This window comes from Equus przewalskii, chromosome 8, assembly GCF_037783145.1.
Source record: "Equus przewalskii isolate Varuska chromosome 8, EquPr2, whole genome shotgun sequence".
NCBI classification, from domain to species: Eukaryota; Metazoa; Chordata; class Mammalia; order Perissodactyla; family Equidae; genus Equus; species Equus przewalskii.
Genome location: NC_091838.1, coordinates 39,931,386 through 40,003,474, shown reverse-complemented (window position 1 = coordinate 40,003,474; position 72,089 = coordinate 39,931,386). Strand labels below are relative to the sequence as shown.

Below are 72,089 nucleotides of genomic sequence, written 5' to 3'. Positions count from 1 at the left end.
TATATTCCACATCTTTCACTATAGAAATGTCCACTAGTGCTTCCCAAACAAATTTATTTTCTCTTTTGAATAAGCACATTTCAAGGTAACTGATCACTGTACTGCAACTTCTCAATGGCCACAATGAGAAGTATTTCTTGGAAGACTAGAGTGTACCTTTAAGAAGGGTTCACATTACATGGACACCGATTATAATAGAAGACTGAAATTCCGGGCCACATGATGGGAAAAGTGCAGGCTTCTTTTCAGATGGCAATCTAGGGAGCCATTCTCATAACAGATTGCTATTTGTAGCGCCATGTTCTGACTTTCTAGTATACCTTGCATCAGCATGGGTCTGTCTGTATATGACGAGCAGAAATAGATTTTTTTCTTTTTGTGGCTTGATTAGTTGTTTTGTGAAGGCTGCAAGGTTAAAGTGAAGCTACATACTACTTCAGATAGAGTAGGAAACCCATAGCCAAAGCATAGGGTCTGGTGTTCTGGTGAATGTGTAGTTCTTTCTTATGTGCTGTTTTGTTTAATGATTTTGTGTGTGTGTGTGTTTGTTGGCGTTATTGACTACAAAAAATTCATAACTAAAATCAGATTTCAAAACTCTCCTTTCTTAAATATTGTTAGATGCCATGGTGTTTTAAGGAAAAGCAGGGGGCGGCATAGTGGCACATAAAAGCACATTTTATAAGAATCCTCACAAGTAACAAATTTGGTCACACAGCAGTTAAATCAGTCCTCCTAAGCATATCTCAACATATGTCCGCTCTCGCTGTGCTATTTTGTCTATAATGTTGTTGTTATCTTGGTTTGTGACACTGGAGTAATTACAAAGTTCTACCCTCCCATTTTTGCTTACTGGTCTTTAGTGAGAAAACTTAACAGCCATTTTTCTAGGCTATGCTGAATGAGAAGCAATTTTTCTCCTCTGCCTTGCTGAATGATAATGAAGCGATGAGTGTGTTCCTCTTGGAAAGATGTGCTGACCTGTTCATGTTGGAAGTTTGACGTGTTTAACAGTCACTGTCATGAGACTATGGAGAAGGTAGGGCAAGACAATATCCTGGGGGTGACTAAAAATACACAAATGCCAAAGATGTACAGTGGAATTTGTGGGTAGTTCTCTTAAGTGACTGTCATGTGAAGAAGGAATGTGTCAGAAGCACCATCTCATCCTAACCGAGCTATGTCACAACTGATAGGTAAGAGCATCACTGTCTAATGGATCTGGTTTAAGCAGAGAAGTATTTTGGAATTTTCACAATGGTAAAGAATGGCTTAGTTTGCAGCCGGTCTCTCTCAGTGTGTTTGGATCCATCAGTCAGAGAAAATAGAATTCTTATTTGAAACTTATCTTTGTTATGAATGAGACTCACAAGAAACGAATGTGAAGTCCTTTTTGGCCCAATTTATTCATCATGAATTCTGAATCTTGCTGTGTGACTTTATTTTGCCAAATCATGTATTTGGTTAATTGTAATATAACTGATAAATTTCAGGCCACTTGTGACTGAGAATAAAGCAGGGTATGGGGGTAAAACAGTTCACAAGTAATCAATTCAGAATGTGGAGAGCTAGATATATATACCTGGCTATAACGTTTAACACGCTTCATAGTCATATATGAATACCTTTGAAGGCTGAGTTTTCACTCCATTTTATTTTTAAAAAGTCCCACAGATCCATTAAAATTTCTACTACAAAGATTGTGTGAGTTATATAGTGTAAGCATATCCATGTGCACTTAGCTCATGATATAAAATGTGAGGATTTTGTATAACTAAAAAGCACCTTGCTTATTTTTTCATATTTTATTTGTTGTTTTGCCTTATGCCTTACCTGTTGGTTTTCCACCAAACCCCTAAAGGTCCTAAAACATATTTGGAATTACCTTGGGTTGATGTGCTTAATAAATACTTTGATAGCTTGAAGATATGATTAACAGAATAGACTATGTTTTACTATCCTTCAGAAAGTGGACTTTGAACCTGGCAGACAGTACTACCAGTAAAGGGGTAGGTTCTCTCAGAATGCAAATCCCTCTTAGCACAGGAATGATTGACCCACAAGATGTGTAATGGTCCCTCAGTTTATTATATCCAGTCCACTGCCACACACAAAGGCATGCTTAGCCTTTGTGCTTTGGAGAGTTCAGCAAAAAACTTTGATGTAAGCCCACTCCAAAGCTAAATGCAATCATTAGGTCACAGTTATTTCTCTATCTCCTCAGCACCCTCCAGAGTATCCCGTTGTAATACTCCACATTGCACATACACATGGTCGAATTCAGGTCACAATTCAAGCCACCTGCTCTGGAATACTAACTGATAAGCATCACTCAACATGAGAATATGTCTTTATTCCACACAGAGGATACAGAGATGCCAAAGTTTAGCCCATGTGACATATAGTACTTCTGAAAACCAATGGTGTTTGCTAGTAAAAGAACTTCTTCAGATGGAAGATTAACCTTTCAGAGATAGAAATCCTTAAGATAAAACCAGAGGCTCGGAGCTACAAATAAGTTGATGTGCAATTAATTTGAGTGGCACACAGTTAAGAAATAAAGTTTCTTTATGGTCTGGCAACACAATGACATGTAGGGCATTGCGCATAAATCGCAAGCATCTGTTGTTCCTGCTAATTGGTGAACTAACCTCTTACCAAGTCTCCTAAATGTTATACCATCTAGATATGTGAGCAGAGATACTGGTTATATCAGGAACTCCTAAAATTTGTGTTACTTAAATACAAAGGGCAGAGCCAAATATCTGCCTGGAGGTTGCTGTACTGTATTACATTTCAAACAAAAAGAAGGCATTTGCTTTAGTCATCTCCAGCTCCCATCCATGACAATAAAAGCCTTGAAGTGTGCTGGCTACAGGGTAGCATATTAAAGTGGTGTCAGCATTAAGCAAAGGTCTTAAGCACAATAATTCAGAACAACTGATACAGCAGTAAGTAGAGTTTAAAGCAACAGCAAACTAGTTGAGCACAGCCTTTTGAGATATGTATTTTGAAAAAAAAAGTTAAAGTTTGAATACAAAGCCTTTAAATGAATTTTACGTGAATTTAAGAGACAAAAGAAAAGCACCATTTGAGAAGGCTGATTAATTGAAATGCTTTTCATTGTGCATGACAACAATGATGGAAATATGTTTATCTATACACTTTTTGGCCCCCCAAATGGACACCATCTAATCCAAAGAAGAGACTCAGGGAGGCACAAAGGCACTGTTGAATGTCTTCTGACGATGGTTTGGTGAGTGAAATGTAAAGCCAGGATTTACAAATATTACACAAGTGAACACTGTTACTGCACTCAGGCTGAAAAATCCTGTTCAAATCCAATAAGTGGTTTAAGATGTGCAAATATAGGCTTCTGCAGGGAGTCAGGCATTAGAAGCCACCTGGAGCATGTGCTAGAGATTGTATCCATCAATACAGCAGCTGGGCTGAAATTATAAAGAGAGCTGCTTTTCATCACGCTTGTTTTAATGCATACATTTCTCCTGTCACTGGCACCCCAGGAAAACTACTAAGCACAAAAATGAATGGTGCCCATTACCTGATATTCATACTTGTGACAACAGAGGAAAGAATCACAACACAACAGTAAGCAAAAAAATTGATATCCAAATTATTTTTAAGTTGCTGCAGTAGGAGAAAATCTTGAAAACCAATTGGAAATATTTTAATATGAGAAGTGGGGAGGGAAGCAGTCATTTCATGTCTGGTCATAAATTTCCTTCTCCTGTTAGTATATGGACAGTCTCTACGATTATTTTCAAAGGAGGGCCACATTTTACCAAAAGAGGGAAAAAATATCCTTTCTAATATGAGACAACATAAAATGTTGGTTAGGAAAAGTATTAGGAGCCTGTGGTTGGGTCCAACCCATTCCAGTATTAGAGACAGAGATCGCATTCCCTGCGGGGGTTCTGGAAGGTTTGGGCTGATGGACTGGTGGTCAGACATTTCTAGCATTTTATGTGGCTCGTAACTCAAGAGCAAATGCCAGCTATAGCCTAATTGTGCTTTCATGATGATGATACAATCTACATAACATACGATTAAACTGATAGCTTTGGAACAACAACAAAACAGCCTCAGTAATAGCTAATTGTTAAAAAGGCGAAATACATCTATGGTAATAAAAGGAGATCAGTGTTGCTTCAAGTCTGGGGTGACATTGAGGTTGACTGGAAAGAGGCATGAAGCAAGTTTTGGGCATAATGGAACTGTGTTCTATCTGCACTGTGGCAGGGATTACCAGGCATACATTTACCAAAGCTCCTTGGACTGTGCAATCAAAATGGATGCATTTCATTGTATATAAATTAAACTTTAATAAGGTTGACTTTAAAAAAAAATCTTTGTTATCACAAATATTATTTCAATATGTTGTTTGATAATAGAAGTGATATTTTATATAACCAACCTCAATTTTCTCTTCCCCTTTTAACTTGTTGAATATTTACAAATTCACATTTCACTGTATAAGAGGACTTATCAATTTGATGAGGTTGTTGGGCTTTACGCAAGAGTGAATTCACTTTTCAAAAGGAAATTTTCCACATACTGAATGGGTTTCAGTGACTTAATCATGAAAACAGGTCCTGACTTGACACTTGAGACGCAGGTTAAGTTGATGTGAACTTTTACCTAGCACAAAGTAATATGTGGTTTATAGAGGAGGCTGGTGCTGCAGTTCAGGAAAAAGCATGTCTTTAGGTGTGATGGAAAGAATGCTTAACTGGCCATATTAAGAGGCCTAAAATCTTCCTTCACCACTTCCATTAATCTCAGGGTACAGTCAGGGGTCATTTAGCCTTCCCAAGCCCGATCTCTTCATCAGTAACGTAAAAAGGTTATGCAAAAACTATAGTTTTCACTTATTTGATTTTAGTGGCAGAATTCTTATTTCAAACAGTATATTTTACAGAACCACAATAAGTAAAATAGATAAGAGCAGAGCTATTCTGGTTGAACTGGAGAGGGGAGGCCTGCCACTTTGCACATTGCCTGCTAAACACAAACACACAGGCACCTTTTTGGAGTCCTTAATTTCCTCAGAGAAGTGTGAAAACCACCGTTCTCTGACTTCCATTTCAACTTTAATAGTTTAGAACTCTATTTAGAAAAATATCCTGAAGATTAACAGTGTGTTTTGTTGTTGTTCAAGTTTTTAAAATTTTGCTTAACAGTAAAAGAACATAAATTTGTCCCAGGGAGAAAAACTCAGAAGATTTAATAAATTAAAAAGAAGTCTTTCCACATAATATGTTTGTTTTAATCAGCATTTTTCTGTATATTTTTTGGACAATTATGGTTACAGTGTATGTAAAATTTTCCTTTTCCCATAATATCATAACATTAGTACTTTCATACCAACTATGAAAAGCTTCCTGATATTCCATTAAAAGAATTTATTATCTTTCTGTTGTTGGACGACTGTTTATATATTTTGCTTTAAGCTTACAGTAACACTACATCGAAAACTTGATGCATAAAACTTTTTTACCTGTATCATATAGATAAAATATAGTTTACCAGTGTGCTTTCCAAAAGGCTCTACACATTCATTCCCATCACCAATAAATAACATTCTTTAGGTCAATAAGTGGTAAAGAGATACGCTACATATCTTGGTCGTGCCTAGCCTTGGAGCATCTTTAAATCTTATTTTTTTGAAAGTGAATCTCATTTTGCAAACCTCTCAGAGGTTTCATACTCCCTCATTTGGTCAAATACATCAAAGGCGAAAAAGATCTTGGGACTGAACTTCAAGCAAAACCAAGTACCTTGGAATTTTTCCCATCCATTCGCGCATTTACTGAGAATCAAATAACTGCTGGGCATTTGCACTAGGTTACAAACATACAAAGTTAGGTGTGACATGGTTCATTGATGTTAAAAAGTTCATAGTCTAGGGGCTGGCCCAGTGGCCGAGTGGTTAAGTTCGCGCGCTCCGCTGCAGGCGGCCCGGTGTTTCGTTGGTTCGGATCCTGGGCACGGACATGGCACTGCTCATCAGGCCATGCTGAGGCGGCGTCCCGCGTGCCACAGCTAGAAGGACCCACAACGAAGAAGATACAACTATGTACCTGGGGGCTTTGGGGAGAAAAAGGAAAAAATAAAATCTTTAAAAAAAAAAAAAAGTTCATAGTCTAATAGTAGGATCAAAAAGGTACATGCTAGTAGGAACAAAGTGTCTCCATAGCTCAGACGAGGATACAGGGAACAGTTCTGCCCAGGGCAGTTGGAGTGGCCTTCATATAGAAAATAACAGTTGGTTTGTCTTTTTAATATTTAGATGAATCCTTGAAAGAGGAATTGGGTATGGTGGGCACAATATTTGTTAGAGGGACTGGCATATATAGAATTGCGAGAAGTCAGAAAAGTCTGTAGTGCGATTGAAGATGGATGCCAACTCCATGAGGCTTGAGTATGTCACTGCCCTGTCCTTGTAATGAATTGGGAAGAATGAGTCAAGCCTCATATTGTCTGATAGGTCTACTGAAGGTTAATAAAACACACCTTACTTTTCTTTTATGGTCCATTTTCTAGAATTTTCCCTTAAAATTTTGAAATGAAGTACTTACTTCCCATCTCTCATCTCCTTTCTCATCAAAAAGATGAAAAAAGAACTCATGAATGTATTTTCTTACTCTTCCTAAAGTTTGCTTTAAAGGTCTTTGAAATGCTTTTATGAAATAGATAATAGTTTTTGCTCTATTTAATTCCATGCATAGATCATTATAGTAATCTCCTTAATAAAATTTTTCTGAAGATTCAAAGTGTTAATACTACTTAAATATTTTAAAAGTGTTAAATATATAGAAACAGTGTATTAGAAAAGTCTTAATTTTATTCTTATGGTTCTAATTGATATTTGACTTTAAATAATATGATTGGTTATTTAACTTCTATGAATCAAAGATCCTGAAGTGTTTGTAGACTTGTCCTGGCAATACTGAGTTGGTAGACACAAGTAGGGCAGAAAGATGAGAGCTAAAAGGTGGGACATATCTTGGGATCATGGCAATTTTTAAAACCTGGCTCCTTGAAATTTAACCACTTCATAGTGAAAATCTATCACAATATGATTAGCCTTTAAGGTTCATTTAAGCCTTCTAATACTAGGGACAGAAAATAAATTCCACTATGCTCTCAATACACAAATCAAAGAATTTCAATTCCTTCAAATCATGGATTTTCTAATTCCTTGACTACCTCTCCAAGGCCAGTTATGAATTCGTTTTACAGTGGAACAATTACAGCATGTGAATTTCACTACCACATTTCAGAAAGCAGGCTGCAGAGCAGGCATTAAACATAAGATTCTAGCAACTCATCCTCTTGATTTAACATCGGAAGAGTCTGAGCACAGGTTTAGTAAAGTGAGCATTTGATCTTCCTTAAGTCATTTCCCATTGTTAGATGAAGCAGACTAATTTCAATTATTTCTATGAGAGAAGCACTAGAGAAAGCTTAAGAATACTTATTTACTAAAAATAAAATCATCAGACTTAAAGGAAGAAAAATATTCTATGCGTCATCTATAGTGACTATTCACTTCAAAATTGTATTACCCCCAGAGAGGGAAATTGAAAAGAATTGTAATTTTTCATGTTTCTGTCTTGCCTTGACCTAGTTCCCCGTGATATTCTTACTCTGTGTTATTTTTAGCTGGCAGTTAATAATGCAGAGTCCCCACTTAGGAAAATTCAAATTTAACCTAAAAGTGACAGGCTTCAAAATAAATAAGTTATCTAAATATCTACTTAGTAAAAGAAAGAATTTCTTCTTGGGACAGTTTCTGGATCCTTTGATTTAGAATTTAATTTATTTTTAAACAAACACATTGAATTTCTGTAGTGGAAATTTGCCATTTGGTTTCTTAAATCAGTTACAGTTTAAGCCATTGATTCATGAATCATTCAAAGAAGTAAGCCTGAGTTACCAACATATGACAGCAAGTGCTGGCTTCTCAGAGGAAATGGAACCGTAGCTTGTTTATCTTGGAGAGCATTCTTGTCATAAGTTTTACTGTGCACATATATTTTGCGGGCAATTTTGTCTGTTTTTCCCATTCTCAGGTAGAATAAACCGCACCCCCCCCCCCCCAAAAAAAAAGAGAGAGAGAGAAAGAAACAGACACGACTCACTGGTCCTGGTAAAGTTATTAAAGAATTTAAGTCTTGTCCTTCTGGAGGTGCAGAAACCCTTTCCTTCGGTAAAGGGGACTGAGGGAACCTAAGATGTGTTCCATGAGCAGGAAGGCAGGAAAAGCATTCACTATAATGTTGCACCACCACCCACTGAGTGCCCCAAAACAGCAAGCTCTTTTCCAGTTAACTGAAAATGGTGGGGCTCACCCGCTTGAATAAGATGCTGAGGAGGGTAACCACATCAGAACTGTGCAACTGGACATGGCACTGGTGCATGCTAACACACACAGGCCCATTTCTCTGGGTCCAGCTCCCAACATGGAAGCTGCTGTAGAGGGAGAGCCAGGATGCACATAGCAAACGCTGCCTTGATCCACCATTCAGGAGCAAGGGATTAGAGAAACCCAGGCGCTCAGAAACTGTTAAAAGACAGCTGTCCCTGGATGGTAGAATAAATCTGCCAGTCCTGCTTCCAAGATAGTCAAAACCAGAAGGACTGTTATAATAGTTTGGGGGTTAGGAGGAGACCATGGAAAGTTCTTTGAATCCCTCTGCTTTCATGTAGCCGTGGGCTGCTTCCCATACTTGAGTGGGAGAATGCCCAAACAAAGGTAGAAGCGACTGTTATTTCATTTGAAAAATAAAAGTGTGAAACAAATCCCAAGGTGGGAAAAGGCTGAGGTAATGTATAAAAAAGGCTGAGGAAATGTATAGAAACTATAAGGTAGGAAAACATTCCAGCTTATTTGTCTGAAGACTGAGATTCAAATCTATTTTGACATTAGGATGGTTATTGAATATTTCTGAGTCTGTAACATGGGTACATTTAGAACACTGTCTTCATAAGAACATTAGAGGACTATGAGAAATAGTGTGGATGAATGTGCTTTGTAAAGAGTTACATGAAATGTCATCATAAAGTGCACCCCTCAAGTCATAACACTTGTGTGTAAGCTGCTCCTGAAGACATTAGCCTGTCGGTTCTGCCATTTACTGTTTAGGCAAATTAGTCAAATTGCTTGTAAATTCCTTGGGTTCTCCTTCATCCCTGTCAGACATTTTCTTTATGTCAAATTAGACACTACCTTTTAATTCCTTTAAGCTTTTGGGAAGACTTTCCAAAAACTTCAATATTCAGCAAACTCCTACTAAGAGCAAGACTCTAGGCCAGGTACAGGGAATGTTTTTAAATTACTTTAAAATCGCCCATTTTCTGTCAAAATAGCTGTTCTTTTTTAATCTCTGGGAGAAAACAATGCATATTTAAAGGCTGCTATAATTTTATTTCATTTTTCCTTTTGGAAACTAACCATTGAAGCATAATTTTAAAAAGAAAAACAGAAGACAAAGTTCCGTTACAGTCTTGTTACTTTGACCAGAAATTTTAAAAAATGTTTTTCAAGATTACTGTTGCCAAGTGTTTTGTACTTGGGGACTTAATTTATAAAAGCATTGTTTACATTGTTTTTCTGCTTGCTTGTATAGATAGCTAGAATCAATACAGAGTTTACTTATTGTAAACTATGGTAGGTTCCAACAAGACTTAATTCCTATATGGATTTTTCTTCATCACTAGATGTATTTTCATTTTTAAAAGGTTTACCATGCAAAACAGAGGCTTTACAATACTTACATGGGCAATATTATTTGTCAATTTTAAAGAAACTATTTCCATTTTCCTTTTAGTTCAAGTTTCCTTATAGCTAAGTTTTTCCTATTCAGCTGAAATAAGGTGTAGTTGTCACCTCAATCTTTCGTTTTTTAAAGATTGGCACCTGAGCTAACATCTGTTGTCAACCTTCTTTTTCTTTTCTTCTTCTCTCCAAAACCTGCCAGTACATAGTTGTATACGGTAGTTGTAGGTCCTTCTGGTTGTGGCATGTGGGACACCGCCTCAGAATGGCCTGATGAGCAGTGCCATGTCCATGCCCAGGATCTGAACAGTTGAAACGGTGGGCCGCTGAAGTGGAGCATGTGAACTTAATCATTTGGCCATGGGGCCGGCCCTGTCACCTTAGTTTAAGACCAATTGAAACCATCCACCCACTCTTGACAACTGTGCATGATCTGAGGGAGAATGACAAAATATTGCTCTCAGTTTTACCTGCCAAATTTGAATTCTTCAGCAGATTCTACTGAGGAAACATTGCGACACCATTGCATGTCTGTTCTCATTTCATTCCCAGGAAAGATTAGATTTTTTTGTCTATGTGGAAAACAGGGTGGTATTATAATAATTAGAGCAAGTAATCGGAGAGGAGGCATAGCAGGGCGTATGAGTAGATCTAAAGTGGATGCAAGTTCTGGCTCCAACACTCACTAGTCGTGGGACTTTGCCAAGTCAATGAACCCCCGTGTCTTAGTTTCCTTGTCTGTAAAATGCATTTAGTTATTCTATCTTCCTTGTACGATGTTTAAGGATTATGTGAAACAATGCATGTAAACTCTTAGAAGGACATATGGCTAATAAGCACTCAATAAATATTAGCTATTATCATCATTAACGGAGACAAATCTTCTCAGATATTCTAATTCCATTATTGTTCCTCTCTCTGGTAATTGCATTATACCCTTAAACACAGGTTTTGAAAGCCAGGTGTATTAGTCTATCAAATATGTGACACATTGCTGCTTTTCTCCCACCAAGTGATTAGAAAATTCCTACACTGCATCATGACCAACAGCAACATGTGTGCATATTACAAAGAAGTAAACATCAACAAGATGTGTTCTACAAATATCTTCTTTAGCTGTGTCTTTTCTGAAGGCACAGAAAGGAAAAACAGGGATGAAGGCAACAGCTGACTTATTTGACTGACTCCGACAAAACTTGCAGAACTAGAGCCAAAGCCCTTTTAAATCTTTGCATGAGGCCTCTTCTAGACATCACCCTCAACGCAGTGGCTTCTGCTCCTTGGGCTTTGTACTCAGTAGGTTTAGCCACACCTAGTGAGATCATTCTTTAAGACCATGCCTTCTAACATTTTGGTCTGGATAATTCTTTGTTGTGGGGGGATAATTCTTTGTTGTGGGGGACCATTCTGTGAACTGTAGGATGCTTAGCAGCATCCCTGGCTCCTCTACCTACCAGATGCCAGTAGCACCTCCCTGTGTCTCTAGGTTGTGAAAACGAAAAATGTCTCCTTGAATTGCCAAATGCTTCCTGAAGGGCAAAGTCACCCCTAGTTGAAAAGCACTGCTCTAGAACACTGGATTGAGACTTGTGACGTTCCATCCATCAGTACTTCTGCTTGAGGCTATGACTCACATTACGCTTCATTAGAACAACAAGCCATCACTGAGTTCTCTTAAATCAATAAGCCATTTCATTCCCAAATCACTCTCCTACCTGATCCTCCTTTAATTCAGGCTTTCATTTATTTTTCTTCACTTAAAAAAAAAATCACTGAGAGCCTACACTGTGCCAGCCATCTTAGTTCAGGCAGTGTCTCCTCACTGATCTCTCTCTTTACCCAGCCCCCTACCCATTCCCTAGAATGATATCTCCATCCAAGTTGATCAAATGATCTCTCTAAAACCCAAATCTGCTCCCACTGCTAATCTTTTCAAAATCCTCCACTAGTTCCCTACTACCTTCAGGATGAAGTCCAAACACCCGAGCCTAGTGCACAAACATTCAGGATCTGGTACCTGACAGCATGATGCTCTTTGTGCATACTAAACGTGAGTCACCAAATGTACATGATCTTCTCGATGTCCATTCTTTTGCATGTCTACCAGCAATGCTCTTTAACTTAATCACTTGAATTAATTCTGATTGCTCCTTCAACGGTCCCCTCTGTTGTCCTTTGCTCTGGAAAGTCACCTTCACTTCCTGGACAGCATCAGAGAATTTTCCCATTCCATTGATCGTAAAGAGTTTATTATAGCACTTGTCACAGACTATTGTAATTGTTTGCATTTTGCTCTTTCTATTGGAATGTGAGTTCTGTTAAGGTACAGGCAAAATCTACTTACCTTTGTAGAACCATTATCAAATAGGACCTGGTTCAAGGTTAGTGCATAAAATAAAGTAAAACTTAATTGAATTGAAATAAAAAGAAAAATTGGGAAATCCACTCAAATTAGTTTCCTCCTACTGTATTGCCTTGCGTATTTCTTTCATATCACTTATCATTATGGTAAATTAAATCCTTGTTTTTGTTTATCTGTTTTTCTACTCATTTATTGTCTATTTCCACCCTCCACCACCACTGGAATGTAAGTTATACAAAGGCAAGGAACATTTTCTATGTTATTGGATGCCATTTACCAGTACCTACAATGATGCTGGGAAGACAGTAAGAACTCAAAAAAAAAAAAAAATGCTGAATGAATAATTATAAAAGGTGAGCTGAAAAGCTGAAGGTGCTTAATGAAACCAAGAACGAGCGTTCACAGATGTGGGAAGAGAAGTGAGAGAATGTATTCAAAAAAGAAATAAAATATTTCATTGTGTCATATTTTACTTGAAAAATAAATACACACATTTTGAGAAAGCACACAACAACAGCAAAAAACCTAAACCCAGATAGAAGAAATAAAAAGGACTTACAGTTTTTTCTGCTATCTATAGGAAATAGACTTGGCAGCTGCCGTTACAATTGAGAAGAAAAATTGTCATGCACAAGGTTCATGTTCTCATGATTGATGGACATTTCCTTTTGAAAATATGCCTATTTATAATCAGAAATAAAATTCCTGTTGTCTCATGAACAACAGACCATGAGTCTTATAGATTTGCCTCCAAGACTTAAATAACCTCCTAATTCTACTTGACAGTAAGGATAAAGCTATTGTTCTACTGTGATAGATAATCCTCTGCATGGGGTGGTGGGACTGGAGGAGCAACAAGGAGGCAGGGGAGAGAGGACATCCATCTTGCTAAGCAATTTATGAATTGAACCCTAAACCCTTAATGTACTAGATGGTGAGTCAGTGTACTAATGCATACTTGATTGAATTTGGTTTAAAATGCTCAAAGTGTGCAGGTGTCTTGAGCAGGTGCATAGTATTCTGCTAATAAACAGAAGACATTAAACCTGAGGCAAAGCTTATTTTGCTGCATTATAGAAATTTCACAGGCCTATAGAAAGTGTATGAAATATTACTTTAGGGAGGGCTCTCATTCAGCAGCTCTTCAAACCCTGTACATCAGGAAAACAATGTGCTAGCTCAAATTTGTGCCAGGAGGTTTTTCTTTCTTAAACATTTAAAATGAAATATAATGATAATTCCCCCTCTATTAGGGTATCAGTGTTTTTACATAAGTGGGTCTGAAAAATGCTGTACTTGAAACCTCAAAAAAAATATATGTATGGAAATCATATCATGCATTATTTTTTCTGAAATACTTATAAGCACAGTTGGAATCCTGGTGTCATAATGAAAAATTGCTGTTAATTTTCAGCTTATGGATATGAAGAGCTGGGAGCTCAGGCTGCACTGGGAATTAGCTCCTGCCAGCTACAGAGATCCATTAAATAGGGTGCGGCAAGATTTGACGTAGTCTTGCCATTCCAGAAAGAGGACCAACTGGCAAAGGAGTGTTTTACTTTGGGAGTGGTAGCTTTTTATGGGAAATAATTCCATATGAGAAATGCGTGTGAAGAAATCTGGCATATTTTCTATCTTGCCCCAAACAGGTTTGAATAAGATGTCATTCAACAACTGTTTCACACAAAATGCTTTTGTTTGAACATCTAACCTTATGGTGTTTATTAAAATATCACTAGAGGAGCGACAGCAAGTTTCATTATTTACTGTCCATCATGGAGCTAATTCACTGCTATGTATTAGGCACTAGAACTTAAATAGGGATACCATTTATTGGTGTAGACTAACTTCTTTGGTTCTTACAGTTCATGTTATAATCTGCTGTGCATAGACTAGAGCATGTCATAATCTGTTGTGTGTTTTATGTTAGATATTAATATGTTTAATACCATTGTGTGTGAGTGTGTGTGAGGAAGATTGTCCTTGAGCTAATATCTGTGCCAATCTTCCTCCATTTCGTGTGAGATGCCGCCACATCATGGCTTGACGAGCAGTGCTACATCTGCGCCTGGGATCCGAAACTGCAAACCCCAGGCCACCGAAGTGGAGCGTGCAAACCTAACCACTATGCCACTGGGCCAGCCCCTCTAATACATTTTTTTGAAGATTGATTATAAGAAGGTGGAGAATTCTCCATTAATAATATAGAATTGATTTTCCTATTTATTCATAAAAATCTCCTCTTTGCTCTCGGATGTGCCTATGTGCCATAACTATATTGGAAAACAGTTACTCAGCAGCAATCTAAACAAGGTTTTTGAGCAAGGTTTGTAATGCCCCCTACTTTATGCTTTCAAAGCTGAAAGAAAATTTTATTCTTTTCTTATCCCCTGACATAGCCCCTCAATAAAAAGACGACCCAAAGTTGGATCACTAAAATCAAGGACCATGTCCCACACTTCCCAATGAAACACAAATCCAATGCCAAATTCCATACTTTGGTAAATATTATTAAACATCCCAAATTTTATCACGTGTTAAAACAGTCTCACCAAACACTGTCATATTAATATTTTTTCAGCTTTATTGAGATATTATTGAAATATAACATATGTAGGTTTAACGTATGCAACATGATGATTTGATACATGAATATGTTGTGAAAAGATTACTACAATAAGGTTAGTTAACGTCTCTACTCCCTCACATAACTACCACTTTTTTGTAGTGATGACATTTCTACTCTCTTAACAACTTTCAAGTATATAATACCATTATTATTAATTATACTCACCATACTTTACATTTGATCCCCAAAACTTCTTCATTTTATAGCTGAAAGTCTTTACCTTTTGATCAATATCTTCCCATTTCCCCACCCTCCAGCCCCTGGCAACCACCATTCTACTTTCCATTTCTATGAGTACAGCTTTTTTAGATTCCATGTATAGGTGAGAACATACAGTATTTGTCTTTCTTTCTGACTTATTTCACTTAGCATAATGCCCTCATTCTTTTGCATACGAATATCCAACTTACCAACATAATTTATTGAAGAGACTATCCTTTCCGCATTAAGTATGCTTGGCTCTCTTGTAAAATATTGGTTGACCATATATGCATGAGTTTATTTCTGAGCTGTCAACTGTTCCATTAGTCTATGTGTCTGTTTTCATGCAACTACCATAATATTTTGATTACTGTAGCTTTGTAATAAAGTTTCAAATCAGGAACTGTGATACATGCTATTTTGTTCTTCTTTCTCAGGACTACTTTGGCTATTCAGGGTCTTTTGTGGTTCCATAAAAATTTTAGGATTTTTTTTTCTGTTTCTGTGAAAAATGCCATCAGAATTTTGATACGGCTTCTACTGAATCTATAGATTGCCTTGGGTAGTATGGACATTTTATTATTAATTCTTCTAATCCTTGAACACAGTATGATATCTTTTCATTTATTTGTGTCTCCTTCAATGCTTTCATTTCATTAATGTCTTACAGCTTTCAATGTACAGTTCTTTCACCTCCTTGGTTAAATTTATTCCTGAGTATTTTTGATGCTACTGTAAATGGGATTATTTTCTCTATTTCTATTTCTTGAAAGTTCATTGTTAGTGTGTAGAAAAGAAACTGATTTTTGTATCCTGCAACTTCATGGAATTCATTGATTAATTCTAACAGGTTTTTGATGGAGCCTTTAGAATTTTCTGTATAGAAGATCGTGTCATCTGCAGAGGCCATTTTATTTCTTTTCTGATTTGGATATCTCACTTCTCTTTCTTGCCTAATTTCTCTGGCTAGGACTCTCAGTATTATGTTAAATAGGAGGAGTGAGAGTAGGTACCCTCATCTTCTTCCTGATTTTAGAGGAAACGCTTTAAACCTTTCACCATTGAGTATGATGTTAGCTGTGGACTTGTCATATATGGACCATATTATGTTGAGGTATGTTCTTTCTGTACTCAATTTATTGAGAGTTTTTATCATGACTAGATGGTGAATTTTGTCAAATGCTTTTTCTGCATCTATTGAGATGATCACAAAATTTTTACATTTTATTCTATTAATGTGATGTGTCACATTTATTGATTTACATATGTTGAATCATCCTTGTGTCCCAGGGATGAATCCCACTGACCATAGTGTATGATCCTTTTAAAGTTGAATTTGGCTTTGTGCTGTTGAATACTAATTTTTTGAGAATTTTTATATCAATATTCATCAGGGACGTTGGCCTTTAGTTTTCTTTTCCTGTGGTGTCCTTATTTTGCTTTGGTATCAGAGTAAAATTGGCCTTGCAAAATGCGTTTGAGCGTGCACCCTCTTTGTTAAGTTTTTTGAGGAGTTTGAGAAGGCTTAGCATTTATTCTTTAAATATTTGGTAGAATTCACCAGTGAAATCATCTGTTTCTGGGCTTTCTTTGTTGGAGATTTTTGATTACTGATTCAATCTCCTGACTCGTTGGTCTGTTCAAATTTTCTATTTCTTCACGGTTCAATCTTGGTAGGTTGTATGTTTCTAGAAATTCATCCATTTCTTCTAGAATATCCAATTTCTTGGCATATAATTGTTCGTAGTGGTCTCTTATGATCCTTTGTACCTATGTGCTGTCAGTTGTAATATCTTCCCTTTCACTTCTGATTTTATTTATTAGTGTCCTTTTTTTCTTGGTAAGTCTAGTTAAAGGTTTGTCAGTTTTGTTTATCCTTTCAAAAAACCAACTGTTAATTTTGTTGATCTTTTCTGTTGTTTTCCCATTCTTCATCTCATTTATTTCTGCTATGATCTTTGTTTTCTTCTTCCTTCTGCTAATTTTGGGCTTAGTTTGCACTTATTTTTCTAGTTTCTTGAGGAGTAAAGGTAAGTGGTTTATTTGAGTTTTTTTTTTTTTTTTTTTTTTTGCTTAAGGTAGGCATTTAATACTAAAAACATCCTTCTTAGAACTGCTGATGCTGCATCCCATATATTTTGGTACGTTATGTTTCCATTTTCATTTGTTTCAAGATTTTTTTTTATTTCTCCTTTGATTTCTTCTTTGACCCATTGGTTGTTCAGGAATGTGTTGTTTAATCTCCACATATTTGTGAATTTTCAATTTTCCTCCTGTTATTGATTTCTAGTTTCATACTCTGGTTGTAGAAGATCCTTGGTACAATTTCAGTCTTCTCACAGTTGCTAAGGCTTGTTTTGTGATCTATCCCGGAGAATGTTACATATTACAGTATTAGAGTATTCTAAATTTGACTATATACTTACCTTTAGCAGTATGGTTTATATATTAACTAGTGTCCTTTAATTTCTGCTTGAAGAACTCCTTTCAGCATTTCCTGTAAGGCAAGTCTAGTGGTGATGAACTCCCTCAACTTTTGCTTGCTTAGGAAAGTCTGTATCTCACTTTCACTTCTGAAAGACTTTGATGGGTAAAGTATTCTTGGTTGCGTGCCGGCCTGGTGGTGCAGTGGTTAAGTGTGCACGTTCTGCTTTGGTACCCCGGGGTTCGCCAGTTCGGATCCCAGGTGTGAACATGGTACTGCTTGGCAAGCCATACTGTGGTAGGCATCCCACATATAAAGTAGAGGAAGATGGGCAAGGATGTTAGCTCAGGGCCAGTCTTCCTCAGCAAAAAGAGGAGGATTGGTGGCAGATGTTAGCTCAGGGCTAATCTTTCTCAAAAAAAAGAAGTATTCTTGGTTGGCTTTTTTTTTTCTTTCAGCATTTTGAGTATATCATTCTACTCTCTTTTGGCCTACAAGGATTCTGAGAAATCCTCTGATACTCTTATGTGAATTTCTTATACATAGGAATTTTTTCTCTTGGTGCTTCTAAAATTCTCATTGTCTTTGATTTTAGACAGTTTTATTGTAATGTTTCTTGAAGAAGATTGTTTTGGGGTGACTTATTAGCTTCATGAACCTAGATGTCCAAATCTCTTCCCAGATTTGGAAGCTTCTCAGACATTATTTCTTTAAATAGGCTTTCTTCCCCTTTCTCTTTCTTCTCTCCTTCTAGGACTCCAATAACACATAGATTGTTTCTCCTAATTGTATACTATCTTTCACATAAGCTTTCTTCACTCTTTTTCATTCTTTTTTCTTTTCACTCCTCTGAATGGTTGACTTCAAATGACCAGTCTTCTACTTCACTAATTCTTTCTTCTGCTTGGTTAAATCTGCTCTTAAGCTCACTATTGAATTCTTCTTTTCAGGCATTGTATTCTTCAATTCTAAAATTTCTTGAGTCTTTTGGGGTAATGGTTTCTATTTCTTTGTTAAACTTCTCATTTTGTTCATGCCATGCTTTCCTAATTTCATTTGGTTGTCTAACTGTGTTTTCTTGTAGTTCACTGAATTTCTTTAAGAGAATCATTCTAACTTCTTTGTCAGATAGTACATAGGTCTCCATTTTATTAGAGTCAGTCATTAGAGTATTATTAGCTTCCTTCGGTCACCACCAAAGGAATCATGTTTCCTTGATTATTTATAGTCCTTGAAGTCTTGTGTTTGTGTCTGTGCATTTGAGGAAGTAAGCACCTCTTCCAATCTTTACAGGCTGACTATGGCAGGCAAAAGCCCTTCACCAGTTAGCTTATTTACAGATTCTAGATGGGCTGTCTGGTGGTGTCTGCAGGCAGGCTTCCTTCTGAATCCTTGGGAAGGCTGATATGTTGCCTGGGTCAGCAGGTGGGCAGCCCTGGTACTTGGGTACATAGAGACCTGGTGCCTGGGTCTTTGGGAGTGGGCTGGAGCCTGGGTTCACCGGGGTCAACTGATGCTTGAGTCAGTGGAGATGGACCTGGGACCTGGGTCTGCATGGGTGGACCTGGATCGTGGGTCCACAGAGATTAATCAGGTGCCACGGACCACTGGAGTGGACCTGGTGCCTAGATGTGCAAGGGCCAGTCTGGTATTGGGATGGGACAGGAGGCTGTTTTCATGAGAGATGACCTAGAAGCTGGGGCCAGTGGGGCAAGACTGGCACTAGTGTGAACCTAAAGCCTGGAAATCAACCTGTAACCTGGTGCCTGATTGGCTGGCTTAGAGATTAGGTCTGTGGGGGCTTGTCTGGCACTAGTCAATCCAGGTGCTTGGGTCTCTGGAAGGCAGCCTCAAGGTTGGTGCTTCACGGGCTGGCCTGGTGTTGGGGTGGGAAGGAGCCTGCGTCCAACGGAGCCAGTCTGGAGTCAAGATCCATGTGAGCTGGGATCCTGAGTTTGCTGGAGCCTGCTTGGAGACTGATGTCACAGGAGACACTTGGGGCCATGAGTGCTGCCCAGGCAGTAAAGTATGTGGGACAAGGAGACTGAAGTGAGTGCTCAACTTCATTGTGGACCCCAGTGCTGGCCTGCTTCAGCACCAGGCTGACTCTTTCCACACTGGGCTGCCTTGGCTTGGGGGAGGGTGTTAGGCGTAATGTAGTCAATTCCTATTTTTTTAAGTCACTTAAGACTTTTTCTTGTTATATGAATCTTTCCTCCCTAGGTGTTAGATTCTCTTTATGATATTTTGACTCTATACTTTTCTTTAAGATTACTTTACTTGGCAATATTTAGCAACTTTTTCTACCTAGCATTGTGGAGTGGGGGGTGGGGAGATTGTAGGTTGGGGTCCACTGACATCCTTTCCCCACAACTAGATTCTCATGACATAGCTGCCCTCTGCAAGCCTCTACCCATTGATACTCACACTCTGTCCCCTTGCTCATGGCACCGAGGCCTTGGAAACTGCCTTTTGACTTCTTTCATGCTTTCCTCTCTTCTGCACTCCTCTCCAAGTCCAGGGAGAATTAACACTTTGTTTTGTTTTTTTTCCTCTTTATGCCACAGGGAACATAAAACTGGTTATAAAAGTTTTTTTTTCCCCCTAAATCCATAACTTATGTCTGTGCTTCACCCAGGTGCTATAATTCCTCACCTGAAATCATTAGACCTTCTAAAGGTATTTTCATGCATGAAAAAAAGACATAAATTATATCAAGTTATAGGAAGTACTCAGAATACATATCGTTGCATACCTGAGATAATGGATTGAAAATCAATGATCTGTCTGTAGTAGTATCTGGAGTAGTCTAATTTATGATGGCAAGTGCTCCAGTAACCTTGTCACCAAGTGTCACCCAGATATTTCTCAGTTTCCGAAGGTTCTGCTACATGCACAGTGGGTGCAGTCCCTCTTCTTCTTCCCCTCCAGGAGCTTCATCAGGTAGCTCTCAGCAACTAATGCTCCTTCTAGTGAGGATAGTTGTTCTTTGCTGGTGAGAGCAGGTGTGAGGAAGGGGACACCATCCTCTCTGTCCCAGATCCCATTAGGCCTATCCTTACTTCATTCAAAGCACTACTGTTTTTTTTTTCTCTCAATTATTTTTTTATTGAGTTCATAATAGTTTACATTAATGTGAGATTTCAGTTGTGTATTATTTCTTGACTGTCACCACATAAGTGCTCCCCTTCACCCCCTGTGCCCACCCCCACCCTCCTTCCCCTGGTAACCACTGAACTGTTTCCTTTGTCCAGATACTTGTTTATATATGAGTGAAATCATTTGGTGTTTGTCTTTCTCAGTCTGGCTTATTTTGCTTAGCATAGCTCCCTCTAGGTCCTCCCATGTTATTGCAAATGGGATGAATTTGTCTTTTTTTCTGACTGAGTAGTATTCCATTCTATATATACACCACATCTTCTTTATCCAATCATCAGTCAATGGGAACTTAGGATGCTTCCATGTCTTGGCTAATGTGAATAGTGCTGCAAAGAACATAGGGGTGCATATGTTACTTTGGATTGTTGATTTCAAGTTGTTTGGGTAGATACCCAGTAGTGGGATAGCTGGGTCATTTGGTATTTCTATTTTTAGTTTTTTGAGGAATCTCCATACTGTTTTCCATAGTGGCTGCACCAGTTTGCATTCTCACAAGCAGTGTATGAGGGTTCCCTTCTCTCCACACCCTCTCCTACATTTGTTATTTTTAATCTTAGTGACTATAGCTATTTCAACAAGCATAAGGTGGTATCTTAGTACAGTTTTGATTTGCATTTCTCTGATGATTAGTGACGTTGAACATCTTTTCATGTGTTTATTGGTCATCTGTATATCTCCTTTGGAAAAATCTCTGTTCATCTCCTCAGCCCATTTTTTTATTTTTTATTTTTTTTATTTTTTGTTGTTCAGTTGTGTGAGTTCCTTATATATTATGGACATTAACCCCTTGTCAGATACATGATTTGCAAATATTTTCTCCCAATTTGTAGATTGTCTCTTTGTTTTGATTCTAGTTTCTTTTGCCATGCAGAATCGCTTTAGTCTGATGAATTCCCACTTGTTTATTTTTTCTTTTGTTTCCCTTGTCTGAGAGGTCATGGTATTTGAAAAGATGCTTTTTAGTTTGATGTCAAAGAATGTACTACCAATATTATCTTCCAGGAGTTTTATAGTTTCAGGATGTATCTTCAAGTCTTTGATCCCTTTTGAGTTTATTTTTGTGTATGGCATGAGATAGTGGTCTACCTTCATTCTTTTGCATGTGGCTGTTCAGTTTTCCCAACACCATTTATTGAAGAGACTATCTTTTCTCGATTGTATGTTCTTGTCACCTTTGTTGAAGATTAGCTGTCCATAGATGTGTGGTTTTATTTCTGGGCTTTCAGTTCTGTTCCACTGATCTGTGTGCCTGTTTTTGTACCAGTACCATGCTGTTTTGATCACTATGGCTTTGTAGTACATTTTGAAGTCATGGATTGTGATACATTCAGCTTTGTTCTTGTTTCTCAGGATTGCCTTAGCAATTCAGGGGCAGTGATTACCCTATATGAATTTTAGTATTCTTTGCTCTATTTCCATGAAGAATGTAATTGAGATTCTGATTGGGATTGCATTGAATCTGTAGATTGTTTTGGGTAGTATGGACATTTTAACTATGTTAATTCTTCCAATCCATGAGCAAGGAATCTCTTTCCATCTCTTTATGTCATTATCAATTTCTCTCAGAAATGTGTTATAGTTTTCATTGTATAAGTCTTTCACCTCCTTGGTTAAATTTATTCCTAGGTACTTTATTCTTTTAGTTGCGATTGCAAACGGAATTGTATTCTTGAGTTCTCTTTCTGTAAGTTCATTATTGGAGTTTAGAAAAGCAACTGATTTTTGTAAGTTGATTCTGTACCCTGCAACTTTACTGTAGTTTTAATTATTTCTATTAGTTTTCTGATGGATTTTTTGGGGATTTTCTATATATAAGATCATGTGATCTGCAAACAGTGAGAGTTTCACTCCCTATTTGGATTCCTTTTATTCCTTTCTCTTCCTAATTTCTCTGGACAAAGCCTTCAGTACTATGTTGAATAAGAGTGGTGATAGTGGGCATCCTTGTTTCCTTCCTGTTCTCAGGGGGATGGTTCTCAGTTTTTGCCCATTGAGTATGATGTTGGCTGTGAGTTTGTAATATAGGGCCTTTATTATGTTGAGGTAATTTCCTTATATCCCCATTTCGTTAAGAGTTTTTATCATAAATGGCCGTTGGATCTTGTCAAATGCTTTCTCTGCATCTATCGAAATGATCACGTGGTTTTTATTCCTCCATTTGTTGAGGCGGTGTATCACAATTGACTTGCCGATGTTGAACCATCCCTGTGTCCCTGGTATGAATCCCACTGGATCATGATGTATGACCCTTTAGATGTATTGCTGAATTCGAGTTGCCAAAATTTTGTTGAGAATTTTTGCATCTATGTTCATCAGTGATATTGGCCTGTAGTTCTTTTTTGTGCTGTCTTTGTCAAGCTTTGGTATCAGAGTGATGTTGGCCTCGTAGAATGCATTAGGAAGTGTTCCATCTTCCCTAATTTTTTGGAATAGCTTGAGAAGGATAGGTATTAAATCCCCTCTGAAAGTTTGGTAAAATTCCCCAGGAAAGCAGTCTGGTCCTGGGGTTTTATCCTTTGGATGCTTTTGACTGCTATTTCAATCTCTTTCCTTGTGATTGATCTATTCATATTGTCTGTTTCTTCTTGACTCAGCTTTGGGAGGTTATAAGAGTCTAAGAATTTATCCATTTCCTCTAGGTTATCCATTTTGTTGGCATATAGTTTTTCATAGTATTTTCTTATAATCCATTGTATTTCTGTGGAGTCGGTTGTTATTTCTCCTCTTTCATTTCTGATTTTATTTATTTGAGCTTTCTCTTTTTTTTTCTTTGTAAGTCTGGCTAGGGGTTTGTCAATTTTATTTATCTTCTGAAAGAACCAGCTCTTTGTTTCATTGATCCTTTCTACTGCCTTTTTTGTTTCAATAGCATTTATTTCTGCTCTGATTTTTATTTCTTTCCTTCTGCTGACGTTTGGCTTTGTTTGTTCTTATTTTTCTTATTGGGTTAAGTGTAATTTGAGATTTCTTATTTGGGATTTTTCTTGTGTGTTAAGGTGTGCCTGTATTGAGATGAATTTCCCTCTTAATACAGCTTTTGCTGTATCCCATATGAGTTGGTCCAAATTGTATGTTATCATTTTCATTTGTCTCCAAATATTTTTTGAGTTCTCCTTTAATTTCTTCAATAGTCCATAGCTTGTTCAATAGCATGTTGTTTAGTCTCCACATCTTTGTCCCTTTCTCAGCTTTTTCTTGTAATTAATTTCTAGCTTTATAGCATTATGATAGAAAAAGATGCTTATTATTATTTCAATTTTTTTTTATATTTATAGAGGCTTGCCTTGTTTCCCAACATATGGTCTATCCTTGAGAATGTTCCATGCACACTTGAGAAGAATGTGTGTTCTGCTGTTTTTGGATGGAGTGTTCTACATATGTCTATTAAGTCCGACTGGTTTAGCTTTTCATTTAATTCCACTGTTTCCTTGTTGACTTTCTGTCTGGATGATCTGTCCATTGATGTGAGTGGGGTGTTGAAGTCCCCTACTATTATTGTGTTATTTTTAATATCTTCTTTTAGGTTTGTTAATAGTTGCTTTATGAACTTTGTTGTTCCTGTGTTGGGTCCATAGATATGTATAAGCATTATTTCTTTTTGATGGAATGTCCCTGTGATCATTATATATTGGCCCTCTATGTCTCTCTTTACCTTCCTTATCTGGAAGTCTACTTTGTCTGATATAAGTATTGTGACACCTGCTTTCTTTTGTTTGCTGTTTGCTTGGAGTATTGTCTTCCACCCCTTCACTCTGAGCCTGTATTTGTCATTGGAGCTGAGGTGTGTTTTCTGGAGGCAGCAAATTGTTGGATCTCGTTCTTTAATCCATCTCACCACTCTATGTCTTTTTATTGGAGAATTCAATCCATTTACATTTAGTGTGATTAATGATGTATGAGGGCTTAATGCTGTCATTATATCACTCGTTTTCTGGTTTTCCTGCATTTCCTTTGTTTCTTGCCCTGTGTGTTTTGGTCTACCCATTGAATTATGTAGTTTTAAATGATGTGTTTCTTTGTTCTTTCCTTATTTATTTTTTGTGTCTCTGTTCTTTTTTGTTTAGTGGCTACTCCAAAGTTTGTATTCAGAATCTCATGTATAAGATAGTTCATTTTCTAATGGTTTCTTATTTCGTTAGTCTAAACAGATTCAGTCCCTTTCCTCCTCCCCTCCTAAGTTGTTTTTTTCATATCTTATTCCAACTTGTGAGTTTGTCATTAAAGTGACAAGACTGTCTTTGTTTTTAGTGTTTTCCTTCCTTTTAGCCTAATGCTATTGTTGAATATTTGCTATCCTATTCTGATTCTGTCTAACTATCTCCTTACTCTATGTTTTGTGACCCCTTCCTCCCTTTTTTTTCCTTTTTCAGGTATGAGGGCCTTCTTGAAGATTTCTTGTAGGGGGGTCTCATGGCTACAAAGTCCCTTAGCTTTTGTTTGTCTGTGAAAGATTTAATTTCTCCCTTGTATCTGAAGGATATTTTTGCTGGATAGAGTATTCTTGGTTGAAGATTCTTGTCTTTTAAAGTTCTGAATATGTCATTCCATTCTCTCCTAGCTTGTAAGGTTTCTGCAGAGAAATCTGCTGAAAGCCTGATAGGGGTTCCTTTGTTGGTTATTTTCTTTTGCCTTGCTGCCCTGAGTGTTCTTTCTTTGTCATTCGTTTTTGCCAGTTTTACTACTATATACCTTGCAGCAAGTCTTTTTACATTGACAATTCTCAGAGATCTGGAAGTTTTTTCCACACATATTTCCCACTCTTTCCCTAGACTTGGAAAGTTCTCTGCTATTATTTCTTTGAACACGCTTTCTGCTCCATTTCCCTTCTCTTCATCTCCTTGAATACCCATAATTCTTATGTTGCATTTCCTCATTGAGTCAGATATTTCTTGGAGATTTTCTTCCCTTCTTTTTAGTCTTAGTTCTCTCTCCTCCTCTGTCTGGAGCATTTCAACATGCCTATCCTCGATTATACTGATTCACTTCTCTATGATGTCCACTCAAGCATTAAGGAAATCTGTATTTTGTTTTATCTCTTCCATTGTCTTTCATCTCTAATATTTCTGATTGATTCTTCTCTATAGTTTCAACTTCTTTTGTGAAGTAGCTCCTGAACTCATTGAATTGTTTTTCTGTATTCTTTTTACTTCATTGAGTTTTTTGATGATAGTTATTTTGAATTCATTGTCGTTTAGCTTACATATTTCTGAGTGCTCAGAACTGAATTTTGGGTGCTTGTTTTCTCTCTGGTCTGGAGATTTGATGTAGTGCCTGATGTGGAAAGTTGGCTCTTTCTCATTCTGGTATTATTCGGTTGCGGTTACAGCCTATCACGACTGGGTGGGGGTTAAGAGCTTGGTATTCTGAGTCCTCCACCTTGAGCAAAGATGGTGGCCATGCAGGGTGGGGTGGGGGAGGGATGCTTTCTCCTGAGTGCAGTCCAGGATTTGTTGATCAGCTCTTGCTATCTGGTCCCTGGGGTCTTGGCTTGATGAGGTCACCCCGTGCAAAAGCTTTCTCCCTATTGGAGGGCTTCCCTCTAGGCTGCAAGGGCCCTAGGGAGTCTTGGGTTATCCCGCAAACAAGCAACCCCTCCACTACTCCTTCCTATGCATCCTCCTGTCGCAGCAACTGCAGTCTTTAGGGGAAGGAACGAAGTTCTCTCTTACCCAGTTCCAGCTCCTCTGAGGGGGGCTCCAGCCTCTCCACCCTCTGTCGTGTGGCTGTGTGTCTCTCCAAGGTTTTTGTGTTGTTAGGATATCATCTGTTGGAGTATGGTTGCCCCTTTTTGTTGTACGTTGGAGGGGAGAGAGTCCCGGGCAAGTTCACTCTCCCATGATTCTGATGTCACTCCAAAGCACTACTGATTTAATAAGACTTTACTTACATGTGAGGCTTGTAGAAAGGACTTACAGAGTTCATAGTGTCATTGGTCTTTGGCTCCATTTCTTTATCTTCTCTTGCCTCTAGCCTTTTCCATATGTTGCCCATACTTTCCAAGTGGCTTCTTTCATGTCACAAGATGGCTGCCAGTAGACTCTACAGATATGTGCTTTCTGGTTTACATCCAAGGAGAGATAGATACCTTCTCTTTCTCTAACCATGAAACAGGAGTCCTGTGCTTCTCTCTGATTAGAGCAATTCAGATCATATGCCCTTCCCTGAACCAAATTTTATAACCAGGAGAACACTGGCATACTTCAGAGATATTGCTGGTTTGGTTCCAGACCACTGCAATAAAGTGAATACCACAATAAAGCAAGTCACATAATTTTTTTTATATCTCGGTACATATAAAAGTTATGGGTTTTTTATACTGTAGTCTATTAAGTGTGCAATAGCATCATGTCTAAAAAAATGATATGTACACTTAATTAAAAAATATTTTATTGCTAAAAAATGCTACCCATCATCTGAACCTTCAGTGAGTCATAATCTTTTTGCTGGTGGAGGATCTTGCCTTGATGTTGACGGCTGCTGAATCATCAAGGTGGTGGTTGTTGAAGGTTGGGTGGCTGTGGCAATTTCTTAAAATAAGACAATGATGAAGTTTGCTGTATTGATTGACTTTTCCTTTCACAAGTTATTTCTCTGTATCATGTGATGCTGTTTGACGGCATTTTACCTACAGTAGAACTTCTTTCAAAATTGGAGTCAATCTTCTCAAACTCTGCCACTGCTTTATCAACTAAGTTTATGTAATGTTCTAAATCCTTTGTTGTCTTTTCAACAATCTTCACAGCATCTTCACCAAGAGTAGATTCCATCTCAAGAACCTACTTTTTTTGCTCATCCATTAGAAACAACTCTTCATCTGTTAAAGTTTTATCATTAGTTTGCAGCAATTCAGTCACATCTTCAGACTCCACTTCCAGTTCTAGTTCTCTTGCTATTTCCACCACATTTGCAGTTATACTTCCTCCACTGAAGTCTTGAACCCCTCAAAGTCATCCATGAAGTTTGGAATCAACTTCTTCCAAACTCCTGTTAATGTTGATATTTTGACCTCGTCCCATGAATCACAAATGTTCTTAATGGCATCTAAAATAATGAATCTTTTCCAGAAGGTTTTCAGTTTACTTTCCAACATCCGTCAGAAGACTCACTATCTATGGCAGTTATAGCCTTATGAAATGTATTTCTTAAATAATAAGACTTGAAAGTTGAAATTACTTCTTGATCCATGGGAAGCAGAATGGATGTTGTGTTAGCAGTCATGAAAACAACATTTATCTTGTTGTGCATTTCCATCAGAGCTCTTAGGTGACTAGGTGCATTGTCAAAAAGTAGTAATATTTTGAAAGGTATCTTTTTTTCTGAGCAGTAGGTCTCAACAGTGGACTTAAAATATTTAGTGAACCATGTTGTAAATAGATTTGTTGTCATCTAGGCTTTGCTTTTCCATTTATAGAGCACAGGCAGAATAGATGTAGCTTAATTCTTAAGGAACCTAGGATTTTTGAAATGGTAAATGAGCACTGGCTTCAACTTAAAAGTCACCAGATGCATTAGCCACTAATAGGAGATTCAGCCTGTCCTTTGGAGCTTTGAAGCCAGGCATTGACTTTTCCTCTCTACCAATGACAGTCCTAGATGGCACCTTCTTCCAGTATAAGGTTGTTTTGTCTACACTGAAAATCTGTTGTTCAGTGCAGCCACAATGGCTAAAGGTCTTAGCCAGATCTTCTGGATGACTTGCTGCAGCTTCCACGTCAGCTCTTGCTGCTTCCCCTGCACTTTTATGTTGTGGAGACGGCTTCTTTCCTTAAACCTCATGAACCAACCTCTGCTAGCTTCAAACTTTTCTTCCACAGCTTCCTCTCTTCTCTCAGCCTTAAAAGAGTTGAGGAGAGTTAGGGCCTTGCTCTGGACTAGGTTTTGGCTTAAGGGAATGTTGTGGCTGGTTTGATCTTCCATCCAGACCACTAAAACTTTCTCCACATCAGCAACAAGGCTGCTTCACTTATCATTCATGTATTCACTGGAGTAGCACTTTTAATTTCCTTCAAGAACTTTTCCTTTGCACTCACAACTTGGCTAACTATTTGGCCCTAGAGGCCTAGCTTTTGGCCTATCTTGGCTTTTGACATGCTTTTGTCACTAAGCTTAATCATTTCTAGCTTTTGATTTAAAGTGGGAGGCATGTGACTCTTCCTTTTGCTTGAACACTTAGAGGCCATTCTAGGTTTATTAATTGGCCTAATTTCAATATTATTGTGTTTCATAATATGGAGGCCCAAAGAGTGGGAGAGAGATGGAGGGACAGCCAGTCAGTGGAGCAGTCAACACCCACACATTTATCAATTAATTTTGCCATCTTATACGGGCATGATTCGTGGCACCCCAAAACAATGATAATAGTAACATCAAAAGTCACTGGTCGTAGATCACCATAACAGATATAATAATAATGAAAAAGTTTAAAATATTGCAAGAATTACCAAAATGTGACAGAGACATGAAGTGAGCAAATCCTGTCAGAAAAATGGCAATAGAATTGCTTAATGCAAAGTTGCCAAAAAACTTCAATTTGTAAAAAATGCAGTATCTGCGAAGTGCAATAAAGCAAAGCACAATAAAATAAGGTATGCCTGTTTTATGACTGCTTGGTTTAGGCCTTGCTCACAAACTCAGTCCTGAATCAATAACTTTGACAAAGGGAGATCACTCTAATAGTTTAGGCCAATCAGGACTTACACAGACAGCTAATAGAGGACCTCATTTGTTTCATCCATAATGTTGCATTACACTGAGAGAGAATGACATGGAAGGCAACTAGTATTGCCCCCACACTTGGACTCTTATAGGAGCGCTGTCCATACCTGGCTTCCTGGCAGCTCCAGACCAGCCTCCACATGACCAAAGGCAATCACTTCAGCTGTCACCACCAGAGCCATAGCAGTTTATTCTATAAATGGAGTTTAGAGCTAAGCTGTACTGCTGACTCCCTGTCTCAGAGAAAAGGAAGATTTTTAAAAATCCCAATATAAAGTCAAGTTTTCCAAATTCTCATATGAATTATTTACATGTGTTATTGGAGCTATCTCTTCCTTTTGGAGGACGTGCCTCACTCTCTGACAGATTGGCCTTACTGTATAGAATGTATACAAGATAAGCACAGAAAATATTTCTGGTTTATTCAATCGTGGTCAATTTCTTATTTGTGATAAGGTTTAAAAAGGATGGAGAAGGCACACTTCTTATCTAGTTGTTTCATTTGTATCTAACTGGATTTTTAGGTTTCTTAAGAGCAGTCTTCATCTTACAGTTTTTTGGAATTTAGCTCAGCTATGGTAGTTTCATGAAGTTTAACCTAACATATTTCTTTGTGCAAAGCAGGAAATATTTGTAAAATATCATGAGCTCTTTGAGGGCAGAAACTATGTGGAACTCACCCTTGTATTTACAGGGCCCTGTGCAATGTCTAGAACAGAATGGACACTCAATCAACATTTCTTTGAATGAGCCAATGAATGAATTAATACCAAAGTAATTATTGATTACATATTTTAAAAGTATAATATAAGAATTTATGTATTTGCTATATCAAATAGAATATGCAAATTTCTCTGGGAGCATCTGAGGTGGCTCATTCCTGCCACTGAGATATTATGATTTCAACTGTTTAGGGAATGCTCAGTTAAATCTGCTGTCAGAGAACTTAAGGTAGTTTTTTGGTAAGTGTTTACATACATTAGTTGACTTTCAATCATTAAGCATAAATTTATCCATCTGTATATATTGTTTCTATATATTCAAAAAGCATAAAGTGTTTCTTCTTTGAATGAACCATTTGCATTGGATCAATCATTTTTATGACCAGAGGTTGCAACAATTTGTGTTACCTAGTAGGCCTAATCATTGTCTCTCCTTTCCCGTCTATTACCCAGACTTAATTACTATTCTGTACTAGAAGTACAAGTATACCTGTGCTGTTTTCCAGGAAACAGTTGTCTTTGTTTAAAAATTAGAAATTAGAACTTGTATTCTGCCAAATTAAAGGTATATTTATTGCTATTGTTTGCTAACACACACATCCTTCTCCAAACTAAAACACAAATCTAAATCATGTTTGGAATTTTTTAATGGTCACTAAATAGTTTAAAAGTTATTTCTTTATGAGCCCCAATTAGTCACATTAAATGAGTCACCTAATATTTAGAAGTGAATTATTAAACATATTTATCAGATAAATTATTAGTAAAAATATATTACTCAAAAACTTTAAAATGAAAATGTCTTATGTTTACATTTATAAAATGTTTTGAAATTTATAAATCCTTTACACATATATTATTTCCTTTAAATCTTACAACAAATCTATTAAGTATAGCAGATATTATTGTATAATTTATGAATAAATGAAAACATAATTCATTATGTGACCTTGCTAATTCCTCAAGAACACCTATCACTCTTAGTATTCTCAGAGTCTAGAACATTGTCTGGCATAGAATAAGTGGACAACTAATATATATATCTTCCAAAATGGATTATTAGGTGTTACACAGTTGATAATAAGCAGAAATTAAACCCAAATCTGCTAAACTTAGTGTAGTTTCCACATCAGATTGACTTCATCATTTTTGCCTCTTTTAACTTTAAGAGAGGCACATATCTAAATAATGTTACTTAATATTAATCATCACTCTAGCTCATTCAGTACTTGGGCACAGAGCTGACATGTCAACGTGGGGTAAATTGAATTCAGTTCAAATCGACAGTCTTGAGTGTCTGCTATATAAAGGCACTGTACAAAGGGCTGAAAAGATAAAGATGACTGCGATGTCTCTGTCCTCAAGAAAATTATAGACAAATAAAGGAGAGAAATACGTAAATGTAATTTAGGTGGTAAGCACTATAATCAAATTGTGCTTAGGGGGCTAAATTAACAAATACAGTAAGTGGAAGTGTGGTAAGAATGGGAAATGAATAAAAATAGTTTAGTCATAGGGGTGGGTTAGAGTATGCTTCAATAACAAAAAGCACTAAAATTTCAATGGTTTAAAAAACAAACTTTATTTCTTGTTCATGCTACATGACCAACATGCAGTTTTGAATGTGAAGACACATTGTTTTTACTCCAGAATCCAAGCTGATGGATCAGCCACCATCTTGATCATTATTGGTTACCTAGGCAGAGAGAAGGAGAAAGTTCTGGAAGGTCTTCTATCAGCCATTAAATGTTATTTCTTCTCATGAATCATTGGTCAGAAATAATCACATAGGCAGACCCAGACATAATAGGGCCAGAAAGTGCAATCTTATCTTGTTCATGGAAGGCAGAGAACTTTTTAAGCAATCATGCTAATGGCTCCTACAAAGACTAAAATAGGAATCAGTACCTTCTAAGTAGTGTTTAATGCAGTGAAGCACATGTTCTAATCTTGCATAGGGCCCAAATACTTAAATTAAAGATGCTTCTAAATGTGTCCCTACTTTAGCCTCTTAAATTATACCCTCTCATTTATGGTACGTTGAAAATCAAAGAAATTCACAAGCTCCACATACATATAGATGACTGCATATGCCTGCATATGGGTATCGAAGAAGCTAGGGATCCCTAATCAGGCAGTTCCCCTGCCAGAACCATTGTATTTACAGTGCCAGCTTCTCTTAGCTGAAAGTCCTTTTTACACACAGCACTAAAGGACTCCAGTTGTTTTTCTGTTCCAAAGCAGCAATAAATAAACAGGGTAGCCCAGTTATTATTTAGAGCTGCCAATTTTACAGCCTGAAAGTTATAGTCAGTAATCAGGCAATCCCCAAGGAAATAAGTAGCCAAAGTTTGGAGGGCAATATAGCAGTAATAGAAATTATGCATAAGGAAGGGTTATAATGACGGCACCGAATGCAGAACACGTGATCTCCTGTGATGCTGTTGGAGAGAAGCATTTGATCCATCTTTGCTGATAATGATCAGAGGGAGAGGAGTCTGTGGAGTTTGTCTGTGACTCAGGCTATCCAAACTATAGGATCTGTATTTCAAGCAATAATAAATGTCAGATATTTTTACTGAATGGCGTTGCTGTCCAACACACCATGGATCTAACTGTGGTTGAATTCTCTTTGTTTTATTTTTGAAAAGCTGATAAATTTCTTGGTTGTTGAAAATGTTCTTGACTGCCAAAGTAAAAAAAGAAAAAGCAACTGAATCTTAAACCAGAAACAGAAACTCATACACGATGGATTTGTTTATTGTGAAGGTGATTGACTGTATGTAAACTGAAAAAGATTCTATTGATTTTTTTTTTCTTTCACCTAAAAATCTACTCTCCTAGACCATCAAGGGGATAACATCAGTCTGCTTCTTCCACTGATAATTTTTCTAGACTTTAAATTTCACCATTTATTTCCAATAGAAAAAGAAAGACAGGACCACTGGACTCTGCAGGGTACAGCACCCTGATTGCTTATTGTAATTCACTATAACACATAAGCATACAAGACTGACAGCTCTAAAACTCTGCAGTCTCCAGCATGTTGATTTTGCTACTCTATATATTTAATTTTCTTTGAAAAACGTATCGTATTTCTCTGAGGATTCATTTGCTTTTCAAATTATGGCTGCCTAGCTAAGGCTTGTGTACCAGGTGCCATGTAAAAGCATGTTAAAAGTAGATAAAAGCAATTTACCCTGCCCTCTAATTAGAGATGTCTCATCTTTACCACTGACAATAGCGGTATGCAGCTGTGGCGGTAGAGAGATAATAGAAGCTGGAGTAGGGAGAAATTAAAGATATGCTGGCTGATGCAGAGTGTCACCTCTCCATTGCTCAGCTTGGGTGGGCTTCAGAATGAGTAGGAATTTTTAGTATTTCCTCTTCCCTGACTCTGTTGATTTATTTCACATTAATAATTGAGCTTTAAAAAAGGGAGGGCAAGAGTATGTTGCAGGGAGGGCAGAGCAAGATACAGGCTTTCGAAAAGACTCTGTGACTTTCTTAATGACTGACCACGTGGAATACATTGTTACCTAGTTCTATAGCTCATCTATCATTTAACACCTTTTGGATACACATCACTGTACTTGATGTAATAACGTTTAAAAAGTATGGAGAAGACACACTACTTGGCCCCCCCGGGAGTTTGCAATCTAGAAGGGTCATTCTTCATAAAGATCATATCTGATATGTTGTAATAATTTGCCATGTGCAGAGGAAAGTTAAAGATAGAAAGTGGTCATCTGGGAGTATAAGTGTTCAGAATAGCTGTTTGAAATAAATAAATTTTGAGAAAATCTTTAGTGAAGTAGTCAGCCTGAGTTAGAGACACAGAAGCAAGGATCACTACATGGAAAATGCCAAGATCGGAGGTAGTAAGCAGCCAAAATGTATAAGAACTATTGAGATCAATTTTCCTGCTGAGGGGAATGTCCATTGACAAAGGATCTTGAAGTGTTTAGAATAGACCAAATGGCAAAATGCCAATGGAAGTTTAATCCCAGATCACATAAAGTCATGTGATTAAAATTGCATTTGAGAAAAAATATACAGGTAAATGTATGCTGATTATAGTGGTGTGAGAAGATACTGGAGGTAAGTCTATATAAAGAAAAATTTAAGTAGCGATTTTTGCATGCAGATTAGAATGAGAAATAATGCTGTAAATGAGGAAGATACAAAGTCTATAGTGTGTAGTAAGTGGGTACGGTCGTTGGTAATTAGCGTGGTTTCTAGAAGAGAATTGCTGAATCCCTTCAGCAGCGTGGTAGCAATGGGAGCCAAATTGAGAGGATTAGGGGAGGACACAGTGGTGAGGAGACATGGCAGCAGAATGCTCAATCATTAAATGCCAGGAGAAAATAGACTGACAGGAGTAGCAAGTGTTAGCTACCAAGTTAGTAACTTAAATAAAGCTTAGGGAAATCTGAACATTTACATTTTATAGCAGGAATTAACTATAGAGGGATGAAATGCTAGAGGGTGGAATAAAAATGGGATGAAAGTGAAATATATACGTGTATATATATCATTTATATGTGTGTATAACCTTGGGTAATGTACAGCTAGTCCGAGGAGAAAAACCTGTTCAAAGATGGCATCGGAATCATTTTAGATAAGATAATTTTATTTTGTTTCTCGAAATAGCATATGGATCTATATTGGTTCTGCAATCATATCCCTCAGAACATTGTTAGAATGCAGTAAGAGTTATACAAAAAGAGATAAGTTGCTCTGCACAAAATAATTTTTCATTTACAAGGGTAGCCAGGAGGAAGAGGGAAAGGGTCCCAGAGATGAAGAGAGGCTGGACTCTGGGGATGGATTTGGCGATGTCTCATGAGGTGCAGTTGTCCAGGATGAGAAAGAAGAGTTGGCCAGTGGGATATTCCCATTGATGAGAATGCAGTAGGAATGTCTAATATTCATCAGGAAAATTCTCAAAATGCATGCAACACTTAGATGAAATCTTCAAATTTTCTTAACATACTGGTTTGCAACTCTCTCTCTCTCTCTCTCTCTGTGGTGTGTTAAAGTAATCAAGAAAATGGGCTTTGTTTTATAACTGAGTTACACGGGGGAAAGAAACCAGAATAGCTGAAAGCTATGAGATATGAAGGCAATTAAAGATTTAGGAGAAATGCAGATAAGCAATATCTAGGCAAAATGTCAGTCTGGCCAAGCCCCCACAGTGAATCCTCAGAGATATTGGGACCAGGATTTTGAGACAAATTTTTACTTAAATCTTGAAGGGCAAGGCAACTCAAAATATTGAATGCCTTGCGTCAGCTGGGAGCTAATATTTGGGATGTATATAGGGCATAGATACACAGAAAATAATTTATCAATGGCAATAATGATATATACTATTGTTGAATATTTACTGCTGTGTTTATATCACAACCTAACAGGTTAACATTCAGAGTTAAGTTCTGATCTTACACATTTAAAATCATTTGCTAGATTATGTCGTTCCTAGGAAAATGCATTTCTGAAACAAAATATTGATTTTTCCAGCATCTTATGATCATATATAAAGACAGTCAGAAGTTATTTATTGAAAATGTACTACTAAATTCATTAGGGAGATATTTTAATTAGACTAATTTTTCATTAACAGTCAATGAGAAGTTATAACTGTTACTTGCAATGAAACATAAATATTCATCATTCTTTGATAGGAAATCAGTCAAAATCCAAATGATTAAAAGTATACATATATAGTATATGCGTGTATATGTAGACTTAAGTAATAGATATATCTACATCATGCTTTGCACAGATCAGGGAATTTTTACCTGAGAGCATTAGCAAGAGCAGTTATGTTGAACTTCTTTCAATTGAAAGCCACTTTTGGCTATTCTGTCTACAGATAGGAGTATATCTGTTTTGACTTTCATTTAGAATTCTGCTTACTCTTAGGAATGTGGACCTGTTTGGAAATGGGAAGATATAACCTCATTGGATTTCCTAGGGCTTCATTGTACCTATTCTAACAAATATGATAAAATTACATATCTTATTGTAACTTCTCAAAGTGAGAAAATTTATATTTTGGTTTTCTTTCTCTCATCTTCAAATCTTCATTTGGACTACTCCATGTGACATAAGCAGTTATTTTTCTTCTATCCCCTGACCTGGACCACATAAATCTTTGTGAGTTCAAATCATATCCTTCAAGAAACAAGCATTCTGAATGACTGATTGCATTGTAGATAGTATGCAAGATGCCTGAAATCATCACAAGACAGAAGTTTCTTTCTAGAACTTAATGGGTGAGCAATTTTAAATATGCCTTTTCTTAGTAAACTATTATAGAAAAGAGAAGTGAAATCATCAACAAATTGAATTCAATCTGGCCAACTTGCAACCCCTACATGTTCATAAACATATTGAAATATATAATTCCTTTTTTATTTTATATATGTGCCCAAAGTATTATTAAATAAACATTGAAAGTAAATTGTAATTTAACCATCAATGGGAATATACAGGGGTGATTTAAGTCATTCACAATTATTGATTTTGATCAGATATCCCTCCTTGTCCATGAGTTAAGTACAATCTGGAGATTATGGCCTATTAAATTGAAGAAAAAGAGAGATGACTATCAATTCTACAGATGAAGAAAACAAACTAATTTACTGCTTCAGGTGACAGAAGAGAATCAGAGATAACATCAAAACCAAGAGTCTTGAAATTTAGCTTTGTATGTGCTGGACGATGCCATGATTAAAGAAAGAAAAAAAATGGCTGAGTGAGAGAGCCAAAGACAAAGAATTCAATACAAAATGGCAAGTAGAGGTGAGTGGAGGTGACCTCAAAACACTTAAAAGATGCAATTAGGGCCATAAGGTAATAATTGCAAAAGTCATGGAGCCCTTGCCGCCCTCAAAGCATCACACGTGGATGCAGGAGTCCTATCAACAACCCGTGTAGTCAAGTAGAAATGGATAGAATAAAGCCCTCCCCAGGGAATCAAGGAGACACAACAGTGGGTGTGACACTGAAGAGTAAGCTTAGGAAAAACAGTTCTCCATAATGTTTCAGAATGTACCTTGATATGAGATTTTCATTACAGCATTCAAAAAGAATCTATTTCCATCATTGGGAAGGTGTTGTAAATTAAATGAACAAGTCTAAATAATCCTATCCTTGTTCAAATTGGAGTTTGTAGTGTCTGATGGGATTTATATACAAAATGGTTTGCAACTCACCTGCCTATAGCATGGTGCCTGGAATTCCCACCAGTCACTCTGCTTTAAGCATTGTGACTCGGAAGGCCTAGCAGGAGTAATACATGAATATATAATACCAATTTGCATGTCAGCATGGATTTTTGAAATTCAAATCAGGGGCTGGCCCGGTGGCACAGCGGTTAAGTTCTCACGTTCCGCTTCTCGGGGGCCTGGGGTTCGCAGGTTCGGATCCCAGGTGTGGACATGGCACCACTTGACACGCCATGCTGTGGTAGGCATCCCACATATAAAGCAGAGGAAGATGGACCCGGATGTTAGTTCAGGGCGAGGCTTCCTCAGCAAAAAAAAGAGGAGGACTGGCAGTAGTTAGCTCAGGGCTAATCTTCCTCAAAAAAAAAAAAAAAAGAGAAATTCAAATCAGCTAACTGTCACATTGTTGTAGTGAAAAGAACCCAGGTTTTGGAGCTGGATTTGAATTTTTCCTTTCCGCTACTGAAGTTTTTATGTCATCTTAGGCGAGGTACTCAATCTCTCTGAAACACAGTGAAAATGTAAAATATGTCTGTAAAATGCCTGGCAAGCATGGGGTACGTGTAGGTGCCCAAGAGACGGTCATTTTCTTTTGCTTCCTCAGAAGTTCAAAAGAAAATTCTGAGGTAAGTATTAATAGGAGCAAAGCAGGTAGGCAGATTGCAGCAAGGCCAAAGCACTTCTTTTGATTTAATAAGCTCTCTGAAGATCTGAACAAGAAACATCTCTCTTTCTCAAGGTTGAATAGACAAATTATTAAACTGTTGTTACTGGGTTTTCTTCTCTCTCTTACTTCCTTGTTGCCCATGTACAAAGGGGATATCTGGATATCCCACTGGCACCTCACTTTCAGTATGTCCAAAATGAAACAACGTTTTCAAAGTGAATTCTTCCTCATGAATTCTCCACGGCTGTTCATGGCACCGATAGTCTTTCAGTTCTCTACTATATTCAAATAGTAATTAAAATAGACTCACAATGTTTATTATGTGTGAGATGGTGGATGAGGGAAGTCCCAGTGGTCATAATCCTCCAGGAAAAATGTGGAAATATATGCGACTTTTGGATTGCTATAATGACTGGAAGGTGTTACTCAGATTTAGTAGGTGGGGACCAGAGATGCTGAAATGTCTGTAACATCGAAAGTAGTTCTTCTTATTGAAAAATTGTGGAGCCCAAAATATCAATGGAGGCCCCATTGAGAAGTGCAAATAGAGTCCACCTCTTCAAATACCTCGTGTCCATTTTCTACTTTCCATTCTCATTTCCGTTGTACTAGTCCAGGCTTGGTATTACCTTAACCATGGAATGTTATTGCTTGAAGGAACTTGAAGGTCATGTAGTTCAGGGAATTGAGGCCAAAAAGGTTAATTTTCTGGCTCAATTTCCATAACTACTTGATTACAAAGCTGAAGTTTGACCTCAAATATGACTGTTACTCCATTAGATCTGCCCCAGGTTAAAATATTATCTACCCACTCTCAGCATTCAAATTCATCCTCTACTGGGCAGAGATGACCACTGAATCTTCTTAAACAACCATTCTCAGAACATCACTTTCCAACTGACAATTGCTCCCTGTTTCGTCATTCATCACCTGTTAACAGTCCTTGGCCTGGCATGCTGGACTACCCCTGACCTGGGCCAGCCAGGCCAGCTAGTGTTATTTCACCCTACTCTCCTTCTGCTTTTTTCAAGTGACAGACTGTCCCCCTGGCTAACTCTCAAGCACATATTTGGCATTTATATCTTCCCTCAAGCTGTTCCCTTTGCCTAAAATATTCTCCACATTCCCTCCCAGTTAAATCTCTACAGACATTCAAATGTCTCCTCCTCCATGAAGCTTTAAAAAGAAATTTCCACAACCAGATATGCTCTTTCTCTATTACCTTTAATACTTTATAGCTGTTATTGGCATTACAATGGTCTGATAGGTAAGATAGCTTTTTGAATATTTTGTTCCTATTTGAGGACAGAGACTGATTAATATGCATCACCTCATCCATACCATATTTTGGACATATAAAGTAGACACTAAAAATTTTGGAGATAGATACACAAAAGATCTAGCAGCCAATCTGGGAGAAAATATCAAAAGAAAAGAAAAAGCTTTCCACTCTCAACTATTCACCTTAGAAAAGCTTTAAAGCACTTCTCATCCCTACTTCAGCCCTCATTTTTACATTATAACTGAAATTCAGTGGAAATGTGTTTCAATTCAAAGAAAACAGAAGGGAATGACACCATCTCTGTTCTTTCTATTGTCCTCAATGCAAGTTTCATTTATCTTTGTCATCTAAGCTATGCAGTCAGCACTAAGGAAGGAAGCCTCGTTAATAAAAGTCAGAGCAGATCTTCTGCCTTGTAGATGAAAACTCCTAAAGAATCCTCAAGACGATTGCACTGCATATTATAGCCAGGAGAACTCATAATTCTAAACCGGCATCATCAGTTGACTTAGAACTTGGTTTAGAACCACATTTGTGGAAGGACAAGTCTTTGTAAAATCTTTCTAACTATTCACCACTGCATAACTGAAGCTTAGCTAAAAATAACCAATAATGTAGAGCTGGGGAGTAGAGTCTAGTTTTCTTGATATTGACCACTCACTTCCGAATTAAACTCTTGATATATGTGAGTCTTTGTGTGTGCGTGTGTGTGTATGTGTTAAGAATAAATCTGGGGACTGCCCCGTGACCAAGTGGTTAAGTTCACTCACTCACTTCGGAGGCCCAGGGTTTCGCTGGTTCAGATCCCAGGCACGGACATGGCACCACTGATCAAGCCATGTTGAGGTGGCATCCCACATGCCACAACTAGAAGAACCCACAGCTAAAATATACAACTATGCACTGGAGGGCTTTGGGGAGAAAAACAAAAAATAAAATCTTAAAAAAAAATAAATCTGGACATATCTTCCATATAACTATAAGTTTTCTTAATGTGTCCCTAGATAAAAAGAATATCACACGATCAATCAGGATCAATGTAATTGAGCTAAAAATATATGGCTGGAATGTTCAGGTGTAAGAAGAGGACCAAAGAAACAAAAATATTTAGAGTCTATAATCCAGTTTAGAAGAACAGAATCTTAATCCTAAATCATGAGCTAAGTAGTCCATAGTTTTATCCTAATCTTTTAATGTTGGTAGTGCACTGGAAATCAAGTTGCTGTAGCATGACTATTTATAAGTTCATCAAAAGTTATTAAAGTCTTTGTACAATGGTGAACTTTTGACAGTACTGGACATTCTCATTTTTATACAGTTAATTAGATTTTAATTTTTAGACTAGACAGTGATTTCATAAAACTATTTTCACTAAATTTAGAATAGAATTGTTTTCTTAGAGTTGTAAGAATGTGACAAAAGGTAATCATTATGTTATGCTATAATTTAATCTTTTCCTACCAAAAACTTTTACATTCATCTTTAAAAAGTTATTGCACAAAACTCAAGAGCTGCATTCTTTCAATATGCAATTCATAGTAATTTATCCCCCAAGATTTGCTCTCTGAACTTCAGAAATATAAATGATTATGCCATACTTGTGTCATTTTGTATATTATGTCATAAGATATTAGATTGCATTATATTTAAATAGAGCTCAAAAATAATAGGTAGTTGGAAAAATTATTCTGTATTTCACTAATAGCTTATATTATTTCCTGAAAATTACATTTTGTGGAAAAGGGCATGCCACTTCTCTGCTGGATGCTCCATCAAGTCTTGTTTACTGTAACCAGGAGATGAAATTTCCAAACAAACCCTGGTGTTTACAGCGCTTGGAGAGGCATGTGGCCTCCCATTCCAGTCTCTGTCAAGCATGTGCCCCACCTGCTTTTTGGCTTTGGCTTAAACAAGTTGGTTGGGCCATAACACAAGTGTGAGAACATGAGAATGTGAGATGCTACAGGCCAGGTGACATGCCAGTGCCGAAAAGCTGGTACATGGCAGTGCATCATTGTGTACATAGAAAGGCCACATGCCACATCAAAATGTGGCAGCCACTTCTCCCAAATTAGATGAATAATTTTCCTTCCATTATGTTCTCACAAACATGTTGTAAAACAATAAGCTTGAGCTACACTAAGTCCAAAAGTTCATGGATTCAAATGAGTGACAAGTGAATATTCATGTTTATTTCTGAGTTGATTGACAGGTAGAACTTTTTTTAACCATGCTTATGTATGATTTAGGAAATATTTTTTCAATGCAACAGGAATCATTCTCATAGGTATAAGTCTTCTGACATGCAAAATCCTGCAGAGCAGCAAATAACATTTTTGTTTTGTCTAATAAAGCAGGAGGGAATTTACCAGAAGAAATGTTGTAGGATCTCATACAATTCTTCCTAGTTTTCTCTGAATTTTGTACTTCTATATGCTATCACCAGGTCCGTGCTGCTAATGCAGCTGCAGTTGAATTCATTTCAGGTGTTGGCAGGAAAGGATAAGGAAAAAGTAATTACACTTTTAAAATTCTGTTGAGTCTAGTGTGGGTTATAGAATTCATGAATGTGCAATGCCAGGTAACCCAAGGTATTTTCTGAGTTCTGACTCTACTGCTGAAGAAGTATGTGGACATAACAGTTGAATAAAATCTCTACACTTTATTTTCTTCATCTTAACAATGGAAGACTCAATCCAAGGCCGAAACTCTTCTGAAATGTTTAAAGACTTAGTCATGAGGGTGGCCTTCTTGATGAGGGAGCATCAGCAGAAATCCTGAGAGAATCTAAAGGACTTTTGTCTCTGCTTCCAAATTTTAAACAAGGAAATGATTGTGGAATTTGTGACTGTTAGCATTTTTTTAACATGATGTATTTTCAAACACAGTTTTTTAAATTTCTTTATTTTTTTACCTGTGAACTGACAACCGTGAACTTTTAAGGAGCAGAATACATCTAGTTATATCTTTTGTCACAGATTCCACATAATGATAAAAGTGAATTAAAGAGAGATTTTAAAAAACCAAAAATTATATTACTATGTGGAGAGCTGTATAATTTTAGTCTGTAATTTAGATTTATATCCTCTAGTTTTTGATTTTGCAACTGTTCCCTAACTTTCCTAAAATAGTTCACCATACTTGAGTGTGGGATTGAGAGTATCCTGTAGGGCCACAGCCCGTTTTAGATGAATGGACTCCTGACGCTATTTGCTGTATTGTCCACCTTCACCAGGAGCACAGCATGTTTATCACTTCATAAGAGAAATGCCACTGACATTGTGCTATGCTTATAATGTCATGTTGCCTAATAAAGATGCTTTGGGGAGTTTTTTTTTTTCCCTTTCTGTTTGCTGAGTAAATTACTGCTTGTGAAAGGTTATGCTTCTCCGGAAAGCATTAGAAATAAGGTCTCAGGTTTTTTCACCCCAAATCTGGGCTATTTCCAGCATCTTTTAAGCCCAGAGTTTGAATAAGAATGTCATTCCTGAAATAATCTGCTGAAATAGAGACTTAAAGCTGAGGCCCTGCCTCTTGATGAGCGCACAGAGAGGATGGCGAGGAGCACCCCGAGACGGGGTGGAGACAGCTTCCCATTAGGGCTCAGGGATGAGTATTCAACAGAGTGTGGCTGGAGCTCTGGAGGGCAAGTAGGATTTGGAATACTGAATCTCCAAGCAGAATATTCAGATATGAATTCTATACTCCATGTTTTAAAAAAACGTTTAACACTGGTAAGGCTGTTACTTATTGTACTATGTATATTTCAGTAGCGAATCCACAGAAAGAAGTACATTATCCTTACTTGATCATATTGAGCATTCACAATGACTTTTTATGTGGATTCTATAATTTCTAGAATTCTAGCTCTAAAATATTTTACTAGTAGTATAGAGGTCAAAATTGTAAACCAAATAAAAAATACATGGATAAATAAAATATTTTTTCTTGACATTTTCTTTCTCCTCTCCTTTTTTTTTTTGAGGAAGATTAGTCCTGAGCTAACTACTGCCAATCCTTCTCTTTTTGCTGAGTAAGACTGGCTCTGAGCTAACATCCATGCCCATCTTCCTCTACTTTATACATGGGATGCCTACCACAGCATGGCTTTTGCCAAGTGGTGCCATGTCTGCACCCGGATTTGAACCAGCAAACCCTGGGCAGCCAAGTGGAACGTGTGTACTTAACCGCTAGGCCACCGGGCTGGCCCCTCTCCTCTCCTTTTGGTCTTCATTCTGTCTTATTTCCTATTTGCATTTTTCCTGTATTCTTGCGTGTAACAATAATCCCCTCCCCCTCAGACCATACACACTTCCAGTAGGTTATAAAGATGTTTTCCCACTGTCTACTGACTTTCCACTTTTTTTTTCCTTTTAGCTTATTCTCTTTGAGACATAGAGAGATGAGCTGTAGGTAACACTTGAGGGACATTCACAATTGAAAGATGAAGTAAGATTAAATGATTGTACCCTATTTCATTCACATCGGCCTAAAGTGAAAGCAATGTTGATCCCATCCACTTAAATCCAAATTGGTGATTTAGTGCCAAATGTGCCGTTTTAACAATGGTACCTAGATTAGAGTGGAACAGGCAAAGTAGCCTACCTTCATTGTCTGTGACACATAGTAGGCGATTAGTAAATATTTGATTGAGTTGACCAGGAAAAATGTCATTGTGGAATGTGTCATGTCAGCTTGAAATTATTGGACTATGGCTATGGTGAGGAGAAATAAGCAAAAAGAGAATAAATTCTTCCCTAAAGGCTGGAAATTATGATAAAAAAAGAAAATAAATGGGCAAAAGAAGAGACTAGTATTTTGAATTAGGGAGACCATACTGTTCAACATAAAGGACAAATCTATCCTTGCAGCATCTAGGGACAATGATGGTTGAAGCCATTTGAAAATTTGAAAAGAGATATGTTCATGTAATAACCTTAAACAATAATCATTTGTTGGACCCAAATTTCAGATTTTTTATATTTAAAAATGGAAAGAAATGTGTAGATGAAAACATAAATTTGTCCTGTTGAAGTTTACCTCACTATAATGTTTTCAGACAGAGGCTTCATGATGAACTTAAAACAAGGAGTGGAGCCTACAGGAAAAGAAAAATGTGTTTCGATTTTGTTAAGCCTGCCAAAATCATAGGGAAGCATCATTACCCCCCAGTGGCTTCTTTGAGTTTTAGGGGGAAAACATTTTTTAAATGCCCTAAAAGAGACTATTTAATATGTATTGAACCTGACAAAAGTTTAGATAGAGATGAATCAGAGGGATACTTTGTCTGAGAATGAAGTGCGATAATATTGTGCTAAGGAAAAGTCAAAAGTGATCTGTGATAAAAAAGGAAACTGATACCAACATGAAACACAAAAATCTGTTAATCTAATTATTCCATCAAAAGTACTATAATCTTGGACTTTATCGTTACGTTGTTTTGAATTCTGATTCTCAAAGTTTAAAAAATCTGATTGCATTATGCTCAAAATACATGTAGGTAACACTTGGGAAACATTTATAAAGCATCAAATACATTAGTAAATTTTCTATATTTCATTAGAAGACTGTTTTAATCCATTCTAAAGGACACAAAGGTTGATAAAGAAAATTATTTTAAGCCAGTATATTCTTACATTAACTATATGGTTTGCCAAACCACACATGCAAATTTAAAAAGAGAAAGATTTTTCTTTGGCCTGAAAGAGGGACCACACATGCACTTTAGTGAATGGAAAACAGCTGTGTACAGTCTTTGGCACAGGCAAGTTTTTTGAAAGATTACATCTGTACGGTCAGTTTGGGTTTTGATACAATCACCATTAATGTATTTATATATAAATTTAAAAATATGTTGAGCTTCTTAAAAACATTTTTAAGAGTTGAGACATCTACTCCTTGAAGTCAGTGTCCTCCTTTTTTTCCTTTCTTTTGCATTCTACTGGGTGTACAATTTGAATAAAACTGTTCAAATGCAAATATTGACCATTAAATTTGAAGGAATGATAAAACTATAGCAAACATTAGGAAATATTAATTCTATCCTTGACTGTTGAATTTACTAAATGATACTTTGCCAGTGACTTAATCCATATATTACTCAGTTTCCTTGTATAGTAGAATTAGCAATAATTTTTATGTACTGGGATTTTAAAGAAGGTATCAAAACTAAATGAAATCTTGAAATTTCTGTAGTTATATATTGTATATAATTAGAGTCAATATTCTCTCTTTTTCCAGACAATTTTCAGAACATGCTGCATTCTTGCTTTTTTTGAAAAAATAATGTAATTTATTTTATTTTGGTATCATAAGCTACAATTAGTAGGCAGTGAATTGAACAGGTGTAAATGAGATGAATTTATCATATCAAAGATTCTCATTTATTGTTGTTATTTTTATAATGCCCTGTCAAGTGGAACTCAAGGCAGCATGTGGTGATTCTGACCACAATGTAATAGTCATAAAAAATGTATTTACAAGACCCCATATCACACATCTGTGAGTCTAACCGTAAAATGTAAAGCAATAAACTGGGAATAGTTATGAATATACAAAGATGCCGGAGTGATTTTCAAAGGGGTTTCCTGCTCCACTTTTTCCCTTAGAAGGAACTAAAAAAGGACTAAAGATATCAGTTCAATCCATGTATTTTTTCCCAGGCATCGATTTTCTTGGAAATAAACCTTAGAAGTAGAAAAAATAATTTACTTTACGCATAGATCTTTGCTGTGAGAACTTACACCAGGATGGAAAGTGAATGGAAAGGTTAAGCAGAAGACATGCATCATTGCTGTAATTTGTAAACTGATGTGATAACCTCGTGTTTAATATTTTATGGAGTAGAAGGTGAATGCTAGAGGGAGAAATGTCTCTTGGAGATAAGGGAAATCATATGCTAAGAATGTGTATAAATGTGACTGAGAATTAACTTGAGTTTCTTTATTAATTGATAGACCGGTGTGACAGGACGATGAAATAATGAAAGTATCCTGGCAACCGTATTTTCCTACCGACTGTGGCCTGCAACACTGTGACGACCGTCAGCTACATTTTTCTGAATTCAGGAGGGTGAGCAACGATCATTTCAATTAACAAAGCCTCTCTGCAAACAAAGTCTAATGCAGATTGGATCACACCGACTACCGGAAAGTTTTGTTTATAAAAAAATAGTATACCTGGATGAATAAATTATTTTAAGTTGAGAATATTCCAGTTCTGAGTAGTGGTAAAACATTCTATCATTTATTTAGATGGTATACAGTCTGGAAAAGCTTTTTAAAAATCCACAAAGACCTGTCAGTATTATAAGATTTGCTTTTAATATGAAATATAGAAACATGAAAATAAGTATTCACTTATAAGTTGATATTTCTATTTTTATCAGCTCTATTGTTCCAATAATACCAAAAAACCCCCACACATGTCTTCCCTCTGATATTCTAAAACTGGTTTATTCCTCTATTTCAAAATTCCCTTCTGCAGGCTTCTTCTCTCCCACATACTGAATTTACCCAAATACTATTTCTGTAGTGAGTTAAAATTGATTCAAGGAGTACTTATTAAATACCCACTGTCTGCCTAAATCAAAGATCAACGTAACATGATCATAAAAATACTTCTATCCAATGTTTAGGTCACTATTTTCTCAATTTTCATCTCTTCTGATCTAATCTAGAAATAATTTATTTGTCCAGTCCTGTCAGAAAAACAGAAGCCTCTCTGTGTACTCGAAGTAAGTAGAAAGGGATTTGATACAGAGAATAAGTGTTTCCCAAACGATTGAAAGGCGCAAAGAATAGATTGGAAATAGCCACCACTAGATTTCACTACCACTCTAAGGGGGCAGGAAGGTACAAAAACTGCCAGAAACTTATGGCAAGGATCACCATTGCCTTCAGCAATGAAGCCAACGTTTCAAAAGAAAATACCTGGAGACTGCTGCAAACTTGTCAGACCTGCCAAAACCCACATATCTGCCCATTGCAGGCAGAATGATAATATGGCTTCTGCTTCCTTTTCACCTTTTATGTTTCATAAACTGCCTCTCATTGGAAGGATTTACCTAGAACTCTTCTGACAGGAAATTTGAGAAATCTAGTTCTTGGGATTCCAGCCTGTGCGACACACGGTAGAGCCAAGATGAGAGAAATGGTGCTGACTTCCCAACAGACAATATGGCACAAATATTAAGCCAGAGAAGTTTCCCATGGGAGATAGTATAGCAATTCCAAATATAACGGAAAAACTCTAGGACAGATTTCTAGCTTGGAACTGTCTCTGGCATTTTAGTAACTATAATTGAAAAAGTACACAATATCCAAGATATTGAATGATGTTTCTCCAGTTGAATCACTGTTCCTGCAGCAACGTCGTCTGCATTCTAATAAAGCTTAAAGTCTATTTTATGGTTTTAGTAAGCTACCAATATAATTGTTCATCTGAATACATCTTTGGAAATTTGGAATTATTTAACCTTCTTTAACTGCCTGATTAGATTTATTATTGATATATAAGCAGAATAAGTTATGGATACTGGAGATCTTTTGAAAAGCAATCATAAAAGTGAAAGTAGCACTGGTTAACCAGCAGAATTAATCTTTATTATAACAGCTCTGATAATATATTTTTAAGTTTAGAGGCTAGATGATCTTACTGTTTTCCACATTGAGACAAGTTTTTCCTCTCAGCAACTACAAAACAACTGATGAGTGCAAAAATGAAAGAATCAGAGCTTGCTGAGACACGCTTGCTTGTGATGATACAAATAGTTCTCTCTCAGGACAGAGAGAGGTGTCTGTCGTCTTTACCATTTCAAGCCAACGCTCAGCATAGTGTCTGGTACATCAAAGAAACCCAGTAAGTATGTGCTTAACAATATATGACTAGTATTTAATTTGTTACATTTAACTTACATATCATTTAAAAAGTTGTGAGTACTTTTTCCTTAGAGGAATATGTTGTCATAGAGGAAGAAATTTCAAAACATGCCATTTTCACATTCTTGATAATTGTTGAATCTGGACGGTAGTATACAGCAGTTCATTGTACTTTCCTCCCTACTTTGGAGTATATCTAAATTCTTTCTGTATAAATTTTCTTTTAAAACGTTATCTCAGACAATCTGATGCTAACAATCACAACAACCGTTCTACTGAATGAGTAGATTTCTTCTATGTGTACAATCTTCAATCAAAGAATCTAACACTGGCCTCATACCCAAACTCTGCTCCATGGCCATGTAACTAACTTGGAGGCACATTTTTTTTTTTTTCACTTACTTTCCCCTTCCTCTCGTCTGTAATATGTCAATAATAACATCACTTCATAGGGCTATCTTTGTGTGCATCATATAGAATAATACAATGACATGTCAGCTATCCTTTATTTATTCAATGTGGCAGGAGCATGCTTTAAATATTTTATTTCATTTTGTACTCACAATAATCTTATAAGATAGCTTCAAATGCTACCCAGAATTTACAGAGATGAATTGGAGGCTTACAGATGAAAAGTCAATTATTCAATGCCACACAGTTACGATATTACAGAGCTATGATTTAAACCCGTGACCAACTCCTTCCAATCAACAATAACAAGAGTTTCAGTGAAGTAAATTGGTAAATTGCACTCCAGTAAACCCAGGGAAAGCATTGGTAAGTAGGAATGGAATGACTAAATAGTAGATCCTTTAATACCAGTAAAAGTAGTAAATGTATATTCGAGCTATATAAATATATAGGCATAAAACTGTAAATATTAAGTGTTACTATAGTTCTCTGATTCCATGTTCATTAGCTAGGAATATGGTACAAGAAGATCTTTGAACAAAGCAGAGTACTGTAAGTCAAAGTTAAGGAAGTGTGTATCTGTGTTTGATATTAAGAAGATGAGAAAAACATTTCTCCAACCAGAGTTTTAACGAGCTAATTTTCCCTCTTTATTTTTTTCCTCATTTTTAAAGTGCTTTTGGTTTGATTTTTTAATCTTGAGTTTTTGATACTGCAATTTGAGGATATTCTGAATTCTTTTATTCTATGTTGACTATGGCCAGAATCTTTCAAGTTATTTTATATATTTCTGAAAATGTCTGACAAATTTGAGATAATATATGGCAGTACTTTAAAGGTGAGTTTGATTTTGGCAGATATTCATAAGAAATGATCTTAAATTCTAGACTTGCTGTTTATTGTTTAGAGAATTCACTATTGACTCAAAGCAAGGTCAGTATGTATCAACTGTATCCACAAATAATTTTTAAAAATCTGATTGGTCCGTATATTCATCTTCCCCTCTTAATATTTCTAGAGGGAAAATTAATACCATGTGATACATGGTTTATGTTGTCTTCTTCCACCTATTCACTATAATTTGGAAATGCTGATGAGTAGAATAAATATTCAAGAGAGATGTGACGGAACAGAGGAGAGAAAAAGAAGTCTGAGTGGTCCATAATCTGTGTGAAGAATCCCTAATCCTTCAGAAAGTGTTTGTTGCCTAATTTTAAAAATGAGTATGACAAAACTGGTTTTAATATTGAATTTTAAAAAGCTAATTAAACTTTTCAAAATTAGCGTTACAGTTTCTCCCGAGAGCAAATTTTGAAATGCTTTTTATGTAATAACAGCAAAACAGCTATCTAGAAAATAGACACAGAATGTCTTCAAAATGGAAAACAAACATCCAGCAATAAAGTTATCTGTTCTTCCAGTTGACTTGGGCTAATACTACCACTCTACACATCCTTGAAATCCACAGGGAACTTCGATCTCACAGACCCACCTTCCCTCCCCGTCAAGCTTACATCACAAGGGCTAAGGACACTGACCTCTCCTCTGCAAACACTCCTGGCATTGTCCTCTTATTCCTTTGCAGTCTCTGGCAAGACCACTACTGAGATCATCCTCACCTTTCTACCACTCTATGCCTGCACCCAGATGGCTGAAAGTTGCTGAAGAAAATCTTGCGGCCACAAGGACTAGTCACACTTTAGTAGAATGAATGACAAAATTCTCAAACAGGCATGAAAGATCCTCCCATATTCCACGGGAACTATTTCACATTTTCTCCTTCCTCAAACTTCTGTGATAAAACTCAGCTGATGACTTCACGCTTCCTTAGACAAGATACAACCAGATGAGAATCATCTCTTCCTGTACCCAGGAATTTATTTTTTGTTACTATTTTGTCCCTTGTGCCTGGTACATTTTTGAATAAATACATTGAGCTAAGTTAAATGAAACTCTTGTTATAATGGAAAAAAAAATCCCAGTTTCTATCCAAAGCCAACCATCGCTTACATACATAAGAACTTCATTCTTGTAGTTACACCCTCTCTCTCCTACATCCTCAGTATTTCCCTCTGAAATAGGTCATTCCTAGCAGCAAGACAGAGTACCTCTCATTCTAAAAGGAATAAGTAAATATTTCCCTTGGCCTCTTGAACTCTTCCAGCCACTGCCCCTCCTCTCTGTTCACCTTCACAGCAAAACTCCTTAAAAGAGTTGTTTATGTTAAATGTCTCTATTTTCACACTTCTATTCTCCCTTCAGCTGACTCAAAGCTAGCTTCTATATCTATTCTTCCACTGGAAAAATCATTAATTTGTGTCCACCACAACTTCCATTTGATTTGGTCAAGCTAAGTACTTGAAATAAATTCTAACACAGGCACTGCTAATACCTGTTCTGCAGATAAGCAAACTGAGGCTTAAAGAGTTTGCCCAAGGTTGCACAACTAATGAATGATAGATCTAGAACTCCAACCCTGGCAGTCTGACACCAAGCTCTGTGTCCTTAACTATGATGGTATAAATACCTACTTGTCTCTCCCCCACCTACTAGACTGGGAATCGCACTTATAGGCTATCACATAACTCAGTACGTCTCCTTCACAGTATATGCATCACAGTTTGTAATTATATACTTATTTTTTTATATTTTAACATCTGCTTTTCCTACTAATCTGGAAGCTCCTGGAGGCAGAAGGAATTACCTCTCTTTTGGTTGTTGTTATCTCTAGCGTGAGACAGATTTTGAATGAATGAATGGGCTAAAATGAATTTGATTAATTTTCTTGGGGTAACTTCTAATACAAATGATGTATATGCAATATGTCCCAATATGATAGCCCGGGTAGAGTTTTGACACGTGTATACACTCATGTGCTCACCATCCCACTCAGGATTAAAACATTCACATTACCCCAGTAAGTTCCTTCATGCTCCTCTCCAATCAATACTCCCTACCCTGCAACCCTTGATCTCATGTATTTCACTACCATGCAGGTTTGCCAGTTTAGAAATTCATGCAAATGGAATCATATATCTTTTGTCTCAGACATTTTCCACTTAACATTATATCTGTGAGATTTTTCCACGTTGTTTTACATATCAGCAGTTTGATGCATTTTATTTCTGTGCAGTACAACCATTGTATAAATATATGACTATTTGTTTATGTGTTCATCAGCTGATGGACATTTGGCTTGTTTCTAATTTGGGCTATTGTGAATAAAGCTGATATGAATATCTCAGTATTTCTGGGCAAATGTACTTTCATTTCTCTTGGCTAAATGTTTAGTAGTGGAATTTCTGAGACATAGGATCTGTATATTTAACTTTGTAAGATGCTGCCAAACTGTTTCCCAGTGATATAGAGACTTACAGTTAGTCTACATTTTCACCAGCACTTTGTGTTATCAGTGTATTTGATTTTAGCCATTCTATTTGGATGTGGCGTGGTATCTTGTTGTAATTTTTCATTTGCATTTCCTAGTGATTAATGTTATTGAACAGCTTTTCCTGTGCTTGCTAGCTTTTGTGAAGTATCTTCTCAGGTCTTTAAAAGCCATGAGACTTGATGAAATCATCTATGGCTTGAATGAGGACAAAGAAGAGGTTCCAGGATGGAGCCCTGGAGCACTCCATCCTAAGAGTAAAACGTAGCAATTATGAGTGAATCTACATGTTCATTTAGAAATTTAACATATTTTCACAATCTGAAAAGCCTGTGAAGGCTTTCTGATTGTATTTCTTTACTGTTTTATATAAATCCTATGTCACCTTAACAGAAGTGACCTCAGATACATGCAGTGTTTTCTTTGGGATCCTTGATGCTCAGCACAACATTTATGGATATCTGTCATTATCTCGCTGTGCTTTGTCTCATTCCTGATAAACTGTGGTTCTCCTAAGATATATTATTCCCATTAATAAATATGTGAAGCAAGATACATGCATTTTTACAAGTATAACCCCAAGAAAATGTTTAACCAAACATAAAATTTGCAACTATAAAGAAAACGATGTTTTCCTTCTTTCTCCCCTTCACTCAAGTTGATAATGTTAAGAAATCAGAAGCAGTGACTTATAAACTACTACATGAAAAAATTACAGTAATCAAAACTACAGGTCCTTAGTAATTCGAACAGTGTTAGTGAATTAAAACTACGACTATCTGGAGATTAGCTTTCCAGAATTCTGAGGCTCCTAGAACAATTTGCCATCTAAAAGTAACAAAAATAAAATAACCTCATGTTAAAGATAAAAAAGAATAACTGGGAACAAAGAATAAAGAGCCCAAAGGGGCAAAGCCTTCTTTTATCAGTTCAAATTTCAGATGGCTGTGTAAAAGGAAAGTATTACAATGTCTTGGAACGACTCCAGCAGTGCCTCCGATCTTTTTCACAACATGGTACACATAGGGAATAAAACACACATAGATTTATGAAGGCCCATGGGACTACTGAGCACCTTACTTAGTGTCTGGAGCACTGTCCTAAGGATTATCTGGAAATTAATTCACTTGACCCTCTTGACAGCCATAAGATCTGAATAGAATTCGTTTACAGGAGATAAGAAAAGTGACATCATTTTTCCAAGATCCCAAAAGTAGTTAGCATTGGAGCTGGACTTCAAAACCATGTTTCTCTCACTCCAAAGACCTTGCACTCAACCATAGTTTGTTGCAATTTGTTGAGGGAATAATTATATTATTTTTTTATTTATTAGCTATATCATGGAAGAGGAAGTACTCCTGCTAGGCTGAAACAAAAATCTGCCTGAATCTCACAGTCACAGTCTCTGAGAAATAGAAAACTGAAATCACCATGATAGGGAGTGAGCTAGGAGAAGAAGATGGTTAGAAAATACCACCAGTACTGTGCTTATTTACTCCATGAACAGTGGATCGCTACTGTAGAATCCACAGTAGCTGCTGTGTAAAATTGAATACAACATGGTCCTCAATCACAAGGAACTTATAGTTTATCCTTAGAAGATATGCAAATCACTGTAGTCTAACAATTTGGGAGATTATTCACTTTATCCTATCAGCAAAGTTACAAAATACGTCAGAAAAGAAAAAAATATGGAAACCTATGAAATGCCAAGTACAAATACAGCACGTGAGAGGGCATTCCAGAATTCAGTATTAAACAAATATTTTTGTGCTTTACTATATGTCAATCACTCCACTAAGCCATAGACATAATTCTCTCAAATAATAAAAAAAAGAAATCTTGAAAATTGTGAAGAGGCAGTCATGTACAGGAAGGTTTCTGTAACATGTCAAATGATCAGTGCAATAATGACTTATTTGCTCTGTATAATATCAGAGTCACTGAGTATTGCTGTCCAATTCTTTTGAAGATGCTGAGTTACACAAAGCTATGGTGTAACACCATGTTTTAGTCTGTTCAGGCTGCTATAAAAAACACCATGGGTGGCTTATAAACAACAAACAACAAACATTTCTCACAGCTCTGGAGGCTGTGAAGTCCAAGATCAAGGTGCCAGTAGATTCAGTGTCAAGCGAGAGCCTGCTTCTTGGTTTATAGATGACTATCTTTTCACTGTGTCCTCACATGGCAGAAGGGGTGAGGAATGTCTCTGGTGTCCCTTTTATAAGGGTGCTAATCTCATGCATGAGGACTCTGACCTCATATGCTAATAATCTCCCAGAGGTCCCACCTCCAAAGACCATCACATTGGGGATTAGGCTTCAACACGTGAATTTGAGGGGAACACAAAAGTTTGTGGCATATTCCATCCATCCAAATTAGATCACCTAACTTTTTACTGTTTTATGTAGTTCTTAGTCAAATGATCCAAGGATGGTCCATCTCTAACACAGTGTTTACCAAAAAGATTAAGAATCTTAGGAATAGTGGTGGTAGTCAAGAAAAGCAACAGCAACAATTACCACTAGTTCTCGTAGTATTTACTCTATGCAGAGAACTGTACCAAATACTTTGCACACTGTGTACGTTTACCGAATAAACTTTGTAAAATTTAACTTATCTGCAAGCATGCTCTATGTTCTGAAAAATTTTAGATGGATAAAACCTGGTCTATTTTTGGAGATATTTGCTACATTTTAGCTGGAAGTTAATGAGTTAACCCCAAGCCATCTGGAACATTCAGCTGTTCAGAATAACTCATTTCCAGGGAGTTCTGTATAGCTGAGGACTTACTGTATGAGTTTTCACATAATGTGAATAGAAATGTGACTATTTGTGACATTTAAACACTCACAATTTCCATAAATGAAAGAAAGTTCAATATGAGATTTATCATGACTCAGTTTTTTCCTCTCTCCTCAGAATGGTGCTCACATATTCAGGGGAACTTTTGAATAGGTACCACTGAAAATGCAGTAGGCGACAGTTAAACATACATTTTTACATTTGCAGAGGATGAATTGTGCACGTTCCTAGTCATTTGGCTTTTCAAGATTGTTAAAGAAGAGATGCAAAAACTCTCTCTTGTGACTCTTTCATCAGTCATCAAACTTGTGGCTTTTAGAACACATTGGTTTCGAGATGCTTTTCATGAAGCACCTTGAAACAGCTTGCTATGGAAATGGAGAAAAAGGAAGGCAGATGCCTGGAAAATAAAATTTTTCTTTTAGTTAACATATCACAAGATGGGCCCTGTGCCCAAACTCGAAATTCAGAATTTTCATTGACATCAAAAGGATTTTTCCTTTTTTCACAAGGTTGCTGGATTAGTCCTTAGATTTGAACAAAATTTTCTCTCTTGTTCTTGCTCTCTTCCTCATTTTTTTGTCACTTTCTTTTGTAGGCATTTTCCTTGTAAAATCCAGATAATCTCTTTTCATGTTGAATAATTATGTCTCTCTGGATGTTTCCAGAAAGGTTAGATCTAATGGGCTCCTAAGAAAACATATACAATAGCAGCTTTCTTATCAGACGTAAAGTGGTAGAAGACAGAGTTAGGACTGTCTTTCATCAATGTAATATTTATAGCTAAGCAAATCAACATTTCAGCTCTGCAAATCCTAAATTTGTTGCCAGACAGTATCTGGAGATTGTTTTGTGTGTTTTGATTAAATACAGATTCCTTGAACTTTTTTTCTAACAAAACCAGAATCTTGTGTTAGTTCTCGTTCTTTGTTTTTTCTAGTTAGGTCTTGTGATAAATGAGATGTCTACTTAATGACTCACATACTGAGTATAAAGAGTCTCTTTCTTCATGATCATAGTCACCTAAATTAACTTTTTCTGCAGTTTGTAATAGAACACACAGTAATGATATTTGAAAAATAAGCATTTGAATTTATACAAAATAAAATCTTTTTTTGTAGAGACAAAAGTAGAAAAAAAGCAGTATTTTTTTGTTAATAAATTGTTTCCAAAATCATGCTTTTCTGTGTGTACACTGGAAAGGATATTCTTTGTCCATTTAGCCAACATTGATTGAGTGCATCCTGGGTCCCAGGCACTGTGGTAGATCAAGGGAATACAAATGGAGTGCCCACTCTGGGGACTTTCTGGGGAGATCAAAGAAAGAGAGCAAAATCAGGAAGACTGAAATAAGATGCATGCTAAGGTACAGGTTTTCAGAGGGTGCACAAAGAAGTCTCCAATAAGAGCAAAGGGTGAGGAGTGGTTTCCTAGAGGAGATTTTTAAAAAAGAAGAAGAAAGAAAACTGGAGAAATTATCTGATAAAATCACAGGCCAGAGTCACACAATGAGACTATACAACAGGCCCCCAGACCTGAATCCCAACCATCAGTCTCTAGAGGACTACAAGAAAATGGAACTTCAAAGTGGATCTCTGTGGCAGATTGGGAAGAACTGGGAAATAGAATTCTTTTTCTTTTTCTTGCTGAGGACGATTAGCCCTGAGCTAACATCTGTTGCTAATCCTCTTTTTTTTCTTGCTTGAGGAATATTAGCCCTGAGATTACATCTGTGCCAGTCTTCCTCTATTTTATATGTGGGTCACCGTCACAGCATGGCTGACAAGTGGTGTGGGTCCGTGCTCAGGATCCAAACCCACAAACCCTGGCTGCCGAAGTGGTGTGCACCAAACTTAACCACTAGGCCATGGTGCTGGCTGTGGGAAATAGAATTCTTGACATAGATAAGAGAGTTTTCCCAGTAGGAAGGATAAAACAACAGAACTGTTTCTGTGTGGTAATCATAGGCAAAGAGAATGTTCATGAACTCATGTGGAACAGTCCCAAGAATACACAAAAAAGTACTGAGTGATGTTTTAGAGGGGACAGAAATTAGCAGGTGTGGACATGGATTGATAAAACAGAATTGATTATAAATAATGTGACACCATTCATCCTTATAAACTGTCATGGTCTGAAGGAAGACTTAGCCATATAAAAGCCATACATAAAGTGAGAGCAAGAAGTAGTAGGGGTAGACAGTACCAAATTATATTAGCAGGGGAAACCAAATTATAGTTGGCTGTATGTGCCATGCTAAGAATTTTTAATTTTGTCTATCAGTTTTGATAATTTTGTCTGAACATATTTGAGTTTTTAAAAGATAATCGACTACAGTATGGAGACTGAATCTAGTGGAGAAGATAAGTCAAGTCAAATTTGAGAGTTGGATTCTGAAGAGACAGAGGAACAGAAGGAATGGCCTATCGGAGAAACGACCAGACACAAAACAGGGCAGTAGCTATGGAAAAAAAAGAAAGAATAAAATAAAAGCTGTTTTGGAATATGACTGGAAAGGACATGGATAGGTTGAATGTGTTTTGCAGGAGGGATCAGGGGAATGAAATATAAAAAGCAGTGTACATAGCTTCCAGGTCTCTGGCTTGGGCACTGGGTTGGTGGCAATGCCAATCACTGAAACAATGATTACAAAAAAAGGAAAACATTTTGGATGAAGGGGATGAGATCAGTTAGCACTTGTTGAGATTCAGAGATAAATGAGTTTATAAATGTTAGTCTAGACTTCTGGCTATCAGGGATTTGAAAATATAGACTTGCTGTTTCTGTCCTCTTGTGTTTTCATTGAGATACTCCACTTAAACTGCAATGCTATTAATAATAACCATATTTGGATCCCTGGTAAATAGCTGAGAATTTAAGAGAGAATGTGCATGGGAAGATGAATCATGGAAGACTCTTTCTATAGGGACTAATTATTTTTCTTGATCATCATGAATTTAAATATGTGAAAGATTTGTAAGCACATTGTTTAAAGGGAAATTTCTTCTAATGTGATCTAGGTTGTTTAACCAAAAATATAGGTCTCATCTCACTTGACATAACATCACCACAAGCCAAGATACATTTATTGCTAAGAATTCTAGCATTGTCATGCCTGTACAGAACTTCTCTGGAATCAGGCTTTAAGATGTTAACTATACTTGGCTTTAATATAAAATGTTAACCAGGAAAGTATGGTGGTTGGAGAGCAACTTTGGATCTCAGCTCTGATTCTTACTTGCTCTATAACCTTTGTAAATTTACTTGCATTTCTGGACCTTAATCTCATCGTATGTAAAACCAAGGTGTTAGAAGGATCTGATTCATGACGGCATGTAAAAGAGCAATTATTCTGCTAGAGGGCCTGGGGTTTCAAGGGTTCAGATCCTGGGTGCCGACATGGCACTCTTTGTCAGGCCATGCTGAGATGGCATCCCACACAGCACAACAAGAAGTACTCACAACTAGAATATACAACTATGTACAGGGGGGCTTTGGGGAGAAGAAGAAGAAGAAGAAGGAGGAGGAGAAGGAGGAGAAGGAGAACGAGAAGAGGAAGAAGAAGGAGAAGAAGAGGAAGACAAGGAAGACTGGTAACAGATGTTAGCTCAGGGGCGAATCTTTAAAAAAAATAAAACTAAAAAAGTAAAATGAAAGAGCAATTATGAATCAGGTTAAGCACAGTACTTAGCATATTAATAAGCATTAGAAATGTTACTATTATTAATATACAACTTCTTTAATAGAGTAAGAACGATAAAAAATATTGTAAGGAGAAAGGTTAATATGGAAGCATGCAGGGGCCAGCCTGCTGGTGTAGTGGTTAAGTTCAGACACTCTGCTTTGGCAGCCCAGAGTTTGAGGGTTCAGATCCTGGGCTTGGACCTACACACTGCTCATCAAACCATGCTGTGGTGGCATCCCACATACAAAGTAGAAGAATGGCACAGATGGTAGCTCAGGGCCAATTTTCCTCACACACCCACACACACACATGAAATGGAAGCATGCAAAGAACAATTGAACCGATGGAAAGTGAACCTCTTGACATCAGGATCTGTGACTTATTCTTTTTGTTTCTGTATTACCTGAGCATATAGTAACACTCTAAGAAAAAATAAAAATGATAGTTAAAATATGAGAAGCACATTACTTAAGTTAAATTTTACAATAATAATATAAAAGTATAAAATATTATGTTTTGGCATTAATTATACTTAATAAAGCACTGCAAGATTGAAAAAGAAAGGAAAAGTGTAAGAAAATAAAAATAAGTAAGCTTAAGAAAAAAGTGTGATACTGAAGGTAATAGGTTAAGAAAATAAAATTTTAAATTTGAGTTAAAATGTATAAAAAAGTATTTTGATAAATGTACAAATTTAACGCATACAAATGAGACAAAACTACTAATTCTCTAAACTTTTTCATCTTTCACTTTGTAGTTTCCAAAGAGCATTCTCCCAGCAGAGAAATGGGAAGCAGATTCAGTTCATGTGACATAAGAGTCTTCCCTGGGACTTAAGCGTCAGAGGACCTCGAAGAAAGTGTCCAGAGGTGTAGGCTTCCCATCCTGTCTATAACAGAGCAGCCACACCTTTGTGGAGAATGTCCTAGCACCATGGAGTCAAGTAGATCTGGATTCAAACACAAAAGCATGAGCTCTGGAAAGTTATTTTAATCTCTTTAACATTATTTTCCCCATTCAGGAAAAAGAAGAATGGTTACTTAGATTAAGTGGATAAGTTCCTAGAAAGACAAAACTATCAAAAGCAACTCAAGAAGAAACAATCTGGGGGCTGGCCCCATGGCCAAGTGGTTAAGTTTGCATGTTCTGCTTCGCTGGCCCAGGGTTTCGCTGGTTCGGATCCTGGGTGTGGACATGGCACTGCTTGTCAGGCCATGTTGAGATGGCGTCCCACATAGCACAACTAGAAGGACCTACAACTAAAAAAAATATATACAACTATGTACTGGGGGGATTTGGGGAGAAAAAGCAGAAAAAGAAAAAAAAAGATTGACAACAGTTGTTAGCTCAGGTGCCGATCTTTGGGGAAAAAAAAAAAGAAGCAGCAACAATCTGAACAGACGTATTACAACCAAAGAGATTAAATTAGCAATCACAAAACTTTCCACAAAGAAAAGCCCAGCACCAGATGGCTTCACTGGTGAATTTTACTAAACATTTAAAGAAGAATTAACACCAATCGTTCCCAAACTCTTTAAAGAATAGAATATGAGGAAACACTTCCAGACCCATCTTAGGAGGCCATCCTTAACCTGATATTAAAACCAAAGATATCACCAGAAAAGAAAAGTACAGACCAATATCCCTTATAAATATAGATGCAAAAAATTCTCAACATACTTTTAGCATATCGAATCCCATGATATATAAGAGGGATTCTACATCGCAACCAACTGGTATTTATCCCAGAAATACAAGGTTGGTTCAACATATAAAAATCAAACAATGTAATTTGCCATATTAATAAAAGACAAAAACACATGATCATCTCAATAGACACAAAAAAAGCATCTGGCAAAATCCCATAAATTTTTGTAATAAAATCTTTCACACAAACAAGGAATAAAAGTGAACTTCCTCAAGCCAATAAAGGGCATCTACCCCAAACCAATAGCTAGCTTCATATTTAACGGTCGAAGACTGAATGATTTCCCTTGAAGATCAGGAACAAAAGCATCTGCTTTTAGCACTTCTAAAACATTGTACTAGTAGTTCTAGCCAGAGAAATTAGTCAAGAAAAAGAAATGAAAGGACATTTCATTGGAAATGGAAGATTGGAAAAGAAAGAGGAAATTATTTCTCTGTAGATGATATGATCTTGTATACAGAAAATCCTAAGGAATTTTCACAGACACACACACACACACTAAAACTATTATAAAGAGGTAATAAAATAGTTCAGCAAGGTTGAAAGGTATAAGATCAATATACAAAAATCAATTCAATTTCTATATGTTGGCAATGACAATTTGAAAATGAATTTTAGAAAGATAATTCATTTATAATTGCATCAAAAAATAAATTGCTTAGGAATAAATTTAACAAAGAAGTGCAAGACATACACTTTCAAGAAAGTGAAAAGACAACGCACATATAGGAGACGATATTTGCAAATTATATATCTGGTATGAGTATCCAAACTATATATATAACTCTTGCAATTCAATAATAAAAGATGAATAACCCAATTAAAAATAGGCAAAAGATTTGAATAGACATTTTTCCAAAGAGGATATACAAATGGCCAATAAGTGTGTGAAAAGATGTTCAATATCTTTAATCATTAGGGAAATGCAAATCAAAACCACAATGAAATGCCACTTCATACCTATTAGGATGGCTATAAATAAAATGACAGACAATAAGTAGTTTTGGTGAGGATGCAGAGAAATGGGACCACTCAGGCATGGTTGGTGGGAATGTAAAATGGTGCAGCTACTTAGGAAACCAGTTTGACAGTTCCTTAAAAAGTTAAATATAGAGGTACCATATGACCCAGTAATTCCATTCCTAGGTATATACTTAAGAAAATTGAAAACATATGCTCATGTAAACACTTGTAATAAATGTTCATAGCAGCATAATACATAACAGCCAAAGAGTGGAAAACAGAAATGCCCATGAACTGATGAGTAGATAAGCAAAATATTGCATATCCATACAATGAAATATTATTCAGCCATAAAAAGGAATGAAATACTGATACATTCAGCAGCATGGATGAACCTTGAAAATATTGTGGAAAGTGAAAGAAGCCAGACACAAAAGGTCACAGATTATGTTTCCATCCATATGAAGTGTCCAGAATAGATAAATACATAGAGATAGAAAGTAGATTAGTGGTTGTGATAGTTAATTGTATGTGCCAACTTGACTGGGCTAAAGGTTGTGCAGATAGCTGGTTATTATTTCTGGGTGTGTCTGTGAGGGTGTTTCTGGAAAAGATTACCACTTGAATCAGGAGACTGAGTAGATCACCGTCGCCAGTGTGGTAGGCATCATCCAATCTGTTGAGGGGCTGACTAGAACGAAAACATAGAGGAAAGGAGAATTTGCTCTCTGCTTAAGTGGACACAGCCGTCTTCTCCCGCCGTCTTCAGTATCAGCGCTCCTGGTTCTTGGGCTTTCACACTTGGGCTGGAACTTACACTATCAGCTCCTCAACTCTCAGACCTTCAGATTTGGACTGGAACTACACTACCCGCCTCCCTGGGCCCCCAGCTTATAGATGGTAGATGGTGGGATTTCTTAGTCACCATAATTGCATGAGCCAATCTCTCATAATAAATCTCTTTCTATATATCTCTATATTTTTTATTGGTTCTGTTTTTCTGGAGAACCCTGACTAATGCTGTGGTAGACAGGGACTGCTGGAAGGAGAAAAATGAGTGATTGCTAACAGGTGCAAGGTTTCTTTTTGGGATGATGAAAATGTTCTGGAATTAGATAGGGGTAGTGTACAATCTTGTAAATATACTGAATTGTATACGCCAAAATGGTGAGTCTTATGGTATGTGAGTTATAGCTCAATAATTTAGAAAAATATATTGCATGTAGAGATCTTAAAATAGTATTTGACTTCAGTTATGGATTTTGCATCAAAGCAAGAAGGGTTAAGCTTCAGGATGCCTCACTTGCATGAGCCCATGCAAAGCCTTATGAGGAGACTCTGTTCACACAGTCATGAGTTTCTATAAAGTTTTCGAAAGCAAGATATTTTAACTGTCCTTGGTTAAGACCATTGTCGCTTTCACTCCAATTCCCCTTTTGACTTCTTTTCTTTCTCTTGGGCAGCATTGGTGCAGCTGCAGGGATTGAGGAGATATGGCTAAGAGAAAGTTTAATTGATAAATGTAACCGCTTTATCTAGAGGCTACGATTGGCCTGAGAGCTAGAGAAGAATCTTAATGTCACATTAAGTTCTAGATAAGATATTTTAGTCGTTCTGGTGTATGAATGGCTGCCAGAAATATTCCTGTTATGAACTGCCTAATTTACCCTGAGACATGACCCAAAGTGCAGGCCAGAGATTGAGTGTAAAATGGGTGTATCCTATGATAGTTGGCAAGAAGAAGGAAGTGGATAATGGAGGAGAAACTAGACATACAAACTAGACAGAGCCAAAAACTCATCTTTGGAAAATTCCTCCAAATCTTACAGCTCATATGTGAAAAAAAGTTAATAGAAGTTTTTCCATAAGGATTAATATAATGTTATTATAATGATTTTGAACCTTAAAAATTTTTTCTAAATACTCAGTGATATAAAAACAATAACAAATTTCAACCAACTATGCTGGAAGAAAAACAAAATTATCTTTCTATTCTCTCTGCGGAAAATGCTAGCACATTGTTCTATGAAGGAACACTCAAAGAATGCAGCCAAAATACAGAAGGAAGAAAAATTATAGAGGTATGACAGGCAGTTAATTAATAAAAAATTACGTTATTTTTCCTAATTACGTGGTGTTTGTGACACTCGTCAATTCTTTAAAATTTATGATTTGTTGCGATTTCTTTTTCTTACACAAAATAGAAATTAACCTTAATTATTAATTTTGTATTCTTTTTCTTAAGGAGATTACCCCCAAATAGCATAGTTTTAGACTCCACAAAAGTCCAGATCTGCCCCTATGTAGCACTTAGCACATATTAAGTGTTATGCTCCTTCTTGAAACTACCAGGGAAGTTTTAGCTTTTCCTCTCACTGCCCTTTCATATGAGAATGCTGCTTTTCAGGACAAGAATGTCAAGGATATGGACACATGGACTGAGTCAGGTCATGGGGACTGAATGACTGCTAACATACACAGGTAACACGTTTACCTCTTCAAACCTGGCTTAATTGAGAAAATAATATCAAAAAATCAGCAAACTAGAATGTTCCTGTTCTCTGAGAGTTGAAGACCAGATTCCTGTCACCTTCATCAAGAAACCCAATATAGTTATTCTTTTTCTTGCTTTGGATATACCATGGATATTTCATCAAGAATTTTAAATTTAGAACCTCTCCCCTAAAGTATATATTTGGTGCCTAAAATAATCTTATCATCACAAATATTTTCAGCACTACCCAAAATAACCTTTCCAATACATCAGTGCCTCTATTATAGTGATCAAAAGCTTTGTACTTGTCAGGTGTTTAATAATCTTAAGAAAGTACAGATGAATGGACGACACAAACACCTCCCAGGTTTACCTTTGATATGGATGCCAAAGACATCAGAGGAAAGGAAAAAGGGATCAACATATGATCCCATATGAACATTTCCATATTATTGCAGATGGTTCCCCAAAAAAACTTTGCAAGGGAAGTTATATTTACATACAAGAGACCTATTTAAGTGATTTTTGTAAAGGTAGGAAAAGTAACATTTTTATATTGTTCCTTGCTTTGGGCCTTCATGTTAGTGAGCGATCTTTTAGAATAAATGGTTTTTAGAGCATAAACTCAATGCTGATAACCATGTGTGAGAAGCAAGTCCAAACGTTAAGAACATTAAGAAACGAGGTTTTCAGAGGTACAGCCAGTGGTGCTTCATCCAGGAGGTGATGATGATGACAGATCTTCTAAGGCTAATAGTAGTCAGGGATATCTAATCTCAGCTCAAACTGAGAAGCTACAAAGTCAAAAAGGAATCCTCTGAACTTGTCTCCCTGAGTATTCAAGCTTTACTTAAATTTCAACTTTCCTAACTAATACGTTAGGATGGGGTGGAGTGGAGCAGGCAGGAAATCGAGCAAAATGTGGTAATGATATTCCTAAAGAGGAGATTCTATCTCTCCTCACTGCTTGCGTTTGTACAAGAAAAGTTCAAAAGAATGTCAGGAGTTTAGAAGTTTAGATACCTGGGTGACATGTTACACTCTTTGCTGGCTTATGGTACAGGCTTAAGCCTCCAAGGATCCACTTTCATGCACATAGCTTCAGAATTTGAGCCTCTTCTGCCTCTTCTGGGTGGTATCTTCGGCAATGTAGCTGAAAAGAAAAGGGGGGATTATCTAATAAAAAGATACACGCAAGGAAAGAGTCATTATTTCTAGAGGATGGGGAAACGTATCTGCCTGTGTGTTAGGAACACAGGCGAAGGATACACAGACAGAATATTTTTAATCTTAAATTTCAAGTCTTACCCCTTTGTACTTTCCTTGAATATTAAAATAGCACAGCTTTTGGTACAGAGATGTCACTCAGCACTTAATCTAAAGCTTTGCAGCAAAATCTAAGGATTTGAGGTATTCTTAGACAGACAGGAAAGAAATCTGATGGATTTTACCCTGTAAAAAAAGCCTCCAAAAGTCAGTTATGTTCTTTAGTTTCATGTTGCATACAAAATAAACATATTATCCTTTTTACTGTAAATGTATGCAGAATGCCTTCCATTTTTGTTGCAGTAGATACAATAATGTCATTTCGCTTCAGAAACAGTTATCACAAAAGTGGTCAAAAGGTACAAATTTCCAGTTCTAAGATAAATATGTACTAGGGATGCAACGTATAACATTTGGACTATAGTTAACACTGCTGTATAGTATATTTGAAAGTTGTCTTAGGATTTACTCCTAAGAGTTCTCATTACAAAAAAAAATCTTTTTCTTTTTTTTTTTTGTATCCATATGAGATTATGGATGTTAATTAAACTTATTGTGGTAATCATTTCACAACACATGTGAGTCGAATCATTATGCCCTACACCTTAAATGTGCACAGTGATGTATGTCAATTTTATCTCAGTAAAACTGGGAAACAAACCTCCAGCTATCATGTACCATGAGACTCAGGAAAGACAGAGGTAGAGACAGAAAAAGTAGGTTTCATAATGCCCTTTACTAACTCTCTTCTTTGACTAATCACTGTGACCTCCTTTCCCCAATTTAGAGAAGGACTGAGTTGTACTTTAACTTGCTACTATTTTTAAATCTACACATTCCATCATTTAAAACATATGTTTTAATCAAATCAAGCAAAGATGTCTGGGGTGATTAGCCAGGGATTTTCATTCCTTGAATTCTCTTGGCTATGGATACTCCCTTTTACATTCCCTGGGTACTGTTGATTTCTCCAGTTATAAGCTTTATGTCATTCCTGTTTATTTTAGCTTGTTTTCATGAAAGTTGACACCACACAGTGATGAGAATCACATTCCCAGCCTAAACGCTTAACATTTAACAGTGATTTTGACTAAGAGACCCAATGATGCCAAATGCAAAATAACCTGTCATTTGTATATGACTACTTTGTTTTATTAGAGTAAAGGTCAGAAAGGCGAAAATTATGTTTTAAAAGAAGTGTTCCCATAATGCGTTTGTCAGAGAAGATTGATAAAACAGAAAATTAGAAAAACGTGATGATAGTAGAAACATAGAAGTAGTTCAATTAATATATATCTCATATTTGCTGTTACTCATTAAATTGCTATCTTCCCTCACTCTAAGTGGACAGGAATGATAAGAAATCATTATGTGAGAATTTACAGACAGATGTGGAAGGGAGCATTTTCTGATGTAAAAATGTTAAAGCCAAAAATGCAGGTTAAGAAAGTAAAGAATTATTTTCTTGAATAAAATCAAAGTTTCTTCTACCTAGAGTGATTGATTTAAATCTGCAAGCAGGGTTTAAACTTAAGATGCAAAATGAACAGTCAGTGAGCCCAATCCGTACTGGTACATAGAGAGCAAATGTGTAATGCTTGTTTACCAAATAATTTCTGTAGCATAATGATACTGAAACCACCCAGGCAGTTCAATTCTTGAGCCAGAGTTGCGCTGGAGGGACTACTGGAGTCAAAGAATCCTTGATTAGATTTCTCACTGAAATCTGAGGAAGGCGATAATCTCCTCCTCCCCATGCACATTTTGCTTGAGTGCCCTATACCCCAAGAACATCTTCTCCTGTACCCTTGTAATGCAAACCAAGCCTCCTGATGGTCTTTAAATGTACATTAATTCACATAAAAACAAACACTACAGCCCACTACTGCTAGTTTTCTTTGCAATGAACAACATATTTCGCTCACTAAGGGAAAAAGGCAGGAGGCAGCATATTGTATTGTAATAGTTATCTCTGAGTGAATAGAAGGAATTGCTTCCAAATGCAATAACAGAATTACTGTAGATTAGCGTAGCATTTGAGCTTTAGTGCTGAGGTAAAATTGTTTCCTCTATTGCATGACCATGATCTTGAAAGTTTTCATTTTATTCCAATAATGGAGACGCTTGATCACATAGTGAGCCACGTAAATCACAAAGCTGACTCTTCAGCAGCCCTGGGTAGGCCTAACTAATGCCGTAGCTGAGGATTGCTTAACCACAATTCAGATGAATAAAATCCACCACAAGCTCATTTGATTTGGTTACAGTGGGAATAGGGACTTTATTCAGAAATACAATAATGCAGCAACAACAAATGTCCTTGTTCCATATTGTAAAAAAGAAGCCCAGGAACTATTCATTGAGGTCTGTAGTCTTTCATCACCAGGGACAGCACACCCAGTTCATTAACACTGGGTATCAGTGAAAGAACTAGAAACGTGTGAGCTGAGAGGAATATTTATATACATTTGAGGATGTAAGGGCCAAGGGACGGGAGAATTGTAGTATCAATTACAATGATGAACATGTGGCTGCTTAAAATTTTTAACTTGAAACACAAAAAGGGATTGTGATTTGGTGCAATGCATGGATAGCTATAGCTTCAGCTTTGAAGTGAATGACCTGCTTTTCCTTCACATATATCTGCTAATGTTAGGTAGCACCTTGCTTGAAATGTTGACAGATTTGAGATCAGATCAAGCATCACATAGAATGTTGAACAGAGACTATAACTTCATCCTATAAATGTGCAGGTTGGGAAAGAATAATCACCTATGTTAGACTTGACTTAAGTAAGAACCACAGCTCTCTACCCTCATGAGCTTGTAGTGAGCATTAAGAGCCAACAGACAAAATATTGTTAGGAAACAACCTTCATATGCATCAGTAAAAAATAAAATAAAAATGACCATGAAAGTGCTTTAAAATTACCAAAAGACAACAAGTAACAAAAAGTTATTAAAGAATATGATTTTAGGGGCTGGAAGATGGCAGCGTAAGCAGACTCTGAACTCATCTCCTCCCACGAACACAACCAGGCTACAACTATTTTTGGAAAAATTACCCTGGATAGAAAACTTAAAACTGGATAAAAAGAACTCCCACAACAAGAGACAGTCCTGACTAAAGCGGAAGAGGCAGAAATTCCTTCTGGAGAGACAAAAAGCCACCTTCAGGAGCAGCAGAGTTTCTCAGCCAGCAAGGCAGGAGCCACCCTAAGTTACACAGCCCTCTCTGGAAGAGTGAGGTCTAGAGTGAGGGCCAATACTGCTATAAACGTCTTTCAGACTCAGCACAACTGAGAGGCGGGTTTTACTATCTGGCTTTGCTGGCTATTAACTGCAGCAGGGAATACCCCCAGAAAAGCTATTGGACAAAAGCCAAAAAGACCAGGGTCTTAAAGGGCCTATGCACAAACTCACCTTTCTCAGCAACCCAAAATCACCAGAAAGAAGGCTGACAGTCCTTTGGTGAAAAGAAACTTTGTGGGCTCTGGGTACATCTCGGTGAGAGGGAGAGACCTCTCTGGAGACTGAGACAGTGATGGTAGACATTGTTGTGACATAGTACAGGTGTGCTGACACAGACCCCAGAAGATGCCATTGAAATTCTTCCCCTGGCCTGTTAGCCCAGGGGTCTGCCAGACCAACTAGAGTGCAGATTTAATCTAGTTGAGCCAGGGCAGGCAGCCACACCTAGGGAACAGCCCCACCCAACAGCAAGTCCTCAGGCTACTTGTTGGCCTGCATTAACTGGGTGCCTTGATCCTCTTCAGGCAGGCCAGTGTGTCCACCTCTGTAGGGCAGAGCCTGTGTGAGGACCAGGTGAACTGTGGGGGACACTGGTGGAGAGGTGGGGGCCTCTGCAGTGCGGCATCAGGGTACGCTCCAGGGGGTTGAGAAGAGTGCATGGACCAGGACTGTGTTGATGGAGTGTGTGGTCCTGGGGGCGGGGGTGCGGGTAAGACTTATCAGCAGCAGAAGACCTATACTTCACAAATAACCATAAAAAGGATCAGCCCCAAAGCCTGAAACAATTGAGTGCTCCCAGGCCTAGGGCCAGCCCCACTGAGCTGCACTCCTAAGAGAACTGACAACAGCCTTGTAGGCCTGAGGCCTGTAGCAACTGTAAGCCCCTGAGCCTGGGAAACAGCTACACTGGGTAGCAAGACGATTAAGAGGAAAACTGCAATAGGAGTGTGCTGATAGACTTTGTAGCCAATGGTACAGAGGCTCCCCAAACTGGATTTACAAACAGCTGGCCAGGGAAGGAAAGACTAGTCTCCCTGGGTTCCTGCAGTGGGAACAACCCTGCCCCAGCAAAAGGACACAAGTAGCCCACAAAGTGGTCACTCCTGGACCTTCTGGACTGGTGATAAGAGGGAAGCACACTGCCGGGCCTCATAAGGCATCTCATACATAAGGCCACTTCTCCAAGATCAGGAGACATAGCCGACTCACCTAATACATAGAAATAAGCACAGAGAAAGAGGCATAATGAGGAGACAAAGGAATACATTCCAAGCAAGGGAACAGTACAAAACCCTAGAAAAAGGACTAAATGAAACAGAAACGAGTGATCTACTCAACAAAGAGTTCAAACAAAATCTCATGAGGATGCTCACAGATATGTGGAGAAGACTGGATGAACACAGTGAGCACACCAGCAAAGAACTGGAAAATATAAAAAAAAGAGCCAATCAGAAATGAAGAATACAATACTGGAAATGAGAAATTCACTACAGGGACTCAATAGCAGAATAGAGGATGCAGAAGAACGGATCAATGAGCTAGATGAAAGACTAGAGGAAATCACCCAAGCAGAACAGAAAAAAGAAAAAAGAATTACACAGAATGAGAACAGTCTAAGGGGACTCTGGGACAATATCAAGCCTGCTAACATTCGTATTATAGGTGTCCCAGAAGGAGAGGAGAGAGAAAAAGGGGCAGAAAATTTATTTGAAGAAATAATAGATGAAAATTTTCCTAATCTGAGGAAGGAGACAGATATCCAAGTTCAGGAAGCACAGAGAGCTCCAAACAAGATAAGCCCAAAGAGGCCCACACCAAGACATATTATAATTAAAATGTCCAAAATTAAAGACAAAGAAAGAATCCTATAAGCAGCAAGACAAAGGCCACATGTGACATATAAAGGGAAGCCCATCAGGCTATCAGTGGATTTCTCAGCCCTGACCCTACAGGCAAGAAGAGAATGGCACGACTTATTTAAAGTGCTAAAAGGAAAAAAACCTACAGCCAAGAATACTCTATCCATCAAGGTTGTCATTCAGATTGGAAGGAGAGATAAAGAGCTTCCCAAACAAGCAAAAATTAAAGGAGTTTATCACCAAGAAACCAGTTCTACAAGAAATGCTGAGAGGACTTATTTAAGTGGGAAAGGAATGACCTCAAATAGAGATTTAAAAAAATTATTAACCAAAAAACAAAACAGCAACAACAAAAATGAGGCAATAAAATCAGTTGTAAAGGTAAAAATATACTAAAGGTAGCAGATCAACTATCTGTGAAGATAACATAAAGGTTAAAAGACAAATATGCTAAAATCACCTATTTCAACGAGAAGAGGGTAATAGATGGACACACACTAAACAGGAGACTATGTATAATTTGAAAAACATAAAAAGTGGGAGGAGGGGAGTGAAAAAGTAGAGCTTTTAGAAAGAGGTCAAGCTAAAGAGTCTATCAACTCGATATAGACTGTTACATGCATAGAATATTAAATAGGATCCTCATGGTAATCACAAATCAGAAACCTATAATAAGCAAGCAAGTAAGACAAAAGAAATCAAACATGTTACCAAAGATAGCCATCAAACCACAGGGGAAGACAGCAATAGAAAAAGACAGGAACAGAGAAGAACTACTAAAACACCCAGAAAAACAAAAGTATCAAAACGGCAATAAATACATGTGTATCAATAGCTACTTTAAACGTCAATGGACTACCTGCTCCAATCAAATGCCATAGGGTGGCCAATTGGATAAAAAACAAGACTCATGTATACGCTGCAAACGAGAGACACACTTCAGACCTAAAGACACTCACAAACTGAAAGTGAGAGGATGGAAAAAGATATTCCATGCAAATGGCAAAGAAAAGAAAGCTGGGGTAGCAATACATATATCAGATAAAATAGACTTTAAAGCAAAAACTGTAACAAGAGACAAAGTTGGGCACTACTTAATGATAAAGGGAATAATCCAACAAGAAAACATAACACTTGTAAATGTCTATGCACCCAACATAGGAGCACCTAAATATTTAAAGCAATCATTAACAGACATAAAAGGAGAAATAGACAGTAACACAATAATAGTAGGGGACTTTAGCACTCTACTTACACCAATGGATAGATCATCCAAACAGAAGATCAATAAGGAAAGACTGTCCTTAAAGGACACATTAGACCAGATGGACTTAGTAGATGTATACAGAGCATTCCATCCAAAAACCACAGAATACACATTCTTTTCAAATGCACAAGGAACATTCCCCAGGATTGATCACGTATTAGGCCACAAAACAAGTCTCAATAAATTTGAGAAGATGGAAATAATACCATGCATCTTTTCTGACCACAAAAGAATGAAACCAGAAATCAACTACAGGAAGAAAACCAGAAAAACCACAAAAATGTGGAGATTAAACAAAACGCTGCTGAACAACAATTGGGTCAATGAAGAAATCAAAACTTTCCTGGAGACAAATGAAAATGAAAACACAACATGCCAAAATCTGTGGGATACAGCAAAAGCGATTCTAAGAGGGAAGCTCATAGCAATTCAGGCCTACTCAACAACGAAGAAAAATCCCAAATAGACAATCTAAAAACACATCTAAAGGTACTGGAAAACGAACAACAAACAAAGCCCAAAATCAGCAGAAAGAAGGAAATAATAAAAATCAGAGCAGAAATAAACAAAATAGAGACTAAAACAACAATAGAAAAACTTAATGAAACCAAGACCTGGTTCTTTGAAAAGCCAAACAAAATTCACAAACCCTTAGCTAGACTCACCAAGAAAAGAAGAGAGAAGGCTCAAATAAATAAAATCAGAAATGAAAGAGGAGAAATTACAACAGACACCTCAGAAATCAAAAGATAATAAGACAATACTATGAAAAGCTATACGCCAAACAAATTGGATAATCTAGAAGAAATGGATAAATTCTTAGAAACATACAACCTTCCAAAACTGGACCAAGAACAAGTAGACAATTTGAATAGACCCATCACCAGTAAGGAGATCGAAACAGAAATCAA

General features: G+C 37.0%; 1 pseudogene; it reads right to left on the bottom strand.

The window, feature by feature from the left end:
* Window positions 1-26,980: 26,980 nt before the first annotated feature.
* On the bottom strand, window positions 26,981-28,758 carry LOC139085140 (tigger transposable element-derived protein 1-like; annotated as a pseudogene).
* Window positions 28,759-72,089: the final 43,331 nt, after the last annotated feature.